This window comes from Pristiophorus japonicus, chromosome 5 (assembly GCF_044704955.1).
Source record: "Pristiophorus japonicus isolate sPriJap1 chromosome 5, sPriJap1.hap1, whole genome shotgun sequence".
Lineage (NCBI taxonomy): Eukaryota > Metazoa > Chordata > Chondrichthyes > Pristiophoridae > Pristiophorus > Pristiophorus japonicus.
The window spans coordinates 24,319,546-24,383,165 of record NC_091981.1 but is presented as its reverse complement, the minus strand read 5'-3'; the positions used below and the strand labels follow the sequence as shown (position 1 = coordinate 24,383,165).

At 45.4% G+C, this 63,620-nt stretch overlaps 1 protein-coding gene across 1 annotated transcript; it reads left to right on the top strand.

Moving 5' to 3' along the window:
* The first annotated feature begins 4,926 nt into the window (after positions 1 to 4,926).
* On the top strand, positions 4,927 to 37,876 carry LOC139264251 (leukocyte elastase inhibitor-like). Its single transcript, XM_070880411.1, has 7 exons — positions 4,927 to 5,050; positions 6,847 to 7,023; positions 8,778 to 8,915; positions 9,355 to 9,472; positions 25,522 to 25,664; positions 33,353 to 33,520; positions 36,627 to 37,876. Exons 2-7 carry the CDS (start codon positions 6,856 to 6,858, stop codon positions 37,062 to 37,064), a joined length of 1,173 nt encoding a protein of 390 aa, XP_070736512.1. The 5' UTR covers positions 4,927 to 5,050; positions 6,847 to 6,855; the 3' UTR covers positions 37,065 to 37,876.
* The last annotated feature ends 25,744 nt before the right edge of the window (positions 37,877 to 63,620 follow it).

The following is a 63,620-nucleotide window of genomic DNA, read 5'->3' as shown; positions in this document are numbered from 1 at the left end:
GGACCTCCATTGATTCCAATAAACCACCTTCCTCCCCTCGGGCGCCGAATGGCATGGCCCGTGGATGGGGCCTTTCCTGGAGATTGTACGCGAGATGTTTGTCAAGCAATCTTAAATATTTTCTCAACGTAGATGTTATAACCATGCATCCATTGGATACAAACCGTATTGGCATATAATGTTAATGAAGAGCATGTGGGGTGACTAATTGTGGATTACAATATCTGTTGTGTTTGCATAATAGTACCTAGTCAATTAGCTTATGCCATGCTCTTGTCACGTTTGCAGAGGAAAATATCTAAGAATCAGGCAGAGCTGAGGCGGACTGGAGGAGGGGCTGCTGAACTGCACCTTCACTGATCTTGAACTTACCGCAGCCTTAGTGGGCAGCCATAATTGTTCTACTACTCGTGGTGGTGCAGATCCCATTGTTGCGCCACGTGAGTAATGTGTAAAGCAGTGGTAATTTAATGACATCTGATTATAATATATGAATGATGTAATGTTATGCATTCAGCTACTGTACTCTTCTGTACTCTCATGTTAATCATATGTAACATCTCTCGTTCACTTTTATTGCAGTAGTGTTACTTCTCTTAAATATGCCTGCCCAGCGCAAGCATTCTCATGTCTCCCCTTCTCTTCTACTAACCTCAATTAAGTTTTCCAGCTCCCCAGGCACAACAGGAGGCCCCTGCAGCAACACCGTACCTCTGCAGGTCGTGCTCACCATGGGTGACAAAGAGTAAACTGAGGAGGAGAAGGACGATTATGAGCTCGAACTGTCATCTGTGGTACCTGTGGCCATGTCATCCTCAACGGATAACATAACGGGGCCAAGCGGCTTGCAGCAGGCCACGCCAAGTCATCCACTGCACACACCGACCCCGCGGAGGTTGAGTCGGTGAGGTAGGCACGTGCTGCGACGGGCCGCTATCAATCAGGACATGGTTGAGGGCGAGCGTTGACATTGGTCGCGAGCTCCTCCAAGCGCTTGGTGGGTTGACCGGCAACATTACCACACTGTCTACCAGAATAACGGAGGGCATGGGGCAGATAGTTGCGGCAATGGGGTGAATGACCGACTGTCGATGTCTTGCAGCATGCGATAGTTTTGGGATACAGCACTGCACCCCAAGGTGCCGTATCACCAACCAGTATGACCGATGCGAGACAGGAGGATGAATTTCCTTCTGACTCAAGACGTTTCTTCGGAAACGTCTTCTCCTCGATCCACTGAGGTCATTCTGCTGATGTCACCGCCGCCCCCCCCCGGCCAAGCAGCAGCCCTTGACATGTTCTGCTGCAAGACGTGTTGGTCCCATTACTCTGGGATTACGTGGGAAACTGGAGGTTACAACAAGGGGGGTTCAAGTTACAGGAGAGAAGCGTGGCGGCTGGTAGGGAGGAGGGGGAGCGGCGTATATTCTTAAATAAAAAAATTGTTGACTGTTGGGGGTGGTGGGTAAGTGTTCTTGTTATATTGTTGTTAGAAATGTTATTCACTGTTGGGGATTTGGGTGGGGGGTGGTGGGGTGTTATCTTAAAAAATTAAAACCAGCTGTTAAATTATAATTTTTTTAAATTTAACATTACAATTGTTTTGAAGTGTCTTCTAATAACATAAGGTAAGTCATCAATACAAAAGTTGCAAACAATGGCCATGGCCAGGTCATGCCAGGCAAGGATGAAACATAACGCAACTATAACTGTCACCAACGTAACTTCATGCAAAGCGTTTATTTATGAGCTGACATAAGAGCTTTGCAACTGCGTAACTACCACGAGGCTTTTCCAGTGGGGCGGGGGCATGGAGGCATGGGTTCATCGTCGGGCTGATTCTCCTCCCTGAGGTCCTCCTCCTCCTCCTCATCCTCCCCGTCTGCCTCCCTTCTCTCCTGAGATGGACCGGCAGTCCCATCTGGCAATTGTTGTCCTCTCCTGATAGCTAGATTATGCAACATGCAGCATACCACAATGAACTCAGCGACTTGCTCAGGGTGGTATTGTAGGTTGCCTCCTGAGTGGTCCAGGCATCTGAAGTGTTGCTTCAGAACTCCAATTGTCTTTTCGACGATATTGCATGTGGCTATACGGCTTTCATTGTCGTGCTTCGGGTCATTGAGCCAGCTGGAAAGGCCATATCCTTTATCTCCCAGCATCCAACCATGACCTTGTGGCTGACTCTTGAGCACTGTCTCTGACATGTTTAAGCAATATGTGTGCATCATGGATGCTCCCTGGAAAATTTGCATTTACTGCCATGATTATTTGCTTGTGGTCGACAACAAGCTGCACATTCAGGGAGTGGAATCCCTTTCGGTTCCGAAGCAACTCTGCATCCAGTAAAGGTGCTCGAGGGCGCTGTGCATACAGTCTATTGCTCCCTGCACCTTGGGGAAGTTTGCTATTCTCAAGAACCCCAGAGCCCTCTCACTCTGTGCCTCCCTGGTCATAGGGAAGTTTATACAGTCCATCCTGCGTGCGTAAAGGGCTTTAATCACGTGTTGAATGCAGCAATGTGTGGCGTGCTGAAAGATACCGCAAATGTTGCCAGCTGAGGCCTGAAAGGAGCATAGAAGGAAAGTGCTGCAGTAACCTTAACCTCAACGGACAGTGTGGTCCTGATGGTGCTAGTAGGCTGCAGATCTCCCTTAATTAGCCGCATATCTCACAGATGACCTCCTTTCGGAATCGCAGCCTTTTAATGCTCGTGTTATCAGACAAGTCCAGATATGATCACATCCCTGTAAATGCGTTGGGTGTAAGGTCTCCTCTTCGTGAGCAGTCTGCCACCTCTTTGGGCACATAATGCTCTTCAATAAACCTTCTTCCATCTCTATTCTGCAACATGTGATTAGTCATCAATACCGGTTGAGAAATTACAGACTCCATCACTATAAATGCCCTCATCTCTCCTCTTAATTTGTCCTCAACAAATGCAAATGTGATTAGATGATTGGCAAGATTCAAAAACGCCCTTAAAATCACACACAAATTGCTTCTCCTCCCAACCACGTCAAGAGGCCTTTTATTAAAGGTCCTCCGAGTTACAAAATGGCGTCCATAGTGCCGAGTTAAGGTCAGGTGAATGCAGCTTTTTTTGAGCGTCTTTTTGGGCGAGCGATCAATTGGGCGAATTATGGGCCAAATGCCGAAAGTAGCACTCGGCGATAATCGGGCACTAGTTTCCATTATAAACAGTATTTTGAGCCTTGCAAGAGGATGACATTTTTTTTTAAATAGGCCGGGCGATGCAACTCATTCCTATATGCCGAAAGTTGCGCTGGCGATAAATGGATGATAATCAGGCACTAGTTTCCATTTTTCATCCAATATAGGCAAAAGCCTGAAACTCAGTGCTTATATGGGCAATGATGTTCCAAAAGTCGAGCCCAACGAGTTGTTTTTTTTTGTCCTTCAGCACATGCATCTGTCGAGACTCCACCCCCGATGCCTCCTGCCCGAACAGGAAGTGCCAGACCTAAACCTGAATCATTCCGACCACGGTGCCCGCCAAGCGGCGGCCCCGACTCCTGAGCAGCCCCGACCTGGCGGGCGGCCGAGTGGGGGAGAGAGAGAGAGAGAGAGAGAGAGATCGCATGGAGGGGGAGTGGGAGAGAGAGAGAGAGAGAGAGAAAGTGCATGGTGGTGGTGGGGGAGGGTGAGAAAAAGCACGTGGGGGTGGGGGGGAGAGGGTGAGAGCGTGTCGGGGGGAGTGGGAGAGAGAGCATGTTGGGGGTGGAGGGAAAGAGAGCCTGGGGAGGGGAGAGAGAGTGTTGGGGGATAGGGGAGGGAAGAGACCGCGTGTTGGGGGGGGTGAGAGTTTAAAACCAGGAAGAAACCATTCTCTGTTTAAATTGTATGCTGTTTTTTAATGTACATAGCTTTGATTTTAGTTAGTTGTTAAATTTGGATAAATACACAATTATATTTGTTTGATGATTTTATGAATTGTATGCAATATATAGTGTGTGTATATATATATATATATATATATATGGACCCTTCCCTCCTATTAACCTTAGCCCCTCACAGCCTTAATCCGGCTCTGGGTGCACCTGCAGCTTTGGTTAAAACGAAGCCATACTCACTGCACATCAGTCTGTCATGGGCCTATAACCAGGCCCTCAAAAACTGCCACCAAGCAGGGCTGTAATAATATCCGCCCTCCTGTATGGCTGAGACATGGACCATGTACAGTAGTCACCAAGTCACTGGAGAAATGTCACCAATTATGGTTCCGCAAGATCCTGCAAATCCCCTGGGAGGACAGACGCGCCAACATCCCCAGCATTGAAGCACTGACCACATTCGATTAGCTCCGCTGGGCAGGCCACATAGTTAGCGTGCCAGACATGAGACTCCCAAAGCAAGCACGCTACTCAGAACCCTTTCATGGCAAACCAGTCAAAGGTGGGCAGAGAAAACGTTACAAGGACACCCTCAAAGCCTCCCTGATAAAGTGCAACATCCCCACTGACACCTGGGAGTCCCCGGCCAAAGACAGCCCTAAGTGGAGGAAGTGCATCCGGGAGGGCGCTGAGCTTCTCGAGTCTCATCGCCGAGAGCAGGCAGAAATCAAGCGCAGGTAGCGAAAGGAGCGTGTGGCAAACCAGTCCCACACCCTTCCCTCAGCGACTATCTGTCCCACCTGTGGCAGGGACTGTGGTGCTCATTGGACTCATTTTAAGAGTGTAAGCAAGTCTTCCTCGATTCCGAGCGACTGCCTATGATTATGATATTCAGGGGGTTACAGGTTTGGGGCTGTGTCAGCTTTTGGTAGTTTTCTAATTTTACACGTACACTTCTCACAGCTCTGCAGGTTTTAATTCCGCATCAACTTTTTAAAAAAACGCAAAACTTCTTGTGTCCCCAGTAAGAGGACCGCCTCCGCTGTGATGGATAACAGAGCAGTCCTGTCAATCCGGGGGTAGAAGGGCGGCTTAAAAGGCTGCTCCGGGTTAAAAGGCGCCTCACAGGCGACGCACAGAGCAAAGTGAAGACAGTGAGAGGAAGTGTTGGATGCTGAACGATAGCAGCGCATAAGGTAAGTGTCTTTATATCTCTGCCAGGGGTTTTAGTGACACGACATTTCCGTGTCAGCGCTGCAAACCTTCGCTAACTTCATGATCAATTCCCTTTTAGTGCAGCGGATAAACACCGTCCACTCCCCCCATGTGCAATCTGTCCTTTCTCTCTTGTACTGTACTGTGAACAAGCGCTACCGGGGAGAGTGAAATACACACGGTTCCACTTTCGGAGTTGTGATCGGGCTGTTCATTTCCGATATGGGATAGACCATGTAAATTCGCAAAGCTAAATTTGCCTGAGGATTCACAATACTTTTATAGTCCAGCAAAAGACTTGTCTTTTATTGAGGTTCCAGTCCCGTACTTTTCAGGAAAAGAGCAAAATGTTTCCTGGACACCAAGGCACAGCATTGAAACTTGAGGCAGCTGTTGAGAATCATTAAACGTGGATGGGCAGGAAGGAAACCGGATCCACCATGAGACAGATTGTGGGTGAGGAAGTAGTCAACAAGTAGGTCCCGACTGAGAGGCACACATGATGTGGAGACCAAGAATAAGTAGGCACTAGGGGTACTTGAAAGGTCGTAGTTTTATATTAAGATACACATCTGTTAGGCAGTCCCTTGTAGCGAGGATGACTTGCTTCCACGCCAAAAAGGGATGAGTTTACAGGTGTTTCAATGAAGGACCTAATATTCCAGGTCCCAAACTACATGCTGAAGGGTATACCTAGTGCAGAAGCCTTCCGATAGACACCTTCCTCCCCGGGCTCAGTGCAGAAGCTTTCTGATCGCTAAGTTTGCAGATGACATGAAATACAGAAATGTAGTAAACAATGAGGAGGATAGTAACAGACTTTAGGAGGACACAGACAGCCTGGTGAAATGGGCAGATACATGGCAGATGACATTTAATGCAGAGCAATGTAAAGTGATACATTTTTGAAGGAAGAATAAGGAGAGGCAATATAAACTGAATTATACAATTTTAAAGGGGGTACAGGGACAAAGACCCCTCGGGGTATATGTACACAAATCTTAGAAGGTAGCAGGACAAATTGAGAAAGCTGTTTTTTTTTAAAAAGCATATGGGATCCTTTGTTTTATTAATAGAAGCATAGGATACAAAAGCAAGGTAGTTATGCTAAACCTTTATAAAAGACTGGTTAGGCCTCAACTGGAGCTTTGTGTTCAACTCTGGGTTCTGGGAATCACACTTTAGGAAGGATGCCAAGGCCTTGAAGGTGCAGAGGAAATTTACTAGAATTGTACCAGGGAGGAGGGACCTCAGTTATGTGGAGAGACTGGAGAAGCTGGGGTGTTCTCCTTGGAGTAGATGAGAAGATTTAATAGAGATGTTCAAAATCATGAAGGGTTTTGATGAAGTAAATAAGGAGAAATAATGGGGTCCTACCTCTTTTATTTCATAAATGTTTCCAAATATTTTAGTGCCACATTATCTAATTTACTGGTAGTTAAACAATTTAACTTGGCTCACTGGAATATACGGATTTAAAAGCTGAGTTTGCAAGATGTGTCTTGACACAGAAGTCACTGATGTTCATCAATCAACTGTGTTGCTTTAGCGTGTTGGTTAATGACAAACAATAATATTTCTCTTAGACATTTAGAGAATAAAAACCTGAGTCCAATTCTACACAGGTTATAATTGTTTCATTGCAGACCATTGCGTTTCTTCATAAGGTAATTCCTATCTTCAGTTGCAAACCCTGGTAATTCATTAAGTTTCTTGCGAGTCTTATTGTACTAAAATCTTTCTGAACATCTGCGCTTTATATTCATTTTTCTTGCAGTTTTAAACAATGGGGGACCTGAGCAAAGCAAATTGCCATTTCACCCTTGACCTATTCCGAAAGCTGGTTGAAAAGAATCAAGCTGGCAACATCTTTTTTTCTCCATTCAGCATCTCCAGTGCATTGGCCATGGTTTATCTTGGAGCAAAAAATAATACTGCATCTCAAATGGCAAAGGTAAGTATGAAATTACTCTGAGCAAAAGACATAGCTGAAATCTTTTTTAACTGTCTTGAGTGTACAATTTGTTTGATAAATCCATGCTTCTGGCAAACTCCTAATACGGGCAACTCCATGGTAGCTATCAATGAGTCCGATATTTGTCAGGATAAAATAAATTAAACGTAGCTCGTGTGTGCATTATGAATATCCAAAGTCTATTATTGTAGTTATATTAAAGGAGAATTCAACCCTATTTTATAACATTAACTGCATTCTGATCCAAGCACAGGAGAATTGTGGAGTTTATAACCAGCCATTCTTCTTTACATTGAGGAAGACTATTTCCCTTAATTCATTGCATTCAGGGTGATAATCCACAGGGATCTCACTGCTACACAAAGCTTGTAGTTTTGCTTTACAACAGGGTTCAATGTTGTTGTGTTTGGTCCCTCCCCAGCCGCCTACTACAGGTGACTGACAATAGGATTGGGAAACCTGTGATTAGTCAATTAATAAAATATATTGCTGCCATGTGACTGTATGTAAACATGACAAATTAATATCTACTATTAATTTCTACCTGCTTGGATAAAGCTTTTCTGTAACCTATGGGCATTTATAGCTAAATAGAAAAGAAAGACTTACATTTATATAGTGCCTTTCAGGGTCACCGGATGTCTCAATGCGCTTTTCAGCCAATGAAGTACATTTTGACGTATAGTCACTGTTGTAACGTCAGAAACACGGCAGCCAATTTGCGCACAGCAAGCTCTCACCAACAGCAGTACGATAATGACCAACGAATCTATTTTAGTGATGTTGATTGAGGGATAAATATTGTCCAGGGCACCCAGGATAACTCCCCTGCTCTTCTTCAAAATAGTGCCATGGGATCTTTACGTCCACCTGATAGGTCAGAAGGAACCTCGGTTTAATGTCTCATCTGAAAGACAGCACCTGCGACAATGCACTGCTTCCTCAGTACTGCACTGGAGTGACTTTTGTGTTCAAGTCTCTGGAGTGGGACTTCGTTATCTGGCAAATGGAGTTTATGATACGTAAACTGGTTAGCCAGGTAGATGTGCACTATCGCTGAGGCCTTTGAGCATACATTCACTTCACTTTACAGGTTGATAATGCTGCATTGCTGTGCTGTGTATGTACATTATGATGAGAGTGAACGCAAGTAGAATGTGTCTCCTCCCAGCAGTGTTGACTAAGATAATCAAATCTAGCAACTGTGATTTCTGTCAATATCAAAATCGTCTTTATAATTGAGTGACCTTTACACAGCAACATTTAAAATCATGAAATACTTTGAGCAGAGCACGTGACTGAACAGTAGTAATGGACTCTAGCACAGATGTAAGGGAACCAGGTTGATTTGGAAGACTCTGGTCAGCAGTGACTGACCGACCCAGCCTCAATTCCCCAGTACAGTGCAAACTATTCAGTGACCTCTGTTGTTCACGAGTGGATTTTGGCTGCGAGCAGAATCTGGCTGAACGGACCTGCCCATTAAGCTGTTGACACTCACTCACTAGGGTTAGACCTGAAGAATAGCTTTTTTGGTGAGATACTGGAGGGTGATCAGCGTGTTTAGAAGAGTATACCAGCTACAGAGTAAAAGATTTTTGGGAAGGGGTCAAAAAAAATTGGGTTGAAAAAGAAATGATGGACAACATTTGAAAAGTGGACGATTATAGCATGCAGCTCCCTTTTTCACTTCGTTGCTTGATGATGATTTTGTCTGTGTATTCTGATAACAGGCTCTCCACTTTGATCAAGTGGGAGATCTACATTCTGGATTCCAGAAAATGCAATCAGACATTAACCGAGCTGATGTTTCGTACCTGTTGAAAGTGGCCAATCGACTATATGGAGAGAAGACCTATAACTTCCTAGAAGTGAGTTGTGAGTGGGTCACCTGCTCCCAAATTCTTCCAGTTACCAGAAACCAATCTTTCCAATTCTTTGTCAAATCACAAACGCCAGAGGTCACCTTGCACACATCAAGGATCACTCTGCGCCAATGCTCTTAGCCAAAAGGCCGAGAGCCACTGCACCGTTCCTGGAAGTATTGCAATACCAGGTTCGTGCCATGGAGGTGGATGGGTCAGGCCCCCCACACACCTCCACTCATGCCTGTTATATTGTTCTTGGATCCTATGTTGTTCTTGTATCCTCACCATAATCCCTTCAAAGAACAGAGGTGTACCTTATGCCATTGTTTTGACATTGCTGGTATACACACTAACAATTCTGGTGATCCACTAATTGATCATTTTTAAATCGGGTCTTCCAAACTGGACATTATAACTAATTTTCCCTGTGTCCCTTGTGCAGGAATTCTGTACATCCTCCATGGAATACTACAGAGCAGGCATGTCTGGAGTTGATTTCCGAACTGCTGCAGATGAAACAAGACAGGTGATCAATAAATGGGTGGAGGCGCAGACTGAGGGTAAGTTGTCCTTCACATTCAGTCGCTTGCACACTGGTGATGATGCACAAATGTTTTTTAAAATGCAAAGAAAGCAGAAATCTTTGGAGCAGCAATTTTCCCAGCATATTAAACATAGCGTAGAATTTACGAAGTAGCCCTCCCAGCAACTGCAGTGTGAACTTGTAAATATAGAATGAAACTGGATTCAGAAACCAGAATGGGGACCAACGATAAAGTAATTGTCTGACTTTAGCCAGAGCAGCCGTGTATCAATGTACTAGTGAGCCTTTATTGTTCCTAACCTGATGTACCAGCTGGGTAATAGGTTATGCTGGCTGTACACAGTTGCGTGTCCTGGCATCACCTGAACTTTGTATCACTTCTGGCATGTGCAAAAACATGCTTGATACATCCTCCGATAAGGGAGTCAAGGGTTATGGAGAGCAAGCAGGGAAGTGGAGTTGAGGCCAAGATCAGATCAGCCATGATCTTATTGAATTGCGGAGGAGGCTCTTGTGCTCTGCGCAGCCTGAATGTGAGTCTTCCTGCGCACAATGATTGCTCTTTGTTAAAGAAAGCCCCGCCCCCCCACCATGCAAAATTCCTGAATTAATGCCAGTTGTGAACGAGCTGTAAATGGATCCATAAAATCTTGTGTGCAACAGGACGCAAGGCCACTTTCCTGATGTTTAATGGCATTTTTTTTTTCCTTTTCCAGTCTCTCTTCCTGCATTTTCTTTGAATGCATCAGAAAAATTTGTATTCAAAATTCAAAATCTTCCACAATTGCATTTTCTGAAAAATGTTGTGCCTACTGTGCAGAAATGAATACTTGATGACTTAAAGAAGGAATATGGCATAAGTTCTGTGCTTTCCTCATGCCCTGATTGTTTACATGGATTGTTTTTGTTAGATCTCTTAATTTCCAATGAAATACGAACTCCGATTGTAGTTTTAATGTCACTTTATTTTGGCCGCAGTAACAAGCTCTTGGCTTTAAGCCAGGTCTTTGTCCTTCTGAGACCACATGGTCAAAATGGCTGTATTTATACTGGGTTCAATTTACAGAAAAGAACTCGCCTTCTTTGACCTTATTGGCTCAATTAATAATCTTTTAACCTTTTAATTGGCTCGCTACCCAAGGTCCTAAAATGTCAAGTTGATTGATAACTTAATGCAACATGCTCCCACTCAGGTAGCATCTCTGACTTGGTGTCTGTGAATTTTAACAGCCTGTCTAAATTCAGCCTGTTTGAATTCTCTATCAATCCCCCCTTTTATTCTTTCACAAACTGAATCATAAAACATCAGGTATCACTGGTTAAACATTCTACAAAATAATTTCATACATGTTAATAGAGTTTCCTTCTAAAATTTGTTGATGTGTTTCGCCACATGTCCGGACTAGTAGCTTCCACACAAATTTACACCAACCCGAGTTCCATCGTGGCCACAATAGAAGTCTGGTTTTAGTAGGTTAATTAACCTTATTCCAATTTAATCCAAATCAATATCTTAATTCAACCAGTAAACAACCTTCCCTTAAGCATAACATACCCCTGTGCCACGTACAGATGGTCTGCTGGGACCTGCAAGGTGTCTCACCTGCGGGACAGCAGCTACAGCCGCCTGGTCGCAACAACATTTAATCAACATAAACAAACAATATAAAAGTAAAATAATTACAACAAATAGAATTAAACCTTCCATCAATGAAGTTCCTATTCAACCTAGCCATTCAGTGGCTCCGCTCCACAAAGTGAATGATGGGGGTTGCTAAAGTTTTTCTACCTCCTTTTGGATATGCTCCGCTAAGTGGGTAATTTCTTCGGAGCTATCTGGGATATACGTGCAACACTCAGTTCCGAGTGGGGCGCAAGTACCTCCCTTTTCAGCCAGGAGGTAATCAAGGGCCAGTCTATTCTATAGGGCTACTGTGCGGATTGCTACCATTTCTGCATTGATTTTAACTAGGGCCTCTGAGGTATCATTGGCTACCCGTTCCACAACGGATGCCATGTTAATGGATTCCCTTGCCAGTCTGGTGGTCCCATACCTGGGGATCAGAATGGCAAAGAACCTCTCTGTTTCTGTGATAGCTCTCTTAGGATGGTGTAAATGTTCCGACAGTGACTTTATATGATACATATAAGGCACAATGTAGGCTAAATAGCAGGATCCCATCCAATTCTGGGGCAACCAAGGGTAGGCCTTGTGGCCACACACCCAATAGGTGCCATTATATGCAATGAATGTTAGCTGTTTCTTTGTCAGCAACACTCCGGGGCCTGTCCAGGCTTTTCCATCTGTTTTATTCAGAATCCTCGTTACGTTAAAAATTCCCACATCGGCCCAGTTTGGACGGTTCCGTGGCTTGATTATATTATAATTCCGGGAGCAGTTACTATACCCCATATTTTGGCCTCCTTTGATGTTTCTAATCAGACAGACCGATTCCCCCGGTCTTCCTATTCCCGTTGTATTAGTGATCACAAAAAATGGGGGCCGTTTGGAATTATTGTAGCACGGTTGGTATCCCCCTTCAAAGGTAGTCAGATTGTAACCTGCTGACTTGCATTTACGTGCCCAGTTTTCCGTATCCGGAAACGCATTGCTTGTTTTGTTTTGATTAATTATCCACTCAGCCATTTCCGAGATATTCAAGAGAACTGGCCTCAAGGGAATCCCTCCCTTTGAGTGAATAGGAATATGCGCACACACCCAACAATTTAGAAATGTTACCTTGTTTGGCATAAATGTATGACATATATAAAAAGGTATTTACATGTAATTCCCTGACTACCCTACTATTTCCCTTTGGTGCAGAGGGTCAGCTAGTAAGAAGTAGGCAAATGCCTAGAATACCTATAATCAATAATACAGTAAATTTATACATTTTCGCAAAAAGTAATTGTCCTTATTAGATTTCAGCTTCAGTTACAGGTGCTTGTTTAACGTGTGAAGCGTGGATCCAGGCTTTCTTTCATTGGACTTTAACAGCTGCCTGGGTGGTCAATAACACTTGATAAGATCCCTCCCACTTGGCACCCAAAGGTTCTTTATGCAACTTTTTCACATACACCCAGACTCCCGGGATGATGTCGTGTCCTCTTTCGGATGGATTACCCCAAGCTGCCGATACCTGTTGGGAAACAGAACTAATAGCATTGGTTAAGTTCTGACAGTATGATAACAAAGTGCCACTCATTAAGTGAACATCAGCTTTCCTTAAATCGATAGTTCCTGGCAGCGACATGGGTCTTCCTGTTATCATTTCAAATGGGCTTAGACCTGTAGTTCTGTTCGGGGTTGCCCTAATACTACATAGCACTATTGGTAGTGCCTGGGGCCATGGTGTTCCTTCTTGGTGATTTTTGGCAAGCCGTTGTTTCAGAGTTCGATTCATTCGTTCTACTTGTCCTGATGATTGTGGATGATAAGGACAATGTAAATCCCACGTAATGTTCAGTAATCTACAGACTTCTTGGCAGACAGCACCTGTGAAGTGTGTTCCCTGATCTGAGTCAATGCTACTCGGGACTCCCCATCGGGGAATGTAATCCTTACAAAAGACCTTTGCAGTGTGATTGGTTGTGTGTCCTTCTGCTATTCGACATGCTTCTGACGGGGCCCGTAACTCGGCCTGTTGTGCTGACGTTCCTGAGGGTAAACATCTTTTTGCCACTACGTCATATAAGGTTGTAACTGCCCATCCTGCTTTTCTGGTACCATTGTCAACAAAGGAGGAAGCGTCTTCAAACAGGATGAGGTCTGGGTTGTGCAGAGACTCCTCTGCTGCTAAGGCTGCTTCTTCTGTTTCTTTTAAAATCTCCACGCAGTCATGCTCTTCACATTCTCCCCCCTCTTGCTCCCTCGATTCTGACATCGGGAGCATCGTTGCATAGAAACATAGACATAGAAACATAGAAAATAGGTGAAGGAGTAGGCCATTCGGCCCTTCGAGCCTGCACCGCCATTCAATGAGTTCATGGCTGAACATGCAACTTCAGTACCCCATTCTTGCTTTCACACCATACCCCTTGATCCCCCTAGTAGTAAGGACTTCATCTAACTCCTTTTTGAATATATTTAGTGAATTGGCCTCAACAACTTTCTGTGGTAGAGAATTCCACAGGTTCACCACTCTCTAGGTGAAGAAATTCCTCCTCATCTCGGTCCTAAATGGCTTACCCCTTATCCTTAGTCTGTGTCCCCTGGTTCTGGACTTCCCCAACATTGGGAACATTCTTCCTGCATCTAACCTGTCTAAGCCAGTCAGAATTTTAAACATTTCTATGAGGTCCCCTCTCATTCTTCTGAACTCCAGTGAATACAAACCCAGTTGATCCAGTCTTTCTTGATAGGTCAGTCCCGCCATCCCGGGAATCAGTCTGGTGAACCTTCGCTGCACTCCCTCAATAGCAAGAATGTCCTTCCTCAGGTTAGGAGACCAAAACTGTACACAATACTCCAGGTGTGGCCTCACCAGACAACTGTAGCAACACCTCCCTGCCCCTGTACTCAAATCGCCTCGCTATGAAGGCCAACATGCCATTTGCTTTCTTAACCGCCTGCTGTACCTGCATGCCAACCTTCAATGACTGATGTACCATGACACCCAGGTCTCTTTGCACCTCCCCTTTTCCTAATCTGTCACCATTCAGATAATAGTCTGTCTCTCTGTTTTTACCACCAAAGTGGATAACCTCACATTTATCCACATTATACTTCATCTGCCATGCCCACTCACCTAACCTATCCAAGTCGCTCTGCAGCCTCATAGCATCCTCCTCGCAGCTCACACTGCCACCCAACTTAGTGTCATCCGCAAATTTGGAGATACTACATTTAATCCCCTCGTCTAAATCATTAATGTACAGTGTAAACAGCTGGGGCCCCAGCACAGAACCTTGCGGTACCCCACTAGTCACTGCCTGCCATTCTGAAAAGTCCCCATTTACTCCTACTCTTTGCTTCCTGTCTGACAACCAGTTCTCAATCCATGTCAGCACACTACCCCCAATCCCATGTGCTTTAACTTTGCACATTAATCTCTTGTGTGGGACCTTGTCGAAAGCCTTCTGAAAGTCCAAATATACCACATCAACTGGTTCTCCCTTGTCCACTCTCCTGGAAACATCCTCAAAAAATTCCAGAAGATTTGTCAAGCATGATTTCCCTTTCACAAATCCATGCTGACTTGGACCTATCATGTCACCTCTTTCCAAATGCACTGCTATGACATCCTTAATAATTGATTCCATCATTTTACCCACTACCGATGTCAGGCTGACCGGTCTATAATTCCCTGTTATCTCTCTCCTTTTTTAAAAAGTGGGGTTACATTGGCTACCCTCCACTCCATAGGAACTGATCCAGAGTCAATGGAATGTTGGAAAATGACTGTCAATGCATCCACTATTTCCAAGGCCACCTCCTTAAATACTCTGGGATGCAGTCCATCAGGCCCTGGGGATTTATCGGCCTTCAATCCCATCAATTTCCCCAACACAATTTCCCGATTAATAAGGATTTCCCTCAGTTCCTCCTCCTTACTAGACCCTCCGACCCCTTTTATATCCGGAAGGTTGTTTGTGTCCTCCTTAGTGAATACCGAACCAAAGTACTTGTTCAATTGGTCCGCCATTTCTTTGTTCCCCGTTATGACTTCCCCGGATTCTGACTGCAGGGGACCTACGTTTGTCTTTACTAACCTTTTTCTCTTTACATATCTATAGAAACTTTTGCAATCCGTCTTAATGTTCCCTGCAAGCTTCTTCTCGTACTCCATTTTCCCTGCCCTAATCAAACCCTTTGTCCTCCTCTGCTGAGTTCTAAATTTCTCCCAGTCCCCGGGTTCGCTGCTATTTCTGGCCAATTTGTATGCCACTTCCTTGGCTTTAATACTATCCCTGATTTCCCTTGATAGCCACGGTTGAGCCACCTTCCCTTTTTTATTTTTACGCCAGACAGGAATGTACAATTGTTGTAGTTCATCCATGTGGTCTCTAAATGTCTGCCATTGCCCATCCGCAGTCAACCCCTTAAGTATCATTCGCCAATCTATCCTAGCCAATTCACGCCTCATACCTTCAAAGTTAGCCTTCTTTAAGTTCTGGACCATGGCCTCTGAATTAACTGTTTCATTCTCCATCCTAATGCAGAATTCCACCATATTATGGTCACTCTTCCCCAAGGGGCCTCGCACAACGAGATTGCTAATTAATCCTCTCTCATTACACAACACCCAGTCTAAGATGGCCTCCCCCCTAGTTGGTTCCTCGACATATTGGTCTAAAAAACCATCCCTTATGCACTCTAGGAAATCCTCCTCCACCGTATTGCTTCCAGCTTGGTTAACCCAATCTATGTGCATATTAAAGTCACCCATTATAACTGCTGCACCTTTATTGCATGCACTCCTAATTTCATGTTTGATGCCCTCCCCAACATCACTACTATTGTTTGGAGGTCTGTACACAACTCCCACTAACGTTTTTTGCCCTTTGGTGTTCTGCAGCTCTACCCATATAGATTCCACATCATCCAAGTTAATGTCCTTCCGAACTATTGCCTTAATTTCCTCCTTAACCAGCAATGCTACCCCACCTCCTTTTCCTTGTATTCTATCTTTCCTGATTAATCGGGCTGGCCTGGACGATATGGAGATTCGGAGCTTCCAAAACTGCTGTCCAGCGGGTCCATCTAGCTGCCGTCACCTGAGACATTCTATTCATAGACAGCAAAGCGTGTACGGTGTGGGGACACTTGACAATCAGCTTTTGGTCGAGGACTAGACCCGCAGTGATCATTACCGCTCGACATGTAGCTTCCATGGCCCTTCGGCAACTTCCCCATCCAAGGGCTACCGCATCCAGTTTTACCGAATAATAGCCAATAGGTCTTTGCCGATCCCCATGTTCTTGTGTCAGTATCGCTGTCATATATCCTTTCTCATGGACAAACAGGGTAAATGGCTTACCACTGTCGGAGATTCCCAGAGCCGGTGCCGAACACAAAGCCTTTGTCAAACTCAGAAAGGCCTCTTGCTGTTCCTTAGTGAGGGTGATGGCTTCTTTAGAGGCACGTTTCCCCTTTAAAATATAATTCAGTGGCTGAGCAAGCTGTGTGAAGGAGTCAATCCAATTTCTGTTAAAGTTACACAATCCCAAAAAAGACCTTAGTTCCTGAATAGTGGTGGGTTTTTAACAGCCTGAATGGCTGCAGTTCTATCCTGGGTAAGTTCTCTCTTTCCTTGTGAAATCTTTTGTCCCAGGTATACAACCTCTTCTTGGGATATTTGTGCTTTGCTGGCTTTATGTCCTTTCAGCCGAAGGTGGTCCAGCAAAGCTCGTAAATCTTATTCATGCTGGTCTTCCGTGTTTGAAGCTAGCAGAATATTGTCTACATATTGGATGACTGTGGATGACAGGGGAGGTAATTCTCGCAAATGGCTTTGTAAAGCCATGTGGAATACCGTAGGGCTGTTGTGGAAACCCTGCGGTAACCGGGTCCAAGTATACTGTTGTCCTTGGACCGTGAAAGCAAACCACTGTCGAACCTCCGGTGCCAGAGGCACCGACCAAAATCCGTTGGCCATATCTATAACCGAGAAATATTTATGTTCCGGTTTGAGGGCATTAAAAATGGTGGAGGGATCTGCGACCAAAGGAGCTTTTTGACCAATACACTGGTTAGCTTTCCTATAATCGACAGTCAAACGCCAAGTCTCATTAGATTTCTGTACCGGCCACACGGGGCTATTGGAGGAGCTATGCGTTTTAATAAGCACCCCTTGTTTCTCCAATTGCTGAATAACCGGTAAGATTCCCGCGATGGCAGTTGGACTGATGGGATACTGTTTAGTGCATGGAGGCTTGGTCCCGGTAAATGACGCAGGCTCCATCTGGAGTAGGCCACAATTGTTCTTATCTTTAGCCCATATCGGGCATTCCTTCAATTCTTCTTTCTTCAAAGTTCTAATTGACCATGCCACCCGACCATCCTCGAAATGCAACGATGAATCTATTTGGATTAGAACGTCCATTCCCAAAAGGGGTTGATCTACAGGGCCTATCCAGACCAGCGTGTTTAGTTCATGTGGACCCAGCCCTATAAGTACAGGTGTTGTCCTTTTAATTTCCATTTTATGGCCCCCAACTCCATAGGCTGTATGTGCCCTACCATCCAACGGCAAAAAGTCTCCATATTGTAGAGGTAAGCATGTTAATTCCGACCCTGTGTCTAAAAGACAGTCCACATCCTTATCGCCCACCCTCACAGTTATATATAGCCCATCTCCCCTTTGTTGTATTAGTGCGAGGAGAGGGGCCAGGGTGGGCTCTGATCGTTTTTTGCTTTCTCCTTCTGTTGTTGTATTGTCAGTCGCTTAAATGCTTCTATGAGGTCGTTATCTTGTGACAAGCCTGGTTTGTTGGCTGAATTGTATCCCTGGCTGCGTCCTCTTCCCCGGCCGTGACCTTGCTGTTTTGCCCTGCACGTCTTGGCCCAGTGACCTTCTTTCCCACAATAATGACATTTTCCGGGTAATTTTCCTAATGAATATTTATCGGAATCCTGGGATTTCCATCCCATAGCCTGTACAGCTCGGACTTTAGCTCCCATATCCCGATCTAATTGGTTACATCGATCCACCAATGCTGCAAAGGTAGTTCCTCTATCTTCCCAGTCCGGTAATATTACCTTAAGCATTTTGGACAGTTCTGGCTTTAGACCTGCCATGAAAGCTGCTTTCAGGGGTCCAAACACTTGTTCATCCATTTCCTCATCCGTAATATTCATACCCGAATGTTCTAGCCACATGCATCTAAACCGCTCGTCATACTGCAGGACCTCCTCTGTTCCTTTCTGTTGGCTGCAATTTTTCCCCAGTCTGTCTTAGCTGGACTGAAGGCTTGCAGCCAGTGTTTAATCGCCTCCCATCCTGTGTCTAATTCTTGCTCATCCTGCCCCAAAGCTTCTTCTACCTTGTTGTGCAATTTTCTTCCCTGTGTTTTTGGCACCATTATGGTCAAAATTTGCACTCCGTCCCAGGGATGAAGTTGATATATATTTCTTAAGCGGTCCAATTGGTCCCACGTTTTTACTCCCCCTTTCTTTGGATTGGGCAACTCCTTGGACCACTTATCAATGTTCTCTGGGTCTGCCGGATCATGAAATAAGTATTTTTTTATACAGCCTTTTATTCGTTTTTTTGGTTCCGCCCTCATCCGCAGTCTCTTCTGATTTGACTACAACTCGTCTTTTTTTAAACGGGGCAAAGCGCACCCCTAATTCTTCATCCTCCGACACTGTATCGTCGGAGGATTCAGAATCCGTATCTATTCCTCGGTCGTGTCTAAGGGTTTGCGCTTTTAATTTATCCAAACATGGGTATCCTGGGCCGATACATTTTCCTTTTCCTATTACTGTCTCTTGACCTAATGATTTTTTCCATTCTTTAATTTCACCTTTAAGATCTTTAACTTCCGCTTCCAGCTTTTCAAGTTCAAGCTTTTTCTGTTGCAGCTGCGCACAAACAGCTTGCAATTGATCCTTTGTACTGGTCAATTCTTGATCATGTTGGGAACGCATTATAATTTCATTCCGTTTTCGAATCTGTCCCATAACCGCTAGGGACCACCTGATTCGCTCTTTATTTTTCATACGGGTCGTTTTTCCCCAGACCCTTTTAATCTCGTCCAAGGACCATTGTCCTTTGGAGGTTCCGTACTTTTGTTCGATCTTAATACAGGTTTTAGATAAGTTGAATTGTTGCTCTATGTATTCTTTCAATTGTTTGAGAATCTCATCTAGCGAAACCTCAGGTGGTGCCTGCCCACCTTTAACAGTTGTAGACAATTCTTTGCTCTTATTTCCTGCTGCCATAATACTGATTTTTTTACTGGGGTCTCGAGTCGTAGGCTTTCCAGCCGATCAGTGGGTCGGTGATTAATTAACTAACACACCGCCGAAGTTAGACTTCTATGGGACCTCGAGCCGACTACCAACCGGAGGGTTCGCAAACCGGAGGCTTTCGGAATCGCGTAGAAGGAGAGGCGAATTTAGACTTTTGACCGAGGACTTTTATAAAGAGGAGTCCTTACCTCAGTATGTAGGTCCGATGTCCAAAATTCAGTTTCTTCCCTCAATTATCCTGTTCGTGATGCCAAAATTGTTAGATCTCTTAATTTCCAATGAAATACGAACTCCGATTGTAGTTTTAATGTCACTTTATTTTGGCCGCAGTAACAAGCTCTTGGCTTTAAGCCAGGTCTTTGTCCTTCTGAGACCACATAGTCAAAATGGCTGTATTTATACCGGGTTCAATTTACAGAAAAGAACTCTCCTTCTTTGACCTTATTGGCTCAATTAATAGTCTTTTAACCTTTTTAATTGGCTCGCTACCCAAGGTCCTAAAATGTCAAGTTGATTGATGACTTAATGCTCCCACTCACGTAGCATCTCTATGTGTGTCTGTGAATTTTCACAGCCTGTCTAAATGCAGCCTGTTTGAATTCTCTACCAGTTTTGCTCCTGGTTTTAAGTTTTGCCATATGCTGATGAGATACTCAGAATTTCAGCATAACTCACCGATGGAAAGAGCAGAGTAAAATTGGGTGAAACTGACAATTTCGGGAAATTCCAGGCATTCATGTCTGGAGACTAGAAGAGTCAGACCTGTACTTGCAAGTCCAATGCTTGTCATAATAACAAGAAACAATGCCTTGTCTACCATTTGGCTCAGTTCCAGCTGTTACACAGGAACCAAGACCGTTATGGCACTGCCTAGCTTGTGAATCTGACTAACACACTGGATTAGCACATTGTCCTTCCACCACTGGGACCTGGGGTTTGAGTCTGGCTCAGACTAATGGTGTGAAAGTTTCTACTTTTTGACATCAAATCTCCTTGGGCTGTCTCAATCTAATGGGCATAGACTCACAATGCAAACCTTGCCCCTAATTTGACAACATGGGGGAAATTTTCTGCAACAGTTCATCCGCTCGTTCACCATAACTTTGGTTAAGGAGGAGCAGAAACCTTGGAAAGACAGTGTTGATGCTTTGTTTGTGGTAGTTTTCATATTTTTTTTCAGCTTTTCCGCTGAAGATATGGCAGACGAGTGGGAGAACCTCTGCGGAAATTCACCCCCTATGTTGGTAATCTCACTGAGAAGCCACAGATATGGCGAATGTAAGAAAGGTATATTGTGTGGTAAAGGTTGTTCTTCTGAGGTGAGGGTTTCTAGCACACTGTTGGGCAGAATACAGGGAACTTACCCCTCATCGAACCATGCTGACAGTGAATGGGGGATTGTCCTAAGGAGAAATTGAGTAGACTAGCCCTATATTCATTAGATTTTAGAAAAATGAGAGGTGATCTCATTGAAACATTCAACATTCTTAGAGCTTGACAGAGTAGAGCAGAGAGGATGTGTCCTCTGACTGAGGAGTCTACAACCAGGGGTCACTGTCTCAGAATAAGTGGTTGGCCATTTAGGACGGCGATGAAGGGAAACTTCACTCAGCGGGTGGTGAATCTTTGGAATTCTCTACCCCAGAGGTTAAGGACACTCAGTCTTTGAGTATATTCATGACAGAGATTGATAGATTTTTGGATATTAAGGGAATCCAGGGATATAGGGATAGTGCAGGAAAGTGGAGTTGAGGTAGAAGATCAGCCATGATCTCATTGAATGGCGGAGCAGACACGAGGGGCCGAATGGCCTCATTCTTATGCTCTTATAAATGCCTGAAAAGAGAAAATATTCGATTTCCCAACACTGAAGACCAGTATATTAATGGAAGAAACCATCTCATCACCAAACCATCACCTGTGTCAACTCCAACACCAAAACATTAGCAACTGCATTTACTTTGATCGGCCTGTATTGGAATTTTCATGGGAGTTAAATTGGATAATGCTGAAAAACCCACCTGGGCACTGCATTCTGCCCATGCCCGTTGAATTCATGCTGCCTGCTACTTTACATCATTGTGGCACACAGCCCAGTGTGCTGCAGACAGGCTGTGCACTCAGCAGGGGGCTGAACTTGTCGATGTTTGTGGGATGCTTGCTTTATTTAAAACTGGCCTGCACCTTTTTAAAGGCAGTCTGCACCTCTTAAAGGTGAGCTGCCTTCTGATGATACAAACTGTTAAAAGTGCTTCAGCACTAACCCAAACAGCTTAACAGGCCAGGGAAAGGCACCTAGGGTCTCTGGTACAGCACTTGAGGCCTTTGTGCAGGGGGTGAACACTGGAAGAGATGTTCTCTAGCCACAGTGGTCCAGGAAGTCCTCCAGAAAGAAAGATTTGGGACCAGATCGTCGAGGTGGTCAATGCCAGCAGTGGCGCCCCCAGCACTTGGCTGCAGTGCCCGAAAGATTTCATGACCTTAGACGAGTGATCAAGGTCAGTGAATGCATCTTCAAAAGCCGTCTCCTATCAACTGCACCACTAGCCTCACACACATTTCCCCTCCCCACCCCACCAGCACTCACCTGCCGACACAATGCACACCTCCCAATCCTAGCTTCAATTCACCCCTTTGGAGGAGGAAGTGCCGGCCATTCTTGGCAGGAGCATGGCTGAGCACTTGTCCAGCAGTGGGGTTGAAAAGATACAAGATGCCAGTATCCTCTTACATTATCCTCCTCCTCACATCCCACCTCCCCCTCATCCCACAATATCTTCTGATTTACAAGCTGCACATGGTGTAAGCATGTACCTTTTGCTTTCCCGCTCTCCCCTCACCACAACCCTACCATTGTGGCTTCCTCATTTCAGACACCCAAGAAATCCAGCCTGCCCAGCCAATGGTTCACCAAGAAGAGGGAGAGGAGAGCGAAGAAGATAAAGAAGAAACACTGTCATTCGATTTCACACTCCCTGCTCAACTCCCCTGTCATCCTACAAAGTTGTCTGCAGTCTCCCCCACTGAAAGTCAGAAGCCTTCCACTAGCAATGCTGCAGCCGCTGGGGTAGCACTGCATAGGAGCACTAGGATAGGCAAAAGCAGATGCAAGATAGTCACTAAGGGAATGCACAAGGGTGATTTTATTTGATGTAATATTGGATGTATATATGGATAAAGTTGGATTGGAAATGTTGCTATGTAGTGGCTTTTATTTCGAGCATTGTGGCCAAAAGGCCACTGCAATGGTCAGTAACAGAAGGGAAGACGTGGAACAAACTTGAAAGGGGAATTGGGATTGTGTTCACTGGAACCACAGGCAGATAATTTGATCCCAGATATCCAGACCAGAAAGAGTCTGTCTGGTTTGCTGCTTCCTCCTCTCCTCCTCCTCCTTCTGCGAGCAGCTTGTCCCCTTTGCTGCCTTTGCTCCATCTCCATGTCATACTGCAACTAAAACCCCCAGAACTGGGAGCAAGTGGTGTTCTCGGAGGCTTTCCTTTAAGAGCCAAAGCCTTGCAAAAATCCAGCAGCCCTCCTTGCACTCCCCACACACTTTTTAACAACTTTTTTAATGTCTTGCACCAAGCCAATAAAATGTGAAGAAACCAGTACAATAGCAATAACCTAAACTTGCCTCAAGAAGCGCTGCTGGAGGAGTTCACCAAGCAGCTGAACACATGGTCAGCTGTGCGTGCTTCGGAGAGGGCCTAAGTCGAGCGGCGACATCCAAAATAGCAAGACACGTGTCAACTCAGTGTTTCACACTGATTGATGTCACAATCTGACTAATCGCTATTTTTGCAGCGAGTGTAGGCGGCTGCAGGGCTGCCAACCTGCCCAGAAAGGCGGCCGGCACATTCCACGCTGGAAGCTAGGTGGCCACTATTTTTTCTCCGAAACTGCCACCGCTAAGGTGCCGAATTTCACGGCCAAAATCTCTTGAAACTGCTGGTTAGATCTTATCTAAGGAGATTGATATCATGAATATTTTATTCAGCACGGTTCATAATCATTAATGCTACAGATGAATCCCTGGCCCAAGACCGCCCAAACTGGAGGAACAGCATCCGGGAAGGCGCAGAGCACCTCAAGTCTCATCGGTGAGAGCAAGCTGAAGCCAAGCATAGACAGTGGAAGGAACATGCAGCAACCCTGGCATCCCACCCATCCGTTCCTTCAACCACCATCTGCCCCACCTGTGCCAGAGACTGTGGGTCTGCATTGGACTGTTCAGTCACCAGAGAACTAATTTTTAGTGTGGAAGCAAGTCATCCTCGACTCAGAGGGACTGCCTAAGAAGAAGAAATGAATCCTATGTGGTCACGTTTTTGGGTACATTTATTTCATTGTTGATCAGGGCCTTGAAGGTAAAGTGTAATTACTGCTCATCAACATGCTTCACTTCAGTGGTTTTGTTTGTAACCACTGAAAGCTTAGCAGTAAATGGTATTAAAAGAAAAATAATGATATGGAGGACAGGAAAAAAATAACACCGTTCATCTGGCCAGTCCTGTCGGTACCTGGTACTAAAACATAACTTGGAGATTGCCGAGGTTTTGTAAAATGATTTATTAGAACAAAAGAATGTAATTTTAAGAATAACTGGGTGTATTATTTTCCAAATTACATAGGATATACAGCACAGAAACAGGCCATTCGGCCCAACCAGTCCATGCCGGTGTTTATGTTCCACTCAGCCTTTCTTCCGACTCCCGACTTTCTTCATCTAACTCTGTCAGCATAACCCCCTGTTCCCTTCTCCCTCATATCCTTATCCAGCCTCCCCTTACATCCATCTACACTATTCACCTCAACCACACCCTGTGGTAGCGAGTTCCATATTCTCACCACTCTTTGGGTAAAGAAGTTTCTTCTGAATTGCCTATTTGATTTCTTGGTGGCGATCTTATATTGATGGCCTCTAGTGTTGCTCTTTCCTGAAGTGGAAACATTCTTGCTGTATCTACTCTACCAAAACCTTTCATAATTTTAAAGACTTCTATTAGGTCATCCCTCAGCCTTCTCTTTTAAAGAGAAAAGAGGTCTAGCCTGTTCATCCTTTCCTGATAGGTATACCCTCGCATTTCTCGCATCATCCTTGTGAATCTTTTTTATACGCTCTCCAGTGCCTCTATCTTTTTCATAATATGGTGACCAGTATTGTACGCAGTACCAAGTGTGGTCTAACCAAGGTTTGATACTAGTTTAGCATAACTTCATTACTTTTCAATTCTATCCCACTAGAAATAAACCCCAGTGATTGGTTTGCTTTTTTAATGGCCTTGTTAACCTGTGGTGTTGTTTGTCGTGATTTGTGTATTTGTACTCCCAGATCCCTTTGTTCTTCTACTCCATTTAGATTCTTATTTTCCAAGTAATATGTGACCTCCTTATTTTTCTTACCAAAATGTAATACCTCACATTTATCTGTGTTGAACTTTATTTACCAATTATAGGCCCATTCTGCAAGTTTATTAATAATATCTTGTAATTGTTGCAGTCCCCTGCATTCTCTGACTGTATTCATTAGTCTATTATGTGGTGCCTTATTGAAGGCCTTTTGGAAATCTAGATAAATTACATCTACTACATTATCCTTCTCTACTCTCTGTTACCAAATTCTTCAAAGAATTCAATGTGATTCGTCAAGCAAGACGTTCCCTTTTTCAAATCCATGCTGACTATTCATTATCATATTTTTGGTTCCTAGAGTTTTTCTATATTTTTCTTTTTGTAGGCATTGCAATATTTTCCTACCACCGGTGTTAAGATATAAGTATTACGTTAGCTATTCGCCAGTCCTCTGGCACTGCACCTTTTTTGAAATTTTTTTTTTTTTATAATGTTTTGATACAAACTAATCCCTAACTGTACTAATTTAACATGGATATTAACCTATTTGGGAAATTGGAACACATATCCCAATGTGTTGATGTTCTATGGGAAAGACTCTTGCTTTATAACTATTCCAAGGTAACTTTTTTAAAAGATGAAACAAAACAGTTTTGCAACTATGAGTTTGATATTTTTCTCTCTCTGCTTCTGAAGTTTAAATTTAGAATATAAATTACTGAAGGTTAAATGTTTCCTAACCTTTTTGCTGCTGTTGTGTACTATACAAATATCTTGAATCTATTTCCATTCAGGTAAGATCCAAAACCTGCTGGCTCCAGGTTTGGTTAGCAGTGCTACCACACTCGTGTTGGTGAATGCCATCTACTTCAAAGGAAGCTGGGCTGAGAAGTTTAATGAACAATTCACAAAGGAGATGCCATTCAGACTGAATAAGGTATTCAAAGCAAAGTACCAGTACTGAACCCAGTTACTTTGTCTTTTTAATTCTTCCCCATAAGAAAACATTCAAGTTTTGGTCCTGATTATTTGAATAGTAATATTAAATGACATTTGGAAATGTTACTGAACTTGGATCAACAGCAAATCGGCTAAACTGGAAACAAAATCATAGAATGGTTATAGTACAGAAGGAGGCTATTTGGCCCAATAACTACAAGCATATAAAAAGGAAAATAAAGGAAGACAGTAGCTAAAGTAACTGTTGGTCCTTTAGAGAATGAGACAAGGGGATTAATAATGAGGATCAAGGAAACGGCAGAGACTTTGAACAAATAATTTGTATCTGTCTTCACGGTAGACACACAGCATCCCAATAGTAGTAGAAAATCAGGGGGCAAAAGGGAGGGAGGAAATGACAACAATCACTGTCACTGGAGGAAAAAGTACTAGGCAAACTAATGGGAGTAAAGGCTGACAAGTTCTGATGGCATGCAGAAATAGTGGATGCATTGGTTGTAATCTTCCAAAATTCCCTAGATTCTGGAAAGGCACCAGCAGATTGGAAAATCGCAAATGTAACGCCCCTATTCAAGAAAAGACAGAAACAGAAAGTGGGAAACTATATGCCAGTTAGCCTAACATCTGTCATTGGGAAAATGCTGGAATCCATTATTAAGGAAGTAGTAGCAGGACATTGAGAAAATCATAATACAATCAAGCAGAGTCAACATGGTTTTATGAAAGGGCAATTATGTTTGACAAATTTATTAGAGTTCTTTAAGGATGTAACGAGCAGGTTGGATAACAGGGAACCAGTATATGTAGTGTATTTGGATTTCCAAAAGGCACTTGATAAGGTGTCACATAAAAGATTACTACACAGGATAAGAGCTCATGCTGTTAGGGGTAATATATTAGCATGTATAGAGGATTGGCTAACTAACAGAAAAGAGAGTCGGGATAAATGGGTCATTTTCAGATTGGCAAACTAACTAGCAGTGTGCCACAGGGATCAGTACTGGGGTCTCAACTATTTACAATCTATATTAATAACTTAGATGAAGGGGCCGAGTGTATTGTAGCCAAATTTTCTGCCAATACTAAGATAGGTGGCAAAGCAAGTTGTGAGGACGCAAAGAGTCTGCAAAGGTATATAGATAGGTGAAGTGAGTGGCCAAACATTTGGCAGATGGAGTATAATGTGGGAAAATGTGAGGTTATCCACTTTGGTCGGAACAATAGAAAAGCAAAATATTACTTAAATGGAGACTACAGAATGCTGCTGTACAGAGGGATCTGGATGTCCTCGTGCATGAAACACAAACAGTTAGCATGCAGTTAGAGCAAGCAATTAGAAAAGCAAATGGAATGTTGGCTTTTATTGCAAGGGGGATGGAGCTTAAAAGTAGGGAAGTCTTGCTACAACTGTATAGGGCGTTGGTGAGACCACACCTGGAGTACTGCGTACAGTTTTGGTCTCCTTATTTAAGTAGGGATATACTTGCATTGGAGGCAGTTCAGAGAACGTTCACTAGGTTGATTCCTGGGATGAAGGAATTGTCTTATGAGGAAAAGTTGAGCAGGTTGGGCCTGTACTCATTGGAGTTTAGAAGAATGAGAAGTAAATTTATTGAAACAAAAGATTCTGAGGGGGCTTGACAGGGTAGATGCTGGGAGGATGTTTCCCCTCATGCGGAATCTAGAACTAGGTAGCATAGTTTCAGAATAAGGGGTCACCCATTTAAGATGGAGATGAGGAGGAATTTTTTCTCTCAGGGCCATGAATCTTTGAAATTTTCTGCCCCAGAGAGCTGTGTAGGCTGAGTCATTCAATATATTCAAGGCTGAGATGGACAGATTCTTGAACTATAGCGGAGTCAAGGAAAGTGGAGCTGAAGCCAAGATCAGATCAGCCATGATCTTATTGAATGAAAGAGCAGAACTATATGGTCTACTCCTGTTGCTATTTCTTATGTTTTTATGGCCCATCGAGCTTGTGCCAGCTCTCTGCAAGAGCACTTCAGCTAGTTCCACTCCCCCGCCTTTCCCCGTTGCCCTGCAATTTATTCTCCTTCAGGTACTTATCATATTCCCTTTTGAAAGCCACGATTAAGTCTGCCTCCACCACCCTTTCAAGCAGTGCAGTCCAGATCTGACCATTCGCTGCGTAAAAAGGTTTTTCCTCATGTCGCCTTTGCCAATCACCTTAAATCTGTGTTCTCTGGTTCTCGACCCTTCCGCTAATGGGAACAGTTGCTCTCTTTCTACTCTGTTTAGACCCTTCATGATTTTGAATGCCTCTTGTCAAATCTCCCCTCAACCTTCTCTGCTCTAAGGAGAACAACCCCAGCTTCTCCAGTCTATCCATGCAGCTCAATCTATTTTCATTCAGGTAAGATCCAAGGTCTGTTGCCTTCAATAAGTAAGTTTGTTTTGAAGGATTGGGGGCGTTGTGGCATTTATATCAGTGTGAGACATGAGATGGTGATAGTCTGAAACAAAGACCGTCAGATAACATTGTGTATTTCAACCCCGGAGACTTGTCAATTCACAGTGATGACGTGTCTGTTGTGTATGGAGAAAGAGTCAGACTGAACACTGTGAGCTCAAAGTAAAGTGTGACCGTAGTCTTTTAATGCAGGTCTCCAGAGTGCCTCTCCAACCTGTGAAGCCTTCTTAAATACCTGTGCTCCCAAGGGATTATGGGATCCCTTGGGACTCCGGGGAATGAGCCCTCTGGTGGCTGTACAGAGTAAATACAAGTCCATATCTATAACGACATTCCCCCCCGCAAAGTCAATAGTGTAACTATTTACAATGTGAGTCGATCTGGGTCCATTCTTGCCCTGGTTGATCGTCTCAGTGTGAAAGCTGGTGTTGTTGAATCATTTGCTGGGCTCTTGCTGGGCTGCTTGATGTGTTGGGCCCTGCAGGGCTGCTGTGGATGATGGGTTCTGCTTCATGCTCAACCGTGGTGTCAGTTGCCACTGGTGTGTGTGTGTTGGGGGATCAAAAAAGGTAGGGTCCAAGGTGGGTTGCTCAGGGTAGTCCGTGAATCTGAGTTTGATTTGGTCCAAGTGTTTCCGGTGAATGAATCCATTTGAATGTTTGACCCGAAATGCCCTGCTTCCCTCTTTGGCCACAACAGTGCCGGGAAGCCACTTGGAACCTTGTCCATAATTTAATACAAATACAGGATCATTGACTTCAATCTCGCGTGACACATTTGCGCTATCATGGTATGCACTTTGTTGAAGTCGCCTGCTCTCTACCTGTTAATGTAGATCAAGGTGAACTAATGAGAGCCTTCTCTTAAGCGCTCTTTTTATGAGCAGTTCAGCAGGTAGGATCTCAGTGAGCGAGTGAGGTCTCGTGTGGTACCTAAGCAGGACTTGTTATAGGCGAGGCTGCAGTGAGCCTTCAGTTACCCTCTTCAAGCCCTGCTTGATGGTTTGCACTGCTCGCTCTGCCTGACCATTGGACGCTGGTTCAAACGGGGCAGATGTGACCTGTTTGATCCCGTTACGGGTCATGAATTCTTTGAACTCAGCACTGGTAAAACATGGCCCTTAGTTGCTCATCAGGACATCGGGTAAGCCGTGTGTGGCAAACATGGCCCACAGGCTTTCAGTGGTGGCAGCGGATGCGCTAGCCGACATTATCTCACATTCAATCCCCTTGGAGTACGCGTCTACAACCACAAGGAAAATTTTACCCAAGAACGGGCCTGCATAGTCGATGTGTACCCTAGACCATGGTTTGCAGGACCAAGACCATAAACTTAACGGTGCCTCCTTGGGTACATTGTTTAACTGCGAGCGTGTATTACATCTGTGAACGCAGGACTCTAAGTGCGCATCGATACCGGGCCACCACACGTGGGATCTGGCTATCGTCTTCATCATTACGATGCCTGGGTGGGTACAGTGGAGGTCATTGATGAAGGTGTCTCTTTCCTTCTTGGGGACCACTACTTAATTGCCCCACAGCAGGCAGTCTGCCTGTATAGACATTTCATCTTTGCGCCACTGGAACAGCTTTACCTCTTCCTGCATTTCCACCGGGACACTGGAGCAGCTCCCGTGAAGCACACAGCTTTTGACTAGCGATAACAAGGGGTCCTGGCTGGTCTCTGCCGGGCAGTGACGGGTGATTGCTCACTCTCAACTGCTTCCATAACCATGGCTAGATCTGCGGGCTGCGTCATTTCCACCCCCATGGTGGGCAATGGCAGCCTACTGAGAGCATCGGCGCAGTTTTCTGCACCTGGCCTATGGCGGATGGCGTAGTTGTATGCGGACAACGTGAGTGCCATCTCTGGATGCGGGCCGATGTATTGTTATTTATCCCTTTACTCTCTCAAAATAGGGATTTAAGTGACTTATGGTCAGTTTCCAATTCGAATTTTAGCCCAAACAGGTATTGATGCATTTTCTTTACCTCATAGACACACGCTAACGCTTCTTTTTCAATTATGCTGTAGGCTCTCTCGGCCTTAGACAGACTCTTGGATGCATAAGCAACCGGTTGCAGTTTCCCAAAATCATTAGCTTGTTGCAATACACAGCCGACACCATATGCCGACACAAAACATGTTAGTACCCAAACGCTTACATGGATCATACAACACAAGCAATTTGTTTGAGCATAACAATTTTCTCTCTTTTACAAAGGCATTTTCTTGGCTTTTGCCCCAAACCCATTCGCCCCCTTTTTGTAGTAAGACATGCAGTGGTTCTAGAAGTTACCAAAGTAGTTCAAGAGTCCCAGAAACGACCGCAGCTCCATCACGTTCTGTGGCCTCTGTGCGTTCTTGATTGCCTCCATCTTCACATTAGTGGGCCTGATGCCGTCCGCCGCAATCCTCCTTCCCAGGAACTCCACTTCAGACGGCAGGAAAATGCACTTCGAGCGTTTTAACCTGAGCCCCATGCGGTTGATTCGACTAAGAACCTCCTCCAGGTTCTGCAGGAGGTCAACTGTGATCCGACCTGTGACCAAGATGTCGTCCTGGAAGACCACAGTGTGCGGGACCGACATCAGTAAACTTTCCATGTTTCTCTGGAATATCGCCGCCACTGATCGGATTCCAAATGAGCATCTGTTATAAACAAAAAGACCTTTGTGCGTGTTGATGCAGGTGAGGGCCTTTGATGATTCCTCCAGTTCCTGCATCATGTAGGCTGAAGTCAGATCCAGCTTCGTGAACGTCTTTCCTCCCACCAGCGTTGCAAAGAGCTTGTCGGCTTTTGGTAGTGGGTATTGGTCCTGCAGGGAAAAACGATTGATAGTTACTTTGTAATCGCCACAGATTCTGACGGTGCCGTCTCCCTTGAGGACTGGGACAATAGGACTGGCCCATTCGCTGAACTCAATCGGTGAAATGATGCCCTCTTGTTGCAGCCGGTCTAGCTTGATCACTACCCTTTCTCTCATCATGTACAGTACTGTTCTCGCCTTGTGATGGATGGGCCGCGCCCCCTGAATTAGGTGGATCTGCACTTTTGCTCCTTGGAATTTTCCGATGCCTGGTTCGAATAGCAAAGGAAATTTGTTTAAGACCTGGGCACACGAAGTGTCATCAGCAGGCGATAGCGCTCGGATGTCGTCCCAGTTCCAGCGTATTTTTCCCAGCCAGCTCCAGCCGAGCAGCGTGGGACCATCGCCCGGTACCACCCAGAGTGGTAGATTGTGCACCGCTCCATCATAGGGGACCTTTATGGTGGCACTGCTGATTACAGGAATCAGTTCTTTAGTGTAAGTTCTTAGTTTCGCGCGAACTGGAGTTAAGACTGGCCTTGAGGCCTTGTTACACCACAACCTTTCAAAAGTCTTTTTGCCCATGATGGACTGGCTCGCACCCGTGTCCAGCTCCATTGACACTGGGAGTTCATTTAGTTCAACATTCAGCATTATCGAGGGACAATTCGTGGTGAATGTGTACACCCCATGTACCTCTGCCTCCTCTAACTGAGGCTCTGGTTCGTAGTGATCCTCTCCGTGGATCTGTCCTCCTCTGCAACATGGTGGTTTCCAGGTTTAACAGGCTTAGCAGCTCGCCTGCACGCTTGTTGGAGGTGTCCCATTTTTCCACAGCCCTTGCAAACGTATCCTTTGAATCGGCTGAATGGAAATGATGATCACCCCCACAGCGCCAACGAGGTGTTAATGGCCTTGCATTCATCACCCTTGATGGTGGACTCTGAGACATCTGCGACGTGTAGCTGCAGGTATGTGTGACCTGCCCTGTACGTTACGATTCGAAAACAACATCACTTTGTTCACAGTACTTGTAGCAGCACTTGTGTGCTGAGAGATTTGCTTAGTATTGTCACTGGTGGCAATGAACGCCTGGGCTATCGCTATGGCCTTACTCAAGGTTGTGGTCTCTACAGTCAAAAGCGTGCGAAGTATGGTTTCGTGGCCAGTGCCAAGTACGAAAAAGTCTCTGAGTATGTGCTCCAAATGTCCTTCAAATTTGCAATGTCCGGCAAGGTGTCTCAGCTCGGCGACATAACTCGCCACTTCCTGGCCTTCAGACCTTTTGTAGGTGTAGAACCGGTACCTCGCCATCAGAACACTTTCCTTCGGGTTCAAATGCTCTCGGACCAGTGTGCACAAATCGTCGTACGATTTCTCTGTGGGTTTCGCTGGAGTGAGCAGATTCTTCATGAGGCCATACGTTGGTGCCCCACAGACGATGAGGAGGATCACTGCGTTTGTCAGCACTCTCTTCCCCATCTAGCTCGTTGGCCACGAAGTATTGGTCGAGTCACGCCACAAAAGTTTCCCAATCATCTCCCTCCGAAAATTTCTCCAGGATGCCCACTGTTCTCTGCATTTTTGGGTTCGCTATCTGTGTCTCGTCGCCAGTTATTGTGTATGGAGAAAGAGTCAGGCTGAGCTCAAAGTGTGACCGTAGTCTTTTATTGCAGGTCTCCAGAGTGCCTCTCCAACCTGTGAAGCCTTCTTAAATACCTGTGCTCCCAAGCGATTATGGGATCCCTTGGGACTCCGGGAAATGAGCCCTCTGGTGGCAGTACAGAGTAAATACAAGTCCACATATATAAACAGTGTTTATATAACAACATTCTATGTTCAGGGAATTTAGAGGAACCAAACTTGTTTTTTGATATAATGATTGATTTTAAGTGACCTAATGCCAGGGTACCAGAATAAACGTGACCACATTTTAGAACCAGGAAATGTTCTGAACTACAAGTGGGCCTTCTCCCATAATAATGTTTTGTTTATTCAAAGCCAACAATGTATTTTGATCAGTCCAGAGATGTAAATTAGTAACATGGCTTAGTGACTAAATGAACTAGGTACCATACTTTGTTGCATCTTTCAGAAGAGTGCATGCCACACACTCAAAAGCTTATGTATAGTAAGGAGTAAAATTGATTGTAGAGCATCCTTACTGCTTACAGCGATATAGTGAATACTCTTGTCAAACTTTGGCCAATTATGATGGTCTCTTTAGGACTAGTGCACTGAAACATTATACAACAATGTGTCTATTTTGCAGGTTACAGCATCATCTGTTTTTTTTACCTATACATTTATTTTGTGACTTGTTTTGCTTCTTTTAAATAATTCCCGTACATGTCTCCTTCAATGCTTTCTTTGAATAGTTTAAATGAGAAAAGAATTACATGCAATGAACATTCCTGTTAATAGAATGAAAGCAAGCCGGTGAAAATGATGTACCAAAAGGAGAAGTTCCATATCCGTCACATTCCTGAAGTTAAAATTCAAGTTCTTGAGCTTCCATATGTTGATAAAGAATTAAGTATGATCATCTTGTTACCAGATGACATCATGGATAATTCCACAGGTCTCCAAAAGGTATTGTATCTTTTTAGGCTGCAACTATTTGTAACACCAGAGTTCTGATTGGTCCCCTTGAAGGACAAAACACAGCCAGCAGTTTGTCTATAATGTGTAATTAGATCCTGCCTGTCTGAGTAATCGAGATCTTTGCAATGTGTGATTTGATCCATTATACAACTGCTAACACTACTCAGAGAACAGACTGGGCTCACCCTCCCGGGATAGGAACACTCGCATTGCCGAGTTCAGATAGATAGGGGTGAGGCCATGGACAGATTTTAACATGAGGATGAGAATTTTAAATTCAAGGTGTTGGTGGACAATGTTCTCCCTAATTTCCTTTTTGTTAAACGGGCTGCGCGAGGGTCTCCAGACAGCTGCACAAGGGTGATGGGTGAACGGGACATGCTGCGTGTTAGGATGCGTGCAACAGAGTTTTGGATGAGCTCCAGTTCATTGAGGGTGGAAGATGAGAGGCTGGCCAGGAGAATATTGGAACAGTCGAGTCTGGAAAATAACACAAATGTAATGTTAGGCATGTTGTAGGACCAACACACAACATCCTCTCATATTTTGTAATTAATTTATTTATTGCCCATCCCTAGTAACCTGTGGGAGAGTGGTAGTGAGCTGCTTTCTTGAATCACTGCGGTCTGGGTGCGGGGTCAGGGGGAGCGGGGGGGGGGGCGAGGGGAGGAGAGGGATAACTTAGTGCAGGCGTAAAGGGGGTGGGGGATTCAGGCCTGACAAAGGGCAGGAGAATGTGATTGATCTTCCCATCTGGATCATGTTCTTGCTCTCATCCCCCCCCCCCCACCACCGAACATTTTCCTGACCTTATGTTCCCTAGCTCCTGACCTCGCCCCAACCTCCTGACATTCTCATCCCCACCCGAGCCCCTGACCTTCTCACCACTCCTCCCCTTAGTTTGTGGCCTTCTTCCCCCTCTCCGATCCCCTCTCTCTCCGATTCCCCCCTCTCTCCCCACCTTTGTCCCCCCCCTCTCTTCCCCCCACCTTTGATTCCCTCTCTCTCTTTTCCCTCTTTCTCTCTTCCCCGTTCAATTCCCCCTCCCTCTTTCTTTCCCCTTCGATTCCCTCTCTCTCTTCCCCCTTTGATTTCCACCTTGCTCTCTCTTTCTTTCCCCCTTTGTTCCCCCCTCTCTCTCCATCTTTTATCCCCTCTCTTTCCCCCTTCGATGCTGTCTCTCTCTACCTTCGATCCTCTCTGCCGCCTGACCATCTCCGCACTGAGCCGAGGGAAGTGTGGTGGTGCAGATCCCAGCTGCCACACCATTCGGTGCTGCGCATGTGTGACTGGATCAAGTGCACAAGTGTGACTGGATCGAGTCCGTATGCAGATTATGAAACAGTTGCACAGAGTCAATAATGCATTGCAAATAATCACTTTGGTCTTTTGATGATTAAAAGTGTTGACATACATTTACGTGGAATGAGAGAGTTCACATGTAGATGCAGAAACTCATTACTCTGTGAACTGCTTGAAGCTTGACTGCTCTTGAATTTGCAACAGTTCTCAGATATTCTTGGTAATGAGAATATTTATAGAGTCACTGAATGAATTAACGGCAGAAACCATTGGTTACAGAGATCTGGTTCACAGCATGATGCTGTAAGGCTGCTTAACAAATCACAGGTGTCCACAGACATTTACTGGGACGTCCCCACTCATTTGGTACATTTGTGAACAAACCTCACCATTTTAAGCCTCAACCTGGCAAAATGGCAAATTGGTGAGGCTGTGACCCAGTCTTTATCCACAGTTCTATATTTTAAACTGCCTTTGATCACACAATTTATTGGCATAATTTATGGCAACTCCGATGTGCTCTGCTTTCTAAAACTGGGCACTTTGCAGAACAACATAAACATGGATTGAGGAGCTAATGACTGAGATCATTTGTAATTCACACTGGAGTTTATTTATAGAGCTAAATTTCATTCCTGAAGGAAGTGCTCCAGTATAAACTTTACACTGCTTTTATTTTATTATCTGCCAGATTCACCCGTATTTAGAATCAATGTATTTCTATTATTTTGAGATTCACCACAGCAAATGCTTCAATGGCTGAATGTTCATCCATTGAGTAGTTGTACCATACAGACCAGGACTAATCTCTGCTGCGTGTGCTAATTGCAACCAAGGTCCAATAAGTACGCTAGAATTCACCGTCACCCTGTTACTGTATAATGCACTATTCGTTATAAAGTGCCTTTCTGTGTAATGATAAATCAACCCTGGACTAGGAAAGGAAAATCAGGCAGGAATTCTACCTGTGATTGCTATCCAGCACACCCTCCTCAAAGCACGTGTGGATACCAATAAAGGTCCCAATCTGACTTGGCTGAGATGCTTTCCAGTCATTTTGCCTACACTTGCTGTTCAGGCTTGCATGAGAATAATGGCTGTATAGCCAGTGTGAAACCAGCACTACTGGGAGCATTGCCCAGCACAGAAGCAGCACCTTCAGGAGAGGAGGGCGGAAAAAGTTACAAGGGGAAAAAAATAAAGCACAAGATGGCTGGCTTCCCATTCAGGGACACAACCTTTCAGCACTTCTGAGGCAAGATGAAGAAATGTGAACCTTGTAGTTACTCCCAGCTCCCAACACTATTCATGGTTTAATATTATTATACAAACATATAAACAATGACAGACAGGAAAGGACCCATTGGTCCATCCAGCCTGTCCCACACAATTGTGACACCTTGTATCTCACAATATATACACTCTCCACCAGTGTTGCTGCGCAGTGGTCTGCAACTCTTGTGTAGGCCGCTCACCGGCTTTTAAATGGACAAAATTGTGCATGTGCGGAAATGTGAATGGGCCGTGCAGCACATTAAAGGGGCCATGCATCCAATAAAAATTTAGAGGGAACATCGCTCTCCATCCCACCCAAAAATCATGTGGTCTCCTGGGCAAGACAAAAAAAAACGATTTAAAACCCAGACCAATTTGGTAGAAGAATCTGAGAAATTGCTCTCCGATCTTCCCGTGCAATCAAACACAATCCAGGAGATCACTCTGGCCCTTTCCTTTGTAACTGGTCTTTTCTTGTTTTGGCCTCTAACTGATGTTTTCTGTTTTGGTCTATTAGCTGGAGCAGGAACTTACATTAGAAAAGCTGCAAGAATGGACACTTCAAAACCGTATGCGCAAAATGGATGTTCAGGTCCGTCTGCCCAAATTTAAACTGGAAGATGACTATGAGCTCAACTCGCCTCTGTCCAGTTTAGGCATGCGAGATCTTTTCAATGTTTCTAAGGCAGATCTATCTGGAATGTCTGAGGCTCGTGACTTATTCGTGTCCAAAGTTATTCACAAGTCTTTTGTGGAGGTGAATGAGGAAGGAACTGAAGCAGCAGCTGCTACAGCGGTGATAGCTACATTCTGTATGTTAAAGCAGGAGGCAATGTTCACTGCTGATCATCCCTTCCTCTTTTTCATTCGGCACAACAAAACAAATAGCATTCTGTTCTTTGGTAGATACACTTCTCCCAAACCCGACACTTCTCCCAAACCCGGGACTAAGTAACGCTGCATGACAAAGCTTGAAAGCAAAATGTTGAAATCAGCTTCATGGTATTTTAAAGATCTGTTAGATGTACGTATTTTACTTAATGTCCTATCGCAGAAAATAAAATTTCAAATAAAAAATATCCATTAAAATGAATACAAAATATGGTTCAGTGATTAATATTTTAGAATCTTTAAGGATAGATTTATCACTTTCTGCTTATTTTTATCTGAAAATAGTACATGAACTGGTAATGAAAACCGACAATAAATTAACAACAAAATGCAACTACATTTGTATTAACGGTGTTTCAGTAACTCACTGGTCCGTTACCGTAACTCCAGATTACGATTGATAAACCACCGATGTAAAATGTACTGCAAAGCCTGGCACTTAGGACCTACCTCCATACCTGACTTTATGCCCTAAGTATTGGGCTATGAGTAGTTTATCAACAGGTATAGCGTCTAGTGTTGTTTCTTTTTTTTTTCTGCAATGACAATTACAAATAATTTAAATGCGGAGTTTTACAGTGCAATTTTTTTTTAGCCAATCCAATTTTGCCAGTCCTCTGTCCTAAAACAAAATGGCAAAGGTGTGGTGAAGGGTTGGAAATAAAAGATGTAATTCTCTTTCTTTTTTGTACAAAGGTTACCTGCTCTATATGCAATGTAGACCAACATTCCAGCTTTTGAGTTTTAAGTTTCAAATGAACTTTTATTTTGGGAATAAAGAATAGAAAATAGTAGATCATTAAATGCAAAAGAATAATCTTAATGGTGATTAAAGATATGTTCGATGAACATATTTTACTTGTTATATCTTCTGTATCCCCAAAAAGCTTTTTCAAATAAAAATATTGATTAAATCAATACAAAATGTGGTTGTGATTTATTGTTTTGGAATCTTTAAGGATAGATTGATTGCTTTCTGATTTTAAAGATTTACATCTTTCTCCTTATTTTGTATAAAGCTCTATTTGCAATGTAGACCAAAATCCCTGCTTTTGGGTTTTCAATTCCAAAAGAACTTTTATTTTGGAATAAAAATAGAAAATACTGGAAATAAATAGTAGTCTAGATTTATCAATTTCAGACGTAAGAATGGTGCTACAAATTGGAAACTCTTGGTTAGTGAATCAATGAGCATCTAAAACACAAAGGCAGATTAATTTCATCGGAATATACATGGGAACAGGAGTAGGCCACTCAGCCCCTCGAGCCTCTTACACCATTCAGCCCCTCGAGCCTCTTCCACCATTCAATTAGATCTGTATCTTAACTCCATTTATCCGCCTTGGTTGCGTAACCCTTAATACCCTTGCCTAACAAAAATCTATCAATCTCACTTGTGAAATTTTCAATTGACCTTGTCTCAACAGCTTTTTGGAGATGAGTGTTCCATATTTCCAGTACCCTGTGTGTGAAGAAGTGCTTTCTGACATCACTCCTGAACAGCCTCGCTCTAATTTTAAAGTCAATCCCCCCTTGTGGACTCTCCCACTAGAGGAATTAGTTTATCTCTATCTACCCTGTCAAATCTTTTAATCATTTTAAACACTTCAAATAAATCACCCATACCTTCTACATTCAAGGAAATACAAGTCTAGTCCATGCAACTTGTCCTCATAATTTAACCATTTAGCCGCAATATAATTCAGTAAACCTGTGCTGTAACCCCGCCAAGGCCAAGATATCCTTCCTGAAGTGCATTGCCCAGAACTGAATGCAATATCCAGATGGGGTCTAACCAGAGCTCTGTACAGCTGTAACATAACTTCCATCCCTTCGTTTCCAGCCCTCTTGAGATAAAGGCCAACATTCAATGAACCTTTTAAATTATTTTTTCATGCCTGTCCACTATCTTTTAGTGATTTCTGTACATGGAACTCTAAATCTCTCTGCTCATCCACTGTGCCTAGCTTCTCGCCAGTTAGCAAATACTCTGATCTATCTTTCTTGGGTCCAAAGTGGACAGCCTCACAGTTTTCCACATTGAACTCGATCTGCTATAGTTTTGTGCAGTCACTTAATCTCTCAATGTTCCTTTGCAACTTTCTGCTCGCATCTACACTATTTACTGTGCGACCTGACTTTCTGTCATCACCAAACTTAGATATATGGCTCTGTATTCCTTCATCCAAGTCATTTGTAAATATAGTGAAAAGCTGTAGCCCCAGTACAGATCCCTGGGGAACACCACATCCTGCCAATTTGAGTACATACCCGTTTACCTACTCTCTGCCTTCTACCTCCGAACCAATTCCCTATCAAATAAGGTGCCGTGAATTCCATGCGCTTTGATTTTTATTAAATGTGGAACATTATCAAATGCCTTCTGGAAGTCCATATAAATAACATCCATAGGCACTCCCATAACTACCACGTTAGTTATCTCCTCAAAAAATTCAACTAGGTTCATTAGACCTGACCTACTGTGATGTAGTGTCAGCTTTGGCTCAGTGGGTAGCACACATGCTTCTGAGTCAGAAGTTTGTGGGTTCAAGTCCCACTCCAGGGTCTTGAGCACATGAATCTAGGCTGACACTCCAGAGCAGTGCTGAGGGAGTGCTGCACTGTCAGAGGTGCTGTTTTTTGGATGAGATGCTAAGCCGAGGTCCCGTTTGCGCTCTCAGGTGAATGTAAAAGATCCTATGGTACTATCTCGAAGAAGAGCAGAGGAGTCCCCGGTGTCCTGGCCAATATTTATCCCTCAATCAACATAGCAAAAACAGATTATTTGATCATTATCACATTGCTGTTTGTGGGAGCTTGCTGTGCACAAATTGGCTGCCACGTTCCCCACATTACCACAGTGACTACACTACAAAAAAAGTACTTCATTGGCTGGAAAGTGCTTTGAGACGTCCGGTGGTCGTGAAAGGCACTATATAAATATAAGTTTTTCTTTAGCTTTTGTAATAACCTTTTTATGTGGCACCTTATCGAATGCTTTTTGGAAATCCAAATATACTTTATCCACTACTTCTTGGCTTTTGTACTCTATGGGGTCGAAATTTGGTATTGCCATTTTTGAGGTGTTGTCACCGGCTGAGAGAAATTTTTAACGCCAGGCATTAGGAATGGATCCCTATTACGAAATTCCGTTTTTCCGCCTAAAGAGTGATTAGCAGCGTTAAATCATGGCATTGCACAATTACCTGGAGGCGATGAGCAGCGCTAAGTGTGGGCTCAACATTCGGACATTGGGAAGTGTTTGCAGCTATATCACAGACATAGTGGCACCACCTAGATTGCATTGAGGTATTGATTGGGTGCCTCAATGCCTCGTGGTTATATTTGCTTCCTATGCACTCAGTCAAAATGGCAGACCTTGCAGCAGCAGCTCGTCAGCGTGCCCATCGATTCTCGGATACCGAGCTGGATGCGCTCCTTGATGTAATGGAGAGGCGGCGGCAGGTGCTCAGAACAGAGATTGGGAGAAGACCACAACTCCAAATGTACTGAATGCTATGGAGGGAAATAGCAGACGAGTGTCTGCAAGTGACACGGTCCCCAGGACAGCAATGCAATGTAGAAAAAAGTGGAATGACCTGACGCTGCTAGTGTGGGTGAGTATCTTTATTTTAAAACTTCAACATGCTATGCTCTGACCTCAATGTGCAGTCTCTGATCAATGTAGTGTCTCGGAATCAATGCTCCAATATAGTACAACACACAGTCTGGCCCATTAAACAGGCCCCAATTGCAAAGTACACACATCTAAAACTTCCCCTGAAAACCCCTAAGATTTGGTTGGGAGAACACACCATACTCCCTCTCACCGTGACTGTGATCTTAAAAGATGTGGGCCTAGAGATGAAGCCCACCAATTCATTGGCTTACTCACTGCTTCCCCTGATGAAAACGGGTGTCTTCTGGTTTCTTCTCTCCATCCCACGGAGGGTTCGGTTCTTGTAGAGGTGAAGCAGCGAGAGCAAGAGAGAGCGAGATGTGGCCAAATGGCCTCTTTTATAGCCCCAGTTCGTTTGCCTTTTCAGGCCGAATAAAGTTTGTTCTTGTTCCAAAGCTTCCTGTGTCTTCTTCTGGCCCAATAAAGTTTTTTCCTTTGTTTTGAGACTTCCTGTTTTGCCAGTGATGGGTTTTCACTTCTGACCGGTCTGGGCTTAATGGCTTTCTATTGTTCTGGTATCTCATCCAGGTAATGGCTCGATCACTGATCAGTTCATCTGATCTACCTTTGATGAGTTCACATTGCTTATCTATGGACCCTCCATTTGCCCATCACCTGTGATGAATTGCCTTATCTTGGCCATTGTCTTCTCAGACCACACCTGACCATCATTTCAAGTCCAACATGGAAAAGTATCTGAGCCCCTCCCACAAACAGCTTCCAGCTTTTTCCGGCAGTGAGAAAAATTAAAACACAAGGTCCAGATAATGTCCAATAAATCCTTGGGGAGCCAATGGTAACATACACACTGTGTGGACGAGAGCAGGGACCGCAAGGAGGATGAGCAAACTGACCACAGCACTGTGGTACAGGGGGCCATTCAAGTGGGATGTACACCTGTAAATACCTTGTTTAACCACCAAGGGCTCTTCCCCTGGAGTCCCAAGGGATCCCACAATCACTTGGGAGCACCTGTACTTAAGGAGGCCTCACAGGCTGGAGAGGCACTCTGGAGACCTGTAATAAAAGACTACGGTCACACTTTACTTTGAGCTCACAGTATCTGGTCAGACTCTTTATTCATACTGAACAACTGGCGACGAAATACAGATGACAAACCCCACTGCAACGCTGCAGAGAACCGTGGGCATCCTGGAGAAATTTTCGGAGGGAGATGATTGGGAAACCTTCGTGGAGCGACTCGACCAATACTTCGTGGCTAACGAGCTGGAAGGAGAAGGGAACGTTGCCAAACGAAGGCCGATTCTCCTCACCGTTTGCGGGGCACCAACGTATGGCCTCATGAAAAATCTGCTTGCTCCAGCGAAACCCACAGAGAAATCATATATTGATTTGTGCACACTGGTCCGGGAGCATCTTAACCCGAAGGAAAACGTTCTGATGGCGAGTTCTACACGTACAAGAGGTCTGAAGGCCAGGAAATGGTGAGCTATGTCGCCGAGCTAAGACGCCTTGCAGGACATTGCGAATTTGAAGGACATTTGGAGCATGTGTTCAGGGACTTTTTTGTACTTGGCATTGGCCATGAAGTAATACTTCACAAACTTTTGACTGTAGAGACGCCAACCTTGAGTAAAGCCATAGCGATAGCCCAGGCGTTCATCACCACCAGTGATAATACCAAGCAAATCTCTTAGCATACGAGTGCTGCTACAAGTACTGTGAACAAAGTAATGTTGTTTTCGACTCATAATGTGCAGGGCAGGCCTCACATTCTTGCAGCTGCACGTCCGCAGATGTCTCAGAGTCCTCTATCAAGGGTGGTGAATACAAGGCCATTAACACCTTTTGGCGCTGTGGGGGTGATCATCATTTCCATTCATGCTGCTTCAATGGATATGTTTGCAAGGACTGTGGAACAATGGGACATCTCCAATGTATGTGCAGGCGAGCTGCAAACCCTTCTAATCCTGCAAACCACCATGTTGCAGAGGAGGACCGATCCACGGCGGATCACGACGAACCAGAGCCTCAGACCGAGGAGGCAGAGGTATATGGGGTGCACACATTTACCACAAAGTGTCCCCCAATAATGCTGAAGGTTGAATTAAATGGACTCCCAGTGTCAATGAAGCTGGACACGGGCGCAACCCAGTCCATTATGAGCAAAAAGACTTTCGATAAATTGTGGTGCAGCAAGGCCTCAAGGCCAGTCCTGACTCCCATTCACACTAAACTGAGAACTTTACACAAAGGAACTGATTCCCGTAATCGGCAGTGCTACTGTAAAGGTCTTCTACGATGGAGCTGTGCACAAGTTACCACTCTGGGTGGTACCGGACGATGGTCCCACGCTGCATGGCAGGAGCTGGCTGGGGAAGATACGCTGGAACTGGGACGCTGTTCGAGTGCTATTGCCCGCTGATGACACTTCGTGTGCCCAGGTCCTAAACAAGTTCCCCTCGCTGTTCGAACCAGGCATTGGGAAGTTCCAAGGAGCAAAAGTGCAGATTCACCTAATTCCGGGAGCGCGACCCATCCATCACAAAGCAAGAGCAGTACTGTACATGACGAGAGAGAGGGTGGTGATCGAGCTGGACCGGCTGCAACGAGAGGGCATCAATTTGCCAGTCGAATTCAACGAGTGGGCCAGTCCGATTGTTTCAGCCCTCAAGGGAGATGGCACCGTCAGAATTTGTGGTGATTACAAAGTAACTATTAATCGTTTCTCCCTGCAGGATCAATACCCACTACCAAAGGCAGACAACTTTTTTGCAACGCTGGCAGGAGGAAAGACATTCACAAAGCTGGACTTGACCTCGACCTATATGACGCAGGAGTTGGAGGAATCATCGAAGGGCCTCACCTGCATCAACACACACAAAGGTCTCTTCATTTATAACACATGCCGGTTTGGGATTCGATCAGCCCCGGCGATATTCCAGAGAAACATGGAAAGCTTACTGAAGTCGGTCCCGCGCACCATGGTCTTCCAGGTCGGGACATAGTCGAGCATCTGCAGAACCTGGAGGAGGTTCTTAATTGGCTTAATCACGTGGGGCTCAGGTTAAAATGCACACCTGGCGCCTGAAGTGGAGTTCCTGGGGTGAAGAATTGCGGCGGATGGCATCAGGCCCACCGATTCGAAGACGGAGGCAATCGAGAACGCACCGATGCCACAGAATATGATGGAGCTGCAGTCGTTTCTAGGACTCCTGAACTATTTTGATAACTTCTTGCCGGGTCTCAGCACACTGTTAGAACCACTGCACGCCTTACTGCGTAAAGGAGATGAATGGGTATGGGGTAAAAGCCAAGAAAATGCCTTTGTTAAAGCTAGAAAACTGTTATGCTCAAACAAATTGCATGTTTTGTATGATTCATGTAAGCGTTTGGTACTAGCATGTGATGCATCGTCATACGGTGTCGGGTGTGTATTGCAACAAGCTAATGAATCTGGGAAATTGCAACCGGTTGCTTATGCATCCAGAAGTCTGTCTAAGGCTGAGAGGACCAACATGCATTATTGAAAAAGAAGCGTTAGCGTGTGTTTATGGGGTAAAGTAAATGCATCAATATATGTTTGGGCTCAAATTTGGTTTGGAAACTGACCATAAGCCACTGATATCCCTCTTTTCTGAAAGTAATGGGATAAATACGAATGCATCAGTCTGCATCCAGAGATGGGTGCTCACGTTGTCCGCATACAACTACGCCATCCGCCACAGGCCAAGCACAGAAAACTGTGCTGATGCTCTCAGTCGGCTGCCATTGCCCACCATGGTGGTGGAAATGGCACAGCCCGCAGATTTAGTGATGGTAATGGAAGCATTCGAGAGTGAGCAATCATCCGTTACCGCCTGACAGATTAGAACCTGGAGGAGCCAGGACCCCTTACTGTCCTTAGTGAAAAACTGTTTGCATCACGGGAGCTGGTCCAGTGTCCCATTAGAAATGCAAGAAGAAATAAAGCTGTACCAGCGGCGCAAAGATGAAATTATACAGGCAGATTGCCTGCTGTGAGGTAATCGGGTAGTAGTACCCAAAAAGGGCAGAGACGCTTTCATTAGTGATCTCCACAGTACTCACCCAGGCATTGTAACGATGAAAGCGATTGCCAGATCCCACGTGTGGTGGCCCGGTATCGATGCAGACTTAGAGTCCTGCGTTCACAGATGTAACACATGCTCACAGTTAAGCAATGTACCCAGGGAGGCGCCACTAAGTTTATGGTCTTGGCCCGCCAAACCGTGGTCTAGGGTCCATGTCGACTATGCAGGCTCGTTCTTGGGTAAAATTGTCCTTGTGGTTGTAGACGCGTACTCTAAATTAATTGAATGTGAGATAATGTCGGCAAGCACGTCCGCTGCCACCACTGAAAGCCTGCAGGCCATGTTGGCCACGCACGGCCTGCCTGATGTCCTTGTGAGTGACAACGGGCTGTGTTCACCAGTGCCGAATTCAAAGAGTTCATGACCCGCAATGGGATCAAACATGTTACATCTGCCCCATTTAAACCAGCATCCAATGGTCAGACAGAGAGAGCAGTGCAAACAATCAAGCAGAGCTTGAAGAGGGTAACTGAAGGTTCACTGCAGACTCGCCTATCCGGGTCCTGCTTAGTTACCGCACGAGACCCCACTCGCTCACTGGGATTCCACCCGCTGAACTGCTCATGAAAAGGGCACTTAAGACAAGGCTCTCGTTAGTCCACCCTGATCTACACGAACAGATAGAGAGCAGGTGATTTCAACAAAGCATATATCATGATAGCGCAAATGTGTCACGCGAAATTGAGACTAATGACTCTATCAACAAGGTCCCAAGTGGCTTCCCGGCACTGTCGTGGCCAAAGACGGGAGAAGGGTGTTTCGGGTCAAACTTTCAAATGGACTCATCTACAGGAAACACTTGGACCAAATCAAACTCAGATTCACGGACTATCCAGAGCAACCCACATTAGACCCTACCTTTTTTGACCCCCCAACACACACACCAGTGCCAAGCGACACAATGGTTGACCACGAAGCAGAACCCATCACCTGCAGCAGCCCAGCAGGACTCACTACACCAGGCAGCCCAGCAAGGCCAGCTGCACAGCAGCCCAGCGAGGGCTCCACAAACGACTCACCAAAACCAGCATTTGTACCGAGACGATCAACCAGGGAAAGAAAGGCCGCAGATCAACTCACCTTGTAAATTGTTTTTGGCGGGGGGGGGGGGAAAGTGTTGTTATATATGTAAATACCTTGTTTAACCAACAGGAGGCTCTTCCTCTGGAGTCCCAAGGGATCCCACAATCCCTTGGGAGCACCTATACTTAAGGAGGTCTCACAGGCTGGAAAGGTAATCTGGAGACCTGTAATAAAAGACTACGGTCACACTTTACTTTGAGCTCACAGTATCTGGTCAGACTCTTTATTCATACTTAGCATGGTGGGAGTAAAAAGAAATGTTGTAGTGGTATGGGACAGTATAGTTAGGAGGATAGATACTTTTCTCTGCAGCTGAGAGCATGAGTCCCGAAGGCTGTGTTGCCCCGGTGCCAGGGTTAAGGACATTGCCTCTGGGCTGGAAAGGAACTTGGAGTGGGAGGGGAAAGATCCAGTTGTCATGGTCCACGTGGGTACCAACAACATAGATAGGACAAAGAAAGAGGTTCTGCTCATGGCGTATGAGCAGCTAGGGGCTAAATTAAAAAGCAGAACCACAAAGGTAATAATGTCTGGATTACTACCTGAGCCTGCATAGAGTAAATAAGATCAGAGAGATGAACACGATGCTCAAAGTTTGGTGTGGGAGAAATGGGTTTCGATTCATAGGGCACTGGCACCAGTACTGGCATGGGAGGGAGCTGTTCCGTCAAGACGGGCTTCACTTGAAACAGGCTGGTGCTAGTATCCTAGCGAATCGAATCCTGGCTGTAGATAGGGCTCTAAACTAAATAGTGAGAGGAGGGATCAAGAGAGGGGAAATTTAAAAAGTCAAAAAGAAAGGAGAAGGCAATAGAGCAGGGTAGTGATAGAGGTAATGATGATCAGAGTGTGACAGGAAGGGGCAGAGAGCATCAGAAAGTGGAGTCAGAGTGGGGAAAAATGGTTAAAAAGACAAATTTAAAAGCACTTTATCTAGCACTTCAACAATTGTACATCCCTGTCTGGAGTAAAAGTAAAACGGGAAAGGTGGCTCAACCGTGGCTAACAAGGGAAATTAAGGATAGTGTTAAATCCAAGGAAGAGGCATATATAATTGGCCAGAAAAAGCAGCAGACCTGAGGACTGGGAGAAATTTAGAATTCAGCAGAGAACAAAGGGTTTAATTAGGAGGGGGACAATAAGAGTATGAGAGGAAACTTGCTGGGAACATAAGCTTCTATAGATATGTGAAGAGAAAAAGATTAGTGAAGACAAACGTAGGTCCCTTGCAGTCAGAATCAGGTGAATTTATAATGGGGAACAAAGAAATGGCAGACCAATTGAACAAATATTTTGGTTCCGTCTTCACGAAGGAAGACACAAATAACCTTCCGGAAATATTAGGGGACCGAGCGTCTAGCGAGAAGGAGAAATTGAAGGAAATCCTTATTAGTCAGGAAATTGTATTAGGGAAATTGATGGGATTGAAGGCCCAGGGCCTGATAGTCTGCATCCCAGAGTACTTAAGGAAGTGTCCCTAAAAATAGTGGATGCATTGATGATCATTTTCCAACAGTCTATCGACTCTGGATCAGTTCCTATGGACTGGAGGGTAGCTAATGTAACACCACTTTTTTTAAAAGGGAGAGAGAGAAAATGGGGAATTATAGACCGGTTAGCCTGACATCAGTAGTGGGGAAAATGTTGGGATCAATTATTAAAGATGAAATAGCTGCACATTTGGAAAGCAGTGACAGGATCAGTCCAAGTCAACATGGATTTATGAAAGGGAAATCATGCTTGACAAATCTTCTAGAATTTTTTGAGGATGTAACGAGTAGAGTGGACAAGGGAGAACCAGTGGATGTGGTGTATTTGGACTTTCAAAAGGCTTTTGACAAGGTCCCACACAAGAGATTGGTGTGCAAAATTAAAGCACATGGTATTGAGTGTAATGTATTGATGTGGATAGAGAACTGGTTGGCAGACAGGAAGCAGTTAGTCGGGATAAACGTGTCCTTTTCGGAATGGCAGGCAGTGACTAGTGGGGTGCCGCAGGCTCAGTGCTGGGACCCCAGCTATTTACAATATACATTAATGATTTAGATGAAGGAATTGAGTGTAATATCTCCAAGTTTGCAGATGACACTAAGCTGGGTGGAGGTGTGAGCTGTGAGGAGGATGCTAAGAGGCTACAGGGTGACTTGGACAGGTTAGGTGAGTGGGCAAATGCATGGCAGATGCCATATGATGTGGATAAATGTGAGGTTATCTAATTTGGTGGCAAAAACATGAAGGCAGAATATTATCTGAATGGTGGCAGATTAGGAAAAGGGGAGGTGCAGCGAGACCTGGGTGTCATGGTGCATCAGTCATTGAAAGTTGGCATGCAGGTGCAGCAGGCGGTGAAGAAGGCAAATGGTATGTTGGCCTTCATAGCTAGGGGATTTGAGTATAGGAGCAGGGAGGTCTTATTGCAATTGTTCAGGGCCTTGGTGAGGCCTCACCTGGAATATTGTGTTCAGGTTTGGTCTCCTAATCTGAGGAAGGACGTTCTTGTTATTGAGGGAGTGCAGCGAAGGTTTACCAGACTGATTCCCGGGATGGCAGGACTGACATATGAGGAGAGGCTGGATTGACTGGGCCTGTATTCACTGGAGTTTAGAAGGATGAGAGGGGATCTCATAGAAACATATAAAATTCTGACGGGACTGGACAGGTTAGATGCAGGAAGAATGTTCCCGATGTTGGGGAAGTCCAGAAGCAGGGGCCACAGTCTAAGGATAAGGGGTCAGCCATTTAGGACCGAGATGAGGAGAAACTTCTTCACTCAGAGAGTTGTTAACCTGTGGAATTCTCCACTGCAGAGAGTTGTTGATGCCAGTTTGTTAGATATATTCAAGAGGGAGTTAGATATGGCCCTTACAGCTAAAGGGATGAAGGGGTATGGAGAGAAAGCAGGAAAGGGGTACTGAGGTGAATGATCAGCCATGATTTTATTGAATGGTGATGCAGGCTCGAAGGGCCGAATGGCCTACTCCTGCACCTATTTTCTATGTTTTATGTACATAGATGAGTGGTGGCACAAATAGAAATAAATGGGTATGATCTGATAGCCATTACAGAGACGTGGTTGCAAGGTGACCAAGGCTGGGAACTGAATGATCAGGGGTATTTGACATTTCGGAAGGATAGGCAGAAAGGAAAAGGTGGTGGGGTAGCTCTGTGAATAAAGGATCAGATCAGTGCAGTGGTGAGAAATGATATTGGCTTGAACATCAAGATGTACAATCAGTTTGGGTGGAGATAAGAAATAATAAGGGAAAGATGTCACTGGTGGGGGTAGTCTATAGGCCCCCTAACTAGCTACACTGTAGGGCTGAGTATAAATCAATAAATAATGCAGGCTTGTAAGAAAGGTACGGCAATAATCATGGGTGAGTTTAATCTTCATATTGATTGGACTAATCAAATTGGCAAAGGCAGCCTTGAGGAAGAGTTCATAGAGTGTACTCAGGATGGTTTCTTATAATAATACATTGTGGAACCAACCAGGGAGCAAACTATTTTAGATCTGGTAATGTGTAATGAGACGGGATTAATTAATCATCTTGTAGTGAAGGATCCTCTTGGGAAGAGTGATCATAGAATGGTAGAATTTAAAATTCAGTTTGAGGGTAAGATAGCTAGGTCTCAAACTAGTGTCGTGAACTTAAATTAAGGCAATTATGAAGTTTTGAAGGCAGAGTTGGTTAAAGTAGACAGGGAAAATAAGTTAAAGTGTAAGATGGTAGATGAGCATTGGCAAACATTTAAGGAGATATTTCATAACTCTCAGCAAAGATATATTCCAGTGAGAAAGAAAGACTCTAAGAGAAGGATGAACCATCCATGGCTAATCAAGGAAGTAAAGATAGTATCAAGTTGAAAACAAAGGCATACAATTTTGCAAAGATTTGTGGAAGGCTAGAGGATTGGGAAATTTTTAGAAACCATCAAAGGATGACTAAAAAAATAATGAGAGAGAAGATAGTTTGAGAATAAACTAGCAAGAAATATGAAAACAGACATTAAGAGCTTCTACAGGTACATAAAAAAGAGTAGCTAAAGTAAATGTTGGTCCCTTAGAGGATGAAACTGGGGAATTAATAATGGGAAACAGGGAAATGGCACAGACTTTGAACAAATATTTTGTATCAGTCTTCATGGTAGAAGACACTAAAGGCATCCCAATAATTGATAATAAAGGACTATTAGGAGGGGGGAACTTAAAACAATTATCACTAGAGAAAAAGTCCTAGGGAAACTAATGGGACTAAAGATGGACAAGTCCTCTGGTCCTGATGGTCTGCATCCTAGGGTCTTAAAAGAAGTGATACTGGATGCATTGGTTGTAATCTAGCAAAATTCCCTGGATTCTGGAGAGGGAAACTAAAGAAAGGGTAGGGCCTATTAGAGACTACGAGGGTAATCTTTGTGTGGAGGCAGATGATGTTGGTAAGGTTCTTAATGAATACTTTGCATCTGTTTTCACAAAGGAAAAGGGCAATGCAGATACTGCTATCGAGGACGAGTGTGATATTCTGGATGAAATAAACATAGTGAGAGAGGAAATATTAAGGGGTTTAGCAGCTTTGAAAGTAGATAAATCCCCAAGCTTGGATGAAATGCATCCCAAGCTGTTGAGCGAAGTAAAAGAGGAAATAGCAGAGGCCTTGACCATCATTTTCCAGTCTTCTTTGGATTTGGGCATGGTGCCAGAGGACTGCTAATGTATTACCTTTGTTTAAAAGGGGGGAAAGGGATAGGCCGAGTAATTACAGGCCTGTCAGCCTAACCTCAAGTGTGGGAAAGTTATTGGAAAAACTCCTAAAAGACAGGATATATCTACATTTGGAAAGGCAAGGATTAATTCGGGACAGTCAGCAATGATTTGTAAAGGGAAGATGGTGTTTGACTAACCTGATTGAATTTTTTGAGGAGGTAACCAAGAGAGTCGATGAGGGTAGTGGGTACGATGTAGTATATATGGACTTTAGCAAAGCTTTTGATAAGGTCCCTCATGGTAGACTGGTCACAAAGGTTAAAGCCCGTGGGATCCAGGGCAAAGTGGCAAGTTGGATCCAAAATTGGCTTAGAAGTAGGAAGCAAAGGGTAATGGTTAAAGGATGTTTTTGTGACTGGAAGGATGTTTCCAGTGGGGTTCCGTAGGGGCTCAGTACTTGGTCCCTTGCTTTTTGTGGTATATATCAACAATTTAGATTTGAATATAGGGAGTATGATTAAGAAGTTTGCAGATGACACTAAAATTGACTGTGTGGTTGATAATGAAGAGGAAAGTCATGGGCTACAGGAGGATATCAATCTATTGGTCAGGTGGGCAGAGCAGTGACAAATAGAATTTAATTCGGAGAAGTGTGAGATAATGCACTTTGGGAGGGCAAATAAGGAAAGGGTATACACATTAAGCGGTAGGCCACTTAATAGTGTAGATGAACAAAGGAACCTTGGAGTGTTTGTCCACAGATCCCTGAAAGTAGCAGACCAGGTGGATAAGGTGGTTAAGAAGGCATATGGAATGCTTGCCTTTATTGGCCGAAGCATAAAATCTAAGAGCAGGGAGGTTATGCTTAAATTGTTTAATACTTTGGTTAGGCCAGTACTGGAGTACTGTGTGCAGTTCTGGTCGCTGTATTATAGGAAGGACATGATTGCACTAGAGAGGGTGCAGAGATTTACTAGGATGCTGCCTGGAATGGAGAACCTTAGTTTGAGCACAGATTGGAGTGGCTGGGTTTGTTCTCATTGGAACAGAGGAGGTTGAAAAGATATCTCATTGAGGTGTACAAAATATTGAGGGGCCTGGACATAGTGGATAGCTAGGGACTATTTCCATTGGTGGAGGGTCTATTACGAGGGGGCATAGTTTTAAGGTAGTTGGTGGAAGGTTTAGAGGGGATTTGAGGGGGGGTTTCTTTACACAGAGGGTTATTGGGATCTGGAACCCACTGCCTGGAAGAATGGTGGATGCAGAAACCCGCACCACATTTAAGAGATGGTTGGATGGGCACTTCAAGTGCCATAACCTGCAGGGTTATAGACCTAGAGCTGGTAATTGGGATTAGACTGGATAACCTCTTGTTGGCCGGCACAGATGTGATGGTAAGTACTGCAGGGAATCGAATACGGCCACGGTGATCTCCTGGACTAGGTTCGATTGCCTGGATGGGTCGGCGAGGGATTTTCCCAGATTTTTTCCCCCTAATTGGCCTGGGTATTTATCTGTTTTTTGCCTCTCCCAGGAGATCACGTGGCTCCAGTTTGAGTGGAGTGTAGAATGTTTCAGTGTAAGGGGTGTCGCATTTGTGTGGGTCGGACTGATTGGGCTGGGTGCTCTTTACCCTGCCGCCATTGTTCATTGTTCATAGGTTTATATGTAACCTTCAGGGTTGCTGACCAAGGGCCATGCGGCTCTTTGTCGGCTGGCGTGGACACAATGGGCAGAAATGGCCTCCTTCTGCGCTGTAAATTTCTATGTCTCTATGTTTCCACGTCACAGCGGATTTCAAAACCGCAAATGTAACGCCCCTATTTAAGAAAGGAGGGAGGCAGAAAGCAGGAAACTATAGACCAGTTACCCTAACATCTGTCATTGGGAAAATGCTGGAGTCCATTATAAGGAAGTAGTAGCAGGACATTTAGAAAATCATAATACAGTCAAGCAGAGTCAGCATGGTTTTATGAAAGGGAAATCATGTTTGTCAAATTTTCTGGAGTTCTTTGAGGATGTAACGAGCAGGTTGGATAAAGAGAAAGCAGAGAATGTCATGTATTTGGATTTCCAGAAGGCATTCGATAAGGTGTCACATAAAAGGTCGGCAAAGACACAGCCCTCTGGGGAGGCGTGATTGGCAGAGAGGGGGTAGGGAAAGCCAACTCCAGTGGTACCCTACACCGGAGACAAAATGTCTCGAACATGAACTCCTCATCACCAACACCCTGGTCCGCCAGAGGGACAAATACAAGGCATCGTGGCAACACCGTCGCTCCAAACACTGGCACCTGCTCGACTATGTCATCGTCCGAGTCAGGGATCGCAAGGATGTGCGCATCACCCGCGCCATGACAGGAGCTGACGACTGCTGGACGGACTAGCGCCTAATCCGATCCATCATCAACATTAACATTGCCCCAAAGCAGAGGGGACAGCAGAAGCAGTTCGGCAAAAAAGTTAATGCCGGGGCACTTAGAGATCCAGCCACGAGAGCCCTATACAGCCAGTGCCTCACAGCCAATCTGGCGTGCCTTGATGACCCTGAGATGCTGAATGCCCACAGCGCTTGGTCTGCCCTCCAGGCCTCTATAATCAGTGCCTGTGAAGAGACACTTGGTCACGCAACCAGAAAACACCAGGACTGTTTGATGAAAATGATCAGGAGATTGAAGAACTAATAGATTTCAAGCGCAAAGCATTTCTGAGCCTCAAGCAACAGCCCAACTCGGGAGCTGCAAAGCAACATTATAGGTGGCTCAAGGCTCAGGTCCAACAAAAAACTCGGGACCTAAAGAACAGTTGGTGGAGGAGAAAGCACAGGAGATACAGCAACTGGTCGACAGCCACGATATGCAAAGATTCTTCGCTGCAGTCTGTTATGTATTGTCCATGTACATTTAATGTATAGTTACAATGGTGCGCCACAAGGGTCACTGTGGTGGGAGACCTGAAAGTACCTGCGAGACAGAGTATAAAAGGCTGCAAATTGGCGACAAGGAAACGGACGAGCTCTTCATGCAACCATGGCTACTTTGGGCATGCTAAATGATTTCACAGAGGGTAATGACTGGGATGCCTTTATGGAAAGGCTCGAGTACTATTTTATAGCAAACGACTTGACAGGGAACATGAACGCACTGATAGAGAAGCATAAGGCGATATTGCTGTCCAGTTGTGGCGATGAGGTTTACCGTCTCGTCAGGGATTTGCTGGCACCCGCGAGCGCCAAGGACAAGTCACATGAGCAGCTGATTGAACTCATTCGTAACCAACTGAAACCGAAGGAGAGCATCCTCACGGCCAGGCACAAATTTTACCACCACTGCAGACCTGAGGGCCAGGATGCCACAAAATCTGCTGCGGACATCAAGAGACTTGCGGCGCCGTGCGATTTTGGCACACACCTTAACGAGGCATTGCGAGATGTCTCTGTTATGGGAATTGGCCATGAGGGTCTCCTTCACAAGCTGCTATCTACTGAACCTACAGTCAGCCTGCGGCAGGCCATCAACATCAGTCGGGCATTTATGAACTCGATTTGCAGCACCAAGCAGATGATCCACACGGTCTCGAACCCGGCAGGTACTATTCACAGGATAGCGCCCGTCACGGACAAAACTGCAGAACGTGACTCTGCCCAGGGCAGAGAGCACGGACCTGAGGGACCTGGAACTCAGCGTCCGCCGAGGGGGGCTAATCGATTAGCACCATGCTGGCACTGCGGAGGAAGCCATGGGGCGCACCGGTGCAGGTTTGCGGAGTATACGTGCAATACCTGCCACACGAAAGGCCACCTTCAGCGTATGTGCAAAAGAAACACGACTCACCGTGTGGCTGAGGAGATGGTAGATGATCTGCTATCCAGCGAGGAGCATTGCGGTTTGGCTCGACGGGCATCCCAGCCCCAGGTAGAAGAAGATGATGCGTTTGGACTGTATACGTGTACCGGCGATTCGGCCCCAGTGATTATGGAAGTCAAGATTAACGGAGTCCCAGTGAGTATGGAAGTGGACACGGGGTCGGGTCAGTCGCTGATGAGTCAGGAAACTTTTGATAAACTGTGGATCAACCCAGCTGCACGACCTAAGCTGGTCCCGGTCACAGTGAAGCTGCACACCTACACCAAGGAACTGATACCTATTCGTGGCAGAGCGGATGTGCAGGTATCTCACGGTGGCGAGATGCACAGTTTACTTTTGTGGATCATTGCAGGCGATGGGCCGACGCTACTCGGCAGGAGATGGATGGGGAAGGTCCGCGGGAGCTGGGAAGACTTCATTCCTCCACAGACCGCTGCCCCCCCGTGTTCACAGGCAGAGCAGGCCTCCACCTTTGGATCGGATTACAGCGAACGAAGCGTGTGTGGGGTTGGGCAGAGCAGCGGCGGCCGTCGACTCTCCCCTGCAAAGTCTGAGAGTGAGAAAGAGGCGCTGGAACCAGCAGCAGCACCGACCGAGCTGGAGAAGAGTGAAGGGCTTCGATGGGCTGCTCCAGTAGGCACCATCGGCCTGCAGGCAGAGGCGGCCGTTCGCGGGGCTTGCAGCGGGAGGAGCGGTGAATCGGCAGTTTCGGGAGCGGGACTCGCTCGGCGACGTCGTGAGGGCTGGTGCTCCGAGGAGCGGGGCTCGTCCAGGATCGGCTGCGGCAGTGAGGAGGTCGGCTCCGGAAGACGTGTGTGTGTGCGTGGCGGCTCCCAGGCAAAAAGGTCAGCTGCGTGGGGTGTTCTGGAGGATGCGGAGGTGCGTGGCGGCTCCCGGACACGTTCAGAGTGTGGCGGCTCGCGAGAGAGAGAGAGGGAGAGCAGGCAGCAGCACAGTGAGTTCAAGATGGCGGCGAGCCTCGTGGCGGCAGAGTTCTGCAGAGAGAGGCAGGCAGGCACCAGCAGAGCACCTAAAATGGCAGCGCCCAGTAGAAACCTCGAGGGAGAATCAAAACGGTGCCTTAAAAGGGAAATGTACCCGGGAGTCTTAAAAGGGCCTTACACCATTGGCGGTCCCCACAAAGAGACTTTTGTAAGGGCAAGAGTGAGTCAAAATGATTACTGTGATTTGTATGATGATGTGATTTATGACAATAGTTAATATTTTGATGCTAAAATGATTACTGTGATTAAAATGATTGATATGATTGGTGAAAAGAGTTAATATCACAATGCACAGTTAAAAGGATTAACGGATCTGTGACTAACATGACTAATGGATTAATGCGATTTCTGATTTTATGTGATTTATGCAATTGTTCAGCGGCTGCAGACAAGCCGCAAAGGCAACTATTTTCTGAGAACAGAGGCAACGCACTAGTTGCCATACCCTGTCTCAGCGCAGCCCATTACCTCGAGCAAAAAGGGGCATTATGCCGCCACCATACCTCACCCAGTGGAGCTGGGATTTAATAACTGTTCAGTGTACATAACTCTTCAACGCATATATATATGTATCATACAATTGTACTGTCTATGTGTACCTGCTTCCTACGGGAGATTATGTTTGTGTACTTGTATCATCCATGTAAGGAATGCAAATACCACATGCTTGCACTGGATCGCAAGCATAACCTCTACATGGGGTGGGGGGGGGGGCGAAGAGGGAAGTGGATGGTCATGGACTCACACTCACAAATCAACCAGGACGAACAAGGCCGAGGTTACCGGCAATTTGCTTTTGGAACTGGGTGGGGGGGGGGGGGGGGAGGTGGAGTGAATGTTATGTATTGTCCATGTACATTAAATGTATAGTTACAATGGTGCGCCACAAGGGGCACTGTGGTGGGAGACCCGAAAGTACCTGCGAGACAGAGTATAAAAGGCTGCCCACCACACCTGAGGGGCGCTCTGGAGTTACACAACAAAGGACCAAGGTCACAGCAGTTACTACAACACCAGACTGTGTGGAGTCAGTGATTTGAGCGCTACATACATCACACATTCAAGGCCACCTATGGTCCAAACTCCCAGGCCCCACCCCACTCCTGGCCAAGAACACGTAAACACTCATCAAGGACACCCGAGGCTGTCAGGGCCCAATGGAAGGAGCACTTTGAAGGTCTCCTCAATCGAGACTCTGCCTTTGACCCGAGTGTTCTCGACTCCATCCCGCAGCATGCCACCCGCCACCAACTCAGTGAAACTCCAACGTTGCACGAGGTAGGCAAAGCCATAAAACAGCTTAAGAATAACAAGGCTACGGATGCGGATGGAATCCCTGCTGAGGCGCTAAAATATGGCAGAGAGACACTGTTGGCGTGGATACATGACCTCATCGCTCTCATCTGGAGGGAGGAGAGCATGCCGGGAGATCTGAGAGGTGCAGTGATTGTGACCATTTTTTAAAAAGGGGACAAGTCCGACTGCGGCAACTACAGGGAAATCTCCCTGCTATCAGCCACTGGGAAAGTTGTCGCTCAAGTTCTCCTCAATCGTCTTCTCCCTGTGGCCGAGGAGCTCCTCCCGGAATCACTATGCGGATTTCATCCTCTATGGGGCACAACAGACATGATCTTTGTAGCGCGACAGCTACAGGAAAAATTCAGGGAGCTGCGCCAGCCCTTATACATGGCCTTTTTCGATCTTACAAAGGCCTTTGACACTCTCAACCGTGAGGGTCTATGGAGCGTCCTCCTCCGTTTCGGATGCCCCCAAAAGCTCGTCAACATCCTTCGCCTGCTTCACGATGACATGCAGGCCGGATGCTTACCAACGGATCCATTACAGACCCAATCCGCATCTGGAACGGGGTCAAACAGGGCTGCGTTATTGCTCCAACCCTCTTCTCAATCTTCCTCGCTGCCATGCTCCACCTCATAATCAACAAGCTCCCCGCTGGAGTGGAACTAAACTACAGAACCAGTGGGAAGCTGTTTAACCTACGCTGCCTCCAGGCCAGGTCCAAGATCACCCCAACCTCTGTCGTTGAGTTGCAGTATGCGGGCGACGCCTGTGTCTGTGCACATTCAGAGGCTGAACTCCAGGATATAGTCAATGTATTCACTGAGGCATATGAAAGCATGGGCCTTATGCTTAACATCCGTAAGACAAAGGTTTTCCACCAGCCTGTCACCGTCGCACAGCACTGCCCTCCAATCATCAAGATCCACGGCATGGTCGTGGACAACGTGATCCATTTCCCATATCTCGGGAGCCTCTTATCAACAAAGGCAAACATTGATGCGGAGATCCAGTGCACCAGTGCAACCTTCGGCCGTCTGAGGAAAAGAGTGTTTGAAGACCAGGCCCTCAAATCTGCCACCAAACTCATGGTCTACAGGGCTGTAGTAATACCCGCCCTCCTCTATGAATCTGAGGCATGGACGATGTATAGAAGGCACCTCAAGTCGCTGGAGATATATCACCAACCATGTCTCCGCAAGATCCTGCAAATCTCCTGGGAACCAGTTGCATCAACATCAGTGTCCTCGACCAGGCCAACATCCCCAGTATTGAAGCACTGACCACACTTGATCAGCTTCGCTGAGGAGGCCACATAGTACTCATGCCAGATACGAGACTCCCTAAGCAAATGCTTTATGCGGAGCTCCTTCATGGTAAACGAGCCAAAGGAGGACAGTGGAAACATTATAAGAACACGCTCAAAGCCTCCCTGGTAAAGTGCGACATCACCACTGACACCTGGGAGACCCTGGCCGCCCGAGATGGAGAAAGTCCATCCGGGAGGGTGTTGAACTCTTTGAATCTCGACACAAGGAGCATGAAGAGGCCAGGCGCAGGCAGCGGAAGGAGCGCTCGGCAAACCAGCCCTACCGACCCCTTCCCCCGACGAATGTCTGTCCCACCTGTTACAGGGTCTGTGGCTCCTGTATCGGACTGTTCAGCCATCAAAGAACTCACTTAGGGAGTAGAAGCAAGTCCTCCTCGATTTCAAGGGACTGCCTATGATGATGATGATGATTGGGAGAACCGTTGCGGGTGACCCTTCATTCCCGGGTGGCGATAGGGTCTGGGGGCTGCACCTTAGCGCGGTTTGCTCTTTCCGGCTCGTGGCGGTTGGTGCCATTGGGTGCCTGAGTGATGGAGCCGATCAGGGGCAGGGCATCGATACCGGTGCCGTTGCCCTCCTGAGATCGCTTGCTCTGCAGCTCGTATGTATTGGCTGCTTGTGGCCACACTCCATGGTGCATAACTCTGGTCCCAGGGATGCAGGCTACTACATTGGGTAGCTCGCTGGACCTGTGTGCTCCCGATGGGTGTCTGCCCGCTGCATTGACTGTATGCAGTTGAAATCCTACATCACACAACGTTTCATTACTCATAGTAAATAACTTGTAGCTCCGATCGCGATCGCGCGACTTTTCTTTGCTTATTGCATGTACACAACTCTGATCATCAATTGCACATTTTACATCAAACTCACAATTGCTCTTACATTGATTGAAAGTGTGGAACTGTCCATTTAAGTGTGGTGAGTTGCAGGCCTCCTTTAAGAGAGCCTTGCTAACTTTACCCCAAACCTCTTCTCCGTTTGGTACCATGTGTTGCTCCATCAGCGCTGCGCCTCGTGGTCTGGCCGCCACCATCTTTTCCTTCAGCGCTTCACCTCGTGGTTTGGGCGCCATCTTTCTTCCATCCATGATGTCGGCTGCTGTGATCCTCTTCTCCCTGGGTTCCTCTACCGAAGCTGGGAAATCGCCTTTGGGTCCGATTTTCTTCCTCCAGAGTCCTGCCACTGGAGCCACGGGTCGTCTCAGCTGGATCATCTCCACGCAGTCGTGCTGGGCGGTCTGTGCCTCGGGTGCTGTGCTAGTCTGCTCTCTTGTGCCAGATCCAACCTCAGGTGAGGGCTTGCTTTGCCTCTGAGCGCGGGGGACGTCGATCGCTGGAGGGATGACATCTTCCCAGCTCCAATGGATCTTCTCCATCCACGTTCTTCCGAGTAGCGTTGGTCCATCAGCTACAACAATCCACAGAGGTAACTTGTGCACTGCACCATCATGGAGTACTTTTACATCCGCACTACCGACAACTGGGATAAGTTCATCAGTGCAGGTGTGCAGCTTTGCCTGAACCGGGACCAACTTGGGTCATTCAGCTTGATTGTCCCATAGCCTCTCAAAGGCTTCTTGATTCATTACTGACTGGCTCGCTCCCGTGAAGACTGGAACGCCATTTATCTTGACTTCTGTCCTCAATGGGGAACACTCAGTGGCGCAGGTAAACATGCTATATACCTCATCATGGGGCTGAGCTGTCTCTCTGCCTATCGTTTCATAATACGCGCTGGATTCATGGCCATCTGCAGACTCTTCATCAACACAATGAGTCATATTTCTTTTACACGTTTGCTGGAGGTGATCCTTTGTGCTGCAGCCTAAACACACAGTTTTTAAAACGGCACTGGTGAGCCCTGTGATTCCCTCCGCAACGCCAGCATGGAGCTACTTGGTTAGCTCCCCTCGGTGGACTCTGAGTTAAGGGACTCGGGGGCAAACTGCTGCAATGTAACAAGGGTAGCCATTTTCGCGTGAAGGTCTGTAATCTCGTCGCCAATTGTTATGTCTGTAGATGCTCTGATAATGACTCCACGAGGCAATGTTTTAGTTGAACTGCAGTGACCTTAGTCCTTTATTGATAACTCCAGAGTGAGGATCACACCTGCTGGCCTGCCTTTTATACAAGGCCTGGCACATCTGTACAGGTAACCACAAGTCTCCCACTGCACACCTTGTAATAGTACAAGCAGTACCCATGTAGGATACATGACAAATACAATAAACTAAAGTGCCACATTTGCAACAGATCACTGACTGAGATGGCAGTTAAAATAAATGATAGTAATCTTTAGTTATATAGCGCCTTTAATGTGGTACAATGTCCCAAGGCGCTTCACAACAGTGTTACAAGACAAAACAGATACATTTGAAATTGAGCCACAAAAGAAGAAATGAAGGCAGATGACCAAAAGCTTCTTTAAAGAGGTAGGTTTTAAGGAGGGTCTTAAAGGAGGAAAGAGAGGTAGAGAGGCGGAGAGGGTTATGGAGGGAGTTCCAGAGCTTAGGGCCCAAATAGCTTGGCACGGCCACCGATGGTTGAACATTTATAATGAGGGATGCTCAAGAGGCCAGAATTTGAGGAGTGCAGACATCTTGTGGGGTTGTGATGCTGAAAAAGATTACAGAGAGGGAGGGGCGAGGCCATGGAGTGATTTATAAACCAGGATGAGAATTTTGAAATCGAGGCATTGTTTAACCGGGAGCCAATGTAGGTCAGAAAGCGCAGGGGTGATGGGTGATCGTGACTTGGTGCGGGTTAGTAATGGGCTGCGGAGTTTTGGATGAACTCAAGTTTACATAGTATAGAATGTGGGAGGCCAGCCAGGAGTGAGTTGCAGTCATCAACTTCAGAGGTAACAACGGCATGAATGAGAGTTTCAGTAAAACACAATTGCTATTGATCCTTAAGCAAGTAGTTTATTAGCAGTGTGAATTTATGGTTCATTCACCTATCTGAAACTGAAAAGTTTTAGGTTTAGTGGTTTGACTGTTACTAGCACAATAATAATGAAAGTATATGGAGACATTTTACTTAGAGAAGGAATTAATCTTCAAATCAAGTTGCAGGTCAGAGTAACTTTGCTCCAGAAGATGTTGACATGAATACTCTGAACACTTGGTTCAGTGTTGGACTGGCTGGAGCAGTGGTTCTCAACGGTTGGTGCGTGGCCTCTGAGGGCAGGGGGTCTGCAGAGACTTTTCAGGGGGTCCACAAAATAATCTGGGGAGTGAATATGTACTGTGTGGCAATTAGCTTCATTTCAATAGTGTTCATTTTTTTCCACCCTAAGTGTTCAAACTTTAATTTCATGGGCTGCTTAAGTGCATACCATGGAGTTTCGTGAGTCGCATATCCAGTTAAAATCAACATTCACTTTAACTTGCATATGTAAATTCCTGGATTCTTTTACCTCAATCTGGTTCAGTAAAATTACTGAGTCGAATACCTCTTGTGCTTTGAACAAAGCAGTCTTTATTACCGGCCAGTAAAACCTATCAGACAGAAGATATACTCTCTGGATAGAGCGTACACACTCCCTACGGATAGGTGAAGTTACATCGTAAAGCGTTAACAGTTATACAGTTTTGAAATCAGATAACAAAATACAAATGGATTGACAGTCTAACTCAGCCACTCATTAGTCAATCTATATGAGATGTTTTTCTTGAAAGCTCAAGCATTGCCTCTAAATGTTCCAATCTAGTGGTGTGACTATTAGCTGAGACCTTGCAATTCTGCAGATTTATTTCATGTTACAATTAGATGTTATTGGCAGGATTACTGACTTGAAACCTTGAGAAAGACTGTTAGCTATGCTGATGTTGCACTATTTGCAATCTGACATTCTCCCAGCTATTCTTCCATGGCTTATACATTTTCATATATCCCGTTTACTTTACTGTCCTTAATTCCATATATTCCGTTCAGATATCCACATCCCTCCTTTTATCATTCTATGATAACATTTAGGATCATTCTAGGAGTATTGCATTGTTGAGTAGTTCTCTAGTTTGTTGGATCATAACCCGGGAACCCTTGACCACAAGAGGGTCTGCTAACCTTGTCATCATTACTTTACAGCAGAGGTTAAGGCAACCAACAATCAAACAGCAGGTAATTATTATGAGGAGAACAATTGCCCCATGTATTAGATAGGATCTCCAAGATCCACCCAGAAACCAATCAAACCTGCTAAGTTCTTTTGCTGGTGTGGATAACTTCTTCACCTCCATCCTTATGTGATCGGCAAGGTGGGTTATGTTTTCTGAACTATCAGGAATGTAAGTGCAACATTCAGATCCTATCAGGGCACACGTTCCCCCTTTCTCAGCTAACAGGTAATCGAGGGCCATTCGGTTTTGTAATGCTACGGTCCTTATCGCTACCATTTCAGCTGTGATGCCCTCCAGAGCCTCAGCAGTGCGGTTAGCTACCTGTTCCAATATCGTTTCTTTGAATCCATCTAACAGTCTCAGTTAGGGTCAGGGGAACGGTGCGCAAAGGAATTCCCCCTTTGGAATGTATAGGGATATGTGAACACACCCAGCATCTAGTGAAGCGCCCTTTTTCCGCATAAACGTAAGACATATACAAAAAGGTGTTTACATGGAGCTCTCGCCTTTGTCTTCCTTCCCGTGCGCCAAAACTGTCATATCAACACTATTATGCAGACAGTGGCATACAGACACAGTCTCATCTTATAAATAGTCCAATTATTTAGCTGATAAAAAGAGTTCTGTTTTCCCGTTTCCCTTCTTCAGGTCTCCGTCAGTGTATTTGGCTGTCTTACGGGTAAAAGTTCAAACTGATCCTCCTTCAACTGCCTTGTTCAGCTATGGGGAAGAGGAGATCTGGAACAGAAACAGGAATTAGACTAACCAGCAAAATTTGTTTAAATGGTGATGAGCTTGCAGTGGTGCAGGTGAACCCAGGCACTTTTCCCCTCAACCTTGGCTGCAGTGGGGGTAGTGAGTGACACCTGAAAAGGCCCCTCCCATTGTGGCTCTAATCCCTTCCGAATCCATACTTCCCTGGTGCCACGAGGGACAATTCGGGTAAAACTGGGAGGTCGAGGTGAGCATCTTGAACCTGGTTGTGAACTAGTCGCAGAGCCTGAGGCAGAGAAAGAACATAGGTGGTCATCAGTCTAGCTGAGATCTCATATCTAGGAACAATTTCCCTCATTAACACCTTAACAACAGTCTGAGTCTTATTGTCCAGGTTAGGGTAGGCTTCAATCCATCTGCTAAAACTATTACTAACACATATTTGTAACACTGAACTTTTTGCAACTCAATGTAGTCCAACTGAAATGTCTCAAAGGGACCTTCGGGTAGGGGCTTTTTACCCCAATCACAGGGGACTCCCTTCCCTGGATTATGTTGCTGGCCAACCAGGCAACGACTACTGATGTTCTGGGTGAGCGCCTGGAGTCTAGGGTGCCACCAAGTAGCCAAAAGCGTATCACTTGTTGCCCTTGCTCCACAATGAGTAGCAAAATGCAGACATTCTATAACCCATGAGGCCAACTCGTCAGACATGCAAGTCTGTTCCGCGGGAGTGGTCCA

What these genes read in the sequence shown, in the direction of transcription:
- LOC139264251 (XM_070880411.1), top strand. Translation starts at nt 6,856, where the DNA reads ATGGGGGACCTGAGCAAAGCAAATTGCCATTTCACCCTTGACCTATTC. An exon ending in AGACCTATAACTTCCTAGAA is followed by an intron (nt 8,916 to 9,354) that starts GTGAGTTGTGAG and finishes TCCCTTGTGCAG; the next exon opens with GAATTCTGTACATCCTCCAT. An exon ending in TGCCATTCAGACTGAATAAG is followed by an intron (nt 25,665 to 33,352) that starts GTATTCAAAGCA and finishes TCCTGTTAATAG; the next exon opens with AATGAAAGCAAGCCGGTGAA.